The sequence below is a fragment of the Lissotriton helveticus genome, chromosome 1_1 (genome assembly GCF_964261635.1).
Source record: "Lissotriton helveticus chromosome 1_1, aLisHel1.1, whole genome shotgun sequence".
NCBI lineage: Eukaryota > Metazoa > Chordata > Amphibia > Caudata > Salamandridae > Lissotriton > Lissotriton helveticus.
The window spans coordinates 47,482,990-47,555,078 of NC_136057.1; the positions used below are offsets into that span (position 1 = coordinate 47,482,990).

Genomic DNA, 72,089 nt, shown 5'->3' on the forward strand with positions numbered 1-72,089 from the left:
GCGGAGGGAATTTTAGACATTGTAGGCTCGGGAGAAGAGCAGGGTTTTACGACCTTTCCGGAACTCAGTGTAAGAAGATGTCATGCGGAGTTCCATCGGAAGGGAGTTCCAGAACACAGGAGCGAGAACTGCAAATTTTGTTCCGCCCGCCTTTTTCTTTCTGAAACGGGGGGTGGTTAGTAGTGCCTGATGGGTGGATCGAAGCTCTCTGCCCGGTGTATAGGGCTTGATGGCGGAGCAGATAAACTCGGGGGCGGTGCCCATTTTGGCCTGAAAGGTGGTACAGCCAAGTTTGAACAGGGCTCGCTCTTTCACCGGCAGCCAGTGCAGTGCCTGCAGTAAGGGAGTAGCACAGTGGAATTTGGGCAGGCCATGGATCAGGCGGGTGGCCTGGTTCTGCACTAGCTGCAGACGGTGAATGGCGTAGGCTGGGGCGCCGTTGTAAATGATGTTACCATAGTCAAGGCGCGAGAGCACCATAGCCATCACTATGATCTTTAGGGCAGGTAGAGAGAAAAAGCGAGAGATCTTCCTAATGGTTCTGAGGGAAAAAAAGCAGGAGGAAACAACCGAGTTGACCTGTGAGTGAAGGATTGAGGAAAATACCAAGGGTTTTGACCTTGGGGACAGGAAGCGGCGGAGCACCAAGTGAAGGTGGCCAGTGGGAAGGGGACCAGGGACTGCAACCACCTCCGGTCAAGACTAACTCCGTCTTGTCCGGGTTGAGTTTGAGGTGGTTGCAGTTCATCCAATCCTGGATGAACAACATGACAGATTGGACGTTCTGGGAAGATGAAGGAGAGTGGGAAAGGTTGAAAATTAGCTGGAGGTCATCGGCGTAATTAAACACCGTGACCTCAAGCTGCTGTAACATAAAAACAAGGGGGTAGATGTATAAATTAAACAAAAGACGGGAAAGTGAGGAACCTTGGGGGACCCCACATACAACCTTACGGGGGGCAGCAGTGAAACCAGCTAGGTGGACCGCCTGAGCCCTATCACTCAGGAAGGACTCAAGCCAGGCGAAGGCCAGGCCCTCTATGCCCGCCGCCCTGACACGGGTGAGGAGGATGGAGTGGTCCACCGTGTCAAAAGCGGCGGACAGGTCACCACCTTCTCCGTGGAGTGGAGGGGGCGAAAGCCCGCCTGCCGGGGGGAGAGGCAGTGATTGGTTTCCACATAGGTGCTCAGGGTGCTGGTTACATGGGTTTATAGAACCTTACCCAGGTAAGGCAGAAGGGAGATGGGACGGTAGTTGGAAGGGGATCAAGGGTCGGCACCGGGCTTTTTTAAGATGGGGATAACGGCCACAAAATTGTGGGCAATGGGGAGTCGTTCAGAAGTGTGAGGGGAGGAGTAGGGCAGGTTAGGAAGATTTCTCTCAGGATGTGAGCAGGGGCAAAGTCTAGAGGAGAGCCTGACTTTACCTTTTGGAGCAGGGGGGGAACGTGGCCTTAGTCAGGGGGGGGATGGAAGTGAGTTTGGAAGTGACAGCAGGTGGGGAAGGGTTGGTGAATGCGGGGGAAGGGAGGGAGATGTTGGCCTTGATCTTTGCGGAGAAGTGTGGCTCAGGGGTTAGAGGCGGCAGACCTGGAGCCTGAGTTCAGCCCGGGACCAGGGTTCAATTCCCCGCCTCGGCGGCTCTTGGGCTCAAAAATTCCACGGACTCGTTAATTCTCGCTCCGGTGCCTCCTCGACTCATGGGTTCACACTCTGCGACTCTGGGCAATAGCTTGCTTAATCTCCACAACGGCCCCTCGCGGCGGGATGCCTGGCTTTCACCTTGTGGATACCCTGCCAGGGTTATCTCACAGGGGAATACCAGGACGGGTTCCCTAAGCAAGCGCTGAGATGCCCCAGGGTAAGTCGTGCGCTATATAAGTTTCATTCATTTCATTTCATTTCATTTCATCTTTGCGACCTTGTCAACGAAAAAATCGTTGAGCGAGTCGCAAAGCTGTTGGGAAGAGGGGATCGAGGTCGTGGCTCTATTAGATGAGGCAAGCTCATGTACTGTAGCAAAGATTTCCTTGGTTTGGGATTCTGCTGCCAGTATCCTATTAGAATAGAACAAGGTCTTGGCATCGAGGATGCCTTGCTTGTATGCCTTGAGCACGGAGAGGTAAGTGTTTTTTTTGGCGGGGCAGTATTCTCTTCTCCATGTGCGCTATGCTCTGCATGCGGCCAGTTTCTTCTCCTTGAGGTCAGGAGTGAACCAGCGGTTAGCAGCATGGGCTCGCTTGACCGCGATCTGCCTCAAGGGGGCAAAAACGTCGCCTGCCTGGGTCAGCCAGCCATCGATAGTGGCCAGTTGGGCCGGGGCGGCGAGGCCGGAAAGGTCAGGGCTGGAATTGGCTAGGGATGAGCAGAGGGATGGCATGTCTGCCTTACCCCATTTTCTGACCCAGGTGTTCTTGGGAAGGGGGGGTTTGGCAGCTGGGGCTAAAGCAAGGGAGAAAGAGATTAAAAAGTGGTCCGACCGGGAGCAGGGGGAGATGGTAGGAGGAGTAGTGGGAATATTCAAGGTCCAAACCTGGTCGAGCGAGTGGCCATGTACGTGGGTAGGGCTGTGGACATGGGGGGTGAAGTTGAGACTGGTCATAAGGTCGGTGAATTCTTTGGAAAGGGGGCTTTCGGCAGGATCATTAGGCCAAAAGTTAAGGTCGCCCAGGACCAACACTGATGAGTTGTTGACAACCAGTGTTGCGAGAATGTCCTGGAGGCTGGAAACAAAAGTGGGAGTGGGATGGGGGGGGGGACGATAAATAAGAACAGCAGTTAGGGGGGTCGAGTGAGAACTAGCGCGAATTATCAGGTAGTCGACTTCAGAAATGGGGGGAGAGGGAAGAGTCTGAAAGTGGAAATCAGTATGAGCTATCAAGGCCACTCCACCGCCTCTTCTGCCCTCCGGTCGATCCGCTCGGATGATGGAGTATGAGGGAGGTAGTGCTGCTAAGATATTGGGTAGGGAGTCGGCCTTAAGCCAGGTCTCTGTTAAAAATAAGAGATCCGGTTTATGGGTGTCGAGGTAATCGAATAGTTCATACTGATGACTGACTGCTGATCTGGTGTTAAGAAGCGCAGCTGTGGTGTTGAAGGTCGGCGTGTGGGGGGCAGGAGGAAGGGAAAGAGTGGGGGGAGCAGTGCAGGACAAGGGGGACGAACTTGGTATAACGACAGGAGGAATGGATTTGTATTTCTCCTCTATCCCTTGCCTTTCGCAAAATAGTGTCTCGCAACCTGTAGTTTAACACGCGCGCCGCGATGCGCCGTGCCGGCGCTCTTGGTCTTGGTCGTGGTCCCAGTGTGCGATGTGCACGTTCTATAAGAAACATAGGAGATAGATCTTGTCCAAATAAGTCCTTCATCATCAACTCTATATATTGCTCCATAATTTGAATGTCCGTAGATCCTGCAATCCCTGTAACTCGTACGTTGTTGTGCCTAGACCTGGCTTCCAAATCCTCATTCTTCTGTTGTATCGCATACAAGACTCCGTCCATACTTCGAATCTTCTTGTCCATTTCCGTTTGGCCCTCTTCCATTTCAGTGACCCTTGTATCTAACACGCTCACACAGCTCTTCTGCTTGTCCATCCTTTGTGTGATCTTGTCCATCCTGTCCGCCAATGAGTCCATCTTAGTGTCAAGGCCCTGTAGGTTGGATTTGAGATCCCGAAACATTTCACGGATGTCTTCGTCCGGAGGTTGCTGCGACGCGGTAACCCCCGCTTGGTCTTGATGGCTAATATCCGTATCCATTCCCTTAGCTTTTCTTTTAGCAAATGAAATCTTTGGTTGTCTAGTGTCCGGCTTTCCCATCTTGCTGTTTCAGCTCCGTGATGTATCTTCGTCACCAAAAAACTAGCTTATACATAATGATCCAGTCGAAGCACTCTTCTATGTGCACTGACCCGGATCTGCAGCAGGACACAGCTCACTCCATGTCACGACTCCCAAGGGCCGTATCTTGTCGTATGCCTCTAATGGATGTTTCCGCTGCCTCCGTAGGCTGCCCACTTGTCACTTCTGCGAAGTCCAATGTGGCCGCTCTGCATCTGTATATAGATTTCCAGTGTACTTCTGTACGCCGCGAGGTGTTGTAGCCTGGGCAGTTGTCGCGTCCTAGAGTGCTTCTCCAGGTGAGCAGCCCGCAATCCGGCTCTTTACCACTATGCTGCTTTCTCTACACGGTGTTCTGCACTGCCGCCTCCGCCTCCCTGTCACAACCGCAGGGCGAGTGCGTAACTGTCCTCTCTGGCCCCTTCTCAATGCCTCAAAGTTACAGGAATGGCTCACGCACTCCCTCACCTTCCGCTGGAGTCACCCACTTCTCTCTGTGCGGAGGCTTCCTAGTCCTGCCTTCAAAACTCCGTGCCTCCCAGGTTGCAAATCGCCCTCCAGTGCTCCCTGCTGTACTCCTCCTCGACCACCGAGTTTGGTCCAAAGGTGCTGCCACCAATAGCCAATATTCTACCCCCGGTGGCCATCTATCGTTCAAAACACTTATGGGGGTATCACCAACATCAAATGTTCTATCTCCGGTGACCTTCTGTTGTACCAAATGCTCAGGAGGGTGTTTCCCACAGCCAATATTTTACCCCCGGTCTCCTTCTGCCGTCCCAAACACTCAGGTGGGGGTGTTCAGTGTCCTGACTGCCGGTAGGGGGCGCCGCACACCACCAGTGCCCAAAATAACTCAAAATGGCGGCCCCCACTCCTTAATTGCCTTGTCTCTCTCCCACAGACCGCCGCACCACGGGGGGGGGGTTCCGCACAACTCCACTGTCTCCCGGAGCACTTCCCCCCCTCATGCGTATCCCGGCAGCTCACCTCTACTCAGCCGGGACCGCCTGGGCACCTTCGATCACAATCTTGCGGCTTCAGCGGCGGTCTTTCCAGTCAGCACTGCCTCCGATATGCCTTCAATTAGCGGCTCTCACTAGGAGCCGATCCAGTCTCCTGGTCTCCGGCGTGTCTCTCCAGCAGCGCCACCAGCCCCCACCTTCCAATGCTCTGATGCGCCCTCTCACAGATGCGCCGTCTCGTCTCCACACGGGTGGCGTAGGAATCCAGTCCCAGGCCTCAAGCAAGCACGTCGCATCCAGGCCCCACAACGACGCGCAAGTCAGGCAGTCTTCGTTCGCCCGTTTCTCCCGGCAGTCGGGTCACCAATTACTACTGGGCAGGTGCCGAGACGGTTCACAGCTGGTGGACCTCATTTGCATTTGCATGTGTTCTTACGGATGGTGTAGCACATTAAGTGACTCGACCAGCGGAGCCGCTCTACAATGCGGCCATTCCGCTGCTCGGCCAAGCCACGCCCCCCCAAGCTTCCTTTTTAGCAACAGCTCCACTATCGTCTCGTGGAACATAACCAGTTTAAAATTTGATAAAATATCTTGGTTGCTAGGTATCCAACCTTCAATAGTATGCCTACAGGAAACTTGGTAAGTCAATAATTTTGACCAAAAAAAAACTACTTCGTCTTCAGACGAGGACATGCAAAGGGAGGCCTTGCTATCCTGTTATCAGAAGAATTAAGCTGGGACCAAGAAATAATTCCCCTAACTAGCCCTAATGTACAATGACTTAACCTAAAGCACTTAGATACAAATGCTCGTACTAAGTCAATATTTCTGTTTAACATTTTTGTTCCTCCTGGGTTTGAACACGATACAATACTCTTAAACATCTTCTCCAAATAAATATTACCCTAGGTTCAAAGGAGAATGCACTGATACTCCTAACAGGTGATTTTAATGCAAAAATATCTAATTCTTTACTGCATGCATTTTGGAATTCCATCCTGCTCTATCCCAGCGGCAGTTTTACCAGACCATATCAAAACTAATAAAGGAAGGAAAATCATATTGGAACGAATCAATGAAATCAACAGAATAATTTTAAACGGAAGAACTAGAGGAGATGTGCCAGGTTCATATATGCGGAAGGGTCCATCAGGGCTATCTAGACTATATTATCAGCAGTTATGACTTTTTCAATACATTTTTCAGTTTATCAACACAATCTGTCCAAAGCAGTGACCACACAATACTTCGTCTGGAAATAGACTTCCGTCTTCAGCCAGTTTCTACATGGTCTCTATCACATGGTAGGGGAGAGGTATTAATCAAACAAAAGCCAGCCCGAATATTTTGGAATAGCGAGAATCGGAAGCAAATTAACAAAACAATTAATAGGATAATTGAGTTTCGGTCGCTTGAGCAAACCAAGAAGAGAGCCAATCCAATCTCCTAGTTTGAAAGTACTAAAATCTTGCTATCGAGTACTATGCAGAGGAAGTCTCTTCCCATTAAAAATAGTCCCTTAAAAAAGAAAGACTGTATGTTTGGGAACCAGGCAAGAATCTTACGCCTATGCTAAGAGAAGTGGTACGATTTGGGGGTCTTTCAGGCCTAAAGGTTAACTGGGATAAGTCCATCATTTTTCCACTTACCCCATCCACGTCGCCACCAGTATTGGAATCCCCCTTACGATAGACGACAGAAACAGAACGATATTTGGGAATACAGATTCATACAGATCCAGCAATAGTCATACTTGAGAACTACGGTAAGGCAATACAAATGTAAGAAGATGTGAACCACTGGGTCAAACTACCACTCTCTCTCATTGGGCCCATAGGTCTTATGAAAATGGTAGTCCTCCCTAGATTTCTGTTTCTGAACATACCTATTCTCCTGCCTAAAGCTATTTTTGCGACATTATGCAGTTTTCTGACAAAATGAGCATGGGCGGGAAAGCAGCCAAAGGTTCGGTGGGAGGTCCTCACTCTACCTCATGACATGGGGGGTCTTAATGCGCCAGAACTAGAATTGTACTATAAAGTGGTGCAAAGCTCCTTTGCCTACTACTGGATTCATGGCCCACACGATCTGCCTAATCAGTGTTTGGAGAGAGACGCTGCACACCCCCACACACTCCCACAGAAACTTTCGAGGCTCCAACCCGCCAAATTGGAGTCTTTGATCTACTGAACACTACATCACATGCACGGTGGAGCTTGTGAGATAAACAAGGGGCACACTCTTGTATTCCCACATGTTAAACTGGAGCGGTGCACCTGGCTCTCGTTAGTACCGGTAACAAATATGAGAACTGCCCTGCAAACGCAAGGGGTAACAGAGATGGGAGATCTTTTTCACAAAGGAAAGTTTGGGAATTGGAGGAATATCCCTGAGCAAGGCACCCACCATCAGCCCTGACTCGATATCACTGCCATGAATTGAGAGAACTATTAGGACAAGACTTGCAAGAGCCACCAGACATGCCGGCACGTTCTTCCCTGAAACTGAAGAAGCCCCAGACAAGTTAGTAAGAGTGCTCTATGCTTACGCACAGGCAGGCGCAGACCCAGTGTGACTAAAGCATTCATTCAAGCAAGCTTTATTCGACAAATGTCATAAAAGCATAAGATACATACAATGTATCTCAAATGTTAAAAAGCTTAAAATACATAATATCTAAAGTGCAATTCATCTTAAAATTCGGCATAAAGTTCATAATAGCTAAAATATACAATATACCACAAAATACCACAGAAGCACAATATGGCCAAATTACCCCTTCAACATTTTACTCCTAATAGACCAAGACCACCCTAGGAACTTTGCCACTGCTATATATACAGGAGGGTTAGTACTTGTGCAAATAATTCTAGTAGCTGCCATACCACTCCTGGTACCCAATAGTTTACACATTGGGCGCAGCCATGCCCTACGAGGAAACCTAGCGTTGAGTGGATCCTCCCACAGCTCTTGCATTCCTAACTCTGCCAGGATCCCACCAACGCCCGATAACCAATTGATTTTGTGAAAGGCGTCACTCTTAATTATATCCATGAGTCCTGCAGCAAATCTTCTTAGTTCAGGGGTTGACCATAAGCGCCTCCAGTACAATATTGGTCGCAGGTTAGCAATAAGTTCAATTGGTCTCATTCCTAAATCATAAACCAGGACGAACAGGGGTACTCGGGGGTCGATTAATAAGATTGTGTAGGAACCTATTTTCAGATACAGTAATTTTACCTAAATTCTCAAAGCCCCAGATCTCTACGCCGTAAAGGGCTGAGCTAACCACCTTTGCGTCGTAAACACGTAGAGCAGGGGCAACTGGTTTTGTTAATGACTTAGCATTCTCTAAGCTCAAGGCTCCAGCCAGTTGGCGATGCTTGAGTGTTGCCAACTCAACCTGTTGGTTCCATCGCAAATCATGTTGAATACTAACACCCAAATAGTTAAAAGCCTTGACTTGCTCAAGGGGTAATTCATTCATGAATATATTGCCCTTATAGGATTTATGTTGATTAAAAGACATAAATTTGGATTTTAAAACATTTACTTCTAGACCTCGGTTGGTGCAAACATTTTCAAAAATACCTAGAGCTTTTTGCAATCCACTCGGAGTCTTAGCAATAATTAGAAAATCGTCAGCAAACATTAAAATGGGTACTTTCGCACCTGCTAGAGTTGAGGCATCAACATTAGCTTCAATCAGTAGTTTGGCCACATCATTGATGTATAGAGAAAACAGGGTTGGTGCTAGCACACAGCCTTGTCGCACCCCTCTTTCTACTGGAAACTGGCTGGTAACGCTTCCAGGAGAACCCCATCTTATCTGCGCATAATTATCCTCATGGAGTCTCATAATTAGCGAAAGAAGGGCACGAGGCATACCCATATCATGTAGAACAGACAACAGGATCGAGCGTGGAACAAGATCAAAAGCTGCCCTTAGATCAATGAAGGCAGCATATAAACTACCCCCACCTAATTGCACAGTCTTCCAATGAAGCATTGCAAAATGCAATATTTGGTCGACTGTGCTAATATAGGCTCTAAATCCTGCTTGGAGGTGGGATAAAATATTCTGCTCGCGCTCCATTCTTGCACTTTTTTCAAAATCAGTCTACCAAAGATCTTTTGCATGGTATCAATCAGACTGATTGGGCGGTAATTACCGGGGAGTGGCTTATCCCCCTTCTTAAAAACTGGTATAATTTCCGCACCATTCCACGATTCGGGTATAGGTGCTCCCTTTGCTATTAGATTTGCCAACAATAAGATATACCTCCCCCAAGATTCTCTATCATGCAAAAAGGTATCAGCTGGTACGCCGTCTATACCTGGCGCCCTACCAGGTACCACAGAATCTAAGGCGCAATTTATATCCCCAATATTGAATGGATCTTCCGAAAAGGGTGTGCGTATAACCTCTACACTTGTACTTGGTTCCACACTTTTTGCATATTGCGGCTTAAAATAAGCCACCCACTCTTCTTGGGCTACCCAGTTTTGTGGCTTTTCAGGTCAGCCCTCACAACCCCACTTAAGTATATTCCAAAAACATTTGGAATTCTTGGGGGCGCTAGCTTCCTTGAGCTCTTGCCACCTCTCCTCATCCCAGGCTCGCTTTGATTTGGATATTACACTTTTATAGGCTGCCCTTGCAAGGCGTACAGCAATACTAGATCCAAACTCTATAGCCTGACCCAAATGATGACGTGCTTGCCTACATTCTTTGGAATACCAGCGTGGAGAGCGGTTAGTTTGTGCCTTATTCACCCTGCATGGTCTAACAAACAAACCCTTTAATTTGTCAAACAATGTTTCGTGTGTCCTAGTACCAGATTCTAAATATAAGTCCGTACCACCACTACTGGCATGTACCTCCAACTCCCTTGTTGCTTGCTCCTGCTTGCTTGAAATAAAATCTATATGCTCCTGGCATTCTAGCAATTTTACCTATTTTATGTGGCGCATATCATTCGCAAGAACTATATTTGGGGGAGACACTTCATTCGATCCCCTGGCAGCCGTAGGTGCCTTCCAATAAGACAAGAACATACATAGAGGATTGTGATCGCTCTCCAACCGATCAACAACCATCATATCCTCTATGTATTCCCACATTCCAAGACTCACTAAAATGAAGTCAATTCTACTTTCCCGTAGGCCGCTCTTGAAAGTAGTAGCACCCAGCTTATCCTGCGATGTCCTGCCATTGGTTGCCCTCAACCCCTTATTCATGCAAATTGAATTAATCGGAATTGTCGGCTCAGTCCACCTCTTTACAGGCTCCAATTCTAATTTAGGAACTCCCCACTGCTTATCTTCTTCATCTGTGAGGTTCCAGTCGCCACTTAACAACAGCTCAAAAGTCGTATTAAAATCCCCTGCTACAATTATATATGATTGCGTGGAGTATCTTTTGCCCTCTGTACTCCTCGCATATACATTGTAGATATCTACAGGTTTAGCCGGTCTATACTTAAGGTTAACAATCTGTATATCCCTGTGGTTTGAGGGGAGCACCTTTACACTAACTTCTAAGTCCTGCCTAATCCAGATAACTAAACCCCCTAAAGGTCGCCCTCTTTCGCCCTTTTCCGCGGGTACGATAACATTTTAAAAACCCGGGAAATACTGTACTTCAAGTAGCCAGGTTTCTTGGAATTAACAGATATTATACAGATTAATAAACGAGGCCCATTCCGGGGTTTGAATCTTCGTGTTCAATCCTGCGACGTAGACTGAACCAAATTTCTCAAGGCCATCAAGGAGGTTAGGGTTCATATTTAAATTTGGGCCTTCTAGGACGCGACCTGACATGGGGTTATCGTGATCTTCCAACAACCATGAGGTTACTGGTGTGCAAAGAATGCCTGGATTAAGATCTACATGCAGGCTCGGACTTTCTGCTACGATAGAGACTGAGGGGCCTGATTGGTCACCTTTATCTGGTAGTCAATCATTAGACTCTAAACCCGAACAGCCTTGTTCACTTTCGAGTGCTTGCTTTATTGTTTCAGCCAGGCCATGTTGGGGGTAGAAGATCTCATTTGTATGGCAGAATAATCTGGGGAGCAACTTCTAAATTTCAACAGTATTAAATGCTCTGCCATATTTTCCTTTTTAAAAACTAGTTCAATACAGTCGGTTTTGCCCCCTTGGGTAGAAAGCCTTTGTGCCCTAACAATATCATCTCTTATCACTAATCGATAACCCCTGGTGTGCCAAAATCCAATGAATAGACTTATTAGTTAGAGATTCACTTGATTCTCGATCCCTGCCAGGGCCCAATTTTGGAACATTCACCAAATAAACTTTCGGTGTTTCATTCATATCGGCATGGTGTTGTTGTTTACCGCTGTCCATTGTAGGAATTTTATTGTTAATTTGTTTGGACATGCTAGCTTGGTCACGATGTCTACCGCTCAGTTTGGAATCACCACTTCTTTCCCTTAGCTGTGTTTCCCCTAACGTTGCAATTGGTTGTTTGCCAACATTAGTGCAAGGGACTTGCGACAACCCTTTCCTTGCCCTAGCCGCTTCGCTATACAAAGCACCAGCCTGGGTCAAAACACTATCTCTGCTTGGGCGAGACACGATGCGTTGAGTTGCCACATTGCCCTGATCTATTGGCATACCATTTGTTTTCTTATTTGCCATGCACGTAGAAGAGGGACCTCGGCCTAATATGGTTTTATTTACTGAAGCGGTAAGGCTTTCGATCTTAACCTGCATGCCCTCAACCAGTTTACATAATTGTTTGACCACAATGGTCAGGGCAGTGCTGTCTTCCTTAGTGGGAACGAGAAAGTCAAGAAGTCCCCCCAGTGTTGATTCACTAGCTCCTTGGGGAACAACAATCTCACATGTACTGGGTTGGGCTCCTTCACCATCAATCGTAGAACTACAGCTATCAGTATTTGCTAGGGCTGAAACCTATTTTTACAAATAATAATTGGATCAACCACAAGGGGGCATATTGCTCTATGTTCTATACCAGAATTACTGATCTCATTTCCCCCTTCAGCAGTCCCTTGATCTAGAACTCTGTCACCTTGTTTTCTCCCTAGGAACATGTCAGGGACCACTATTGGGCCTTGTTTAATCCCCCCCCTTAGTACTTCCACGGGGCTCTTACATCCACTTTCTGGCTTCTGATTAGGGAGGTGGTTGGTTGAAAGTTGTGCTCCACATTCCTCGATTAGCTCGTCAATACGGTCCATAACACAGTTCCCCCTGCATGCGTTGCTACTTTCTTAGACTTTTTTGACTTCTTCCCCTTTGTCAGTACACTTGGGCCCTCACCCCCTCCCTCCATACATTTTCTCTTCCCCATTACTTAGGTTTTCGTGCTATTAAGGCACACTTACAATGTCAACAGTACCTTCTTGAGGCGATAACAATTCGGGTGGCCCAGGCCAGCCTCCTCTGGCCCCCGACGGCCACAGACACTCGCCCTTTGCCCGGGCTTAGCCCGGCGCCAGCCCGCACGCGTCCTGCGCAGCGGGAGGGACCAGACGCTTATGGCCTTCTGATGGCTAAGGGGAGGGGCAAGCTGTCCTCCGGTGTGCCCACTGCCTTCTGGGCCTCGCAGTTCCCAGCAGGAGCCTTCTGCAGTTGCGAGCGTCTCCCACAGAGCGGGAGACGCGAGAGGTCTATGTAGCCCCCGGTGGTTAGGGGGAGGGGCAAGCTGTCCTCCGGTGTGCCCACTGCCTTCTGGGCCTAAAGTTCCCAGCTGGAGCCTTCTGCAGTCGTGAGCGTCTCCCACGGTGCGGGAGACGCGAGAGGTCTACGTAGCCCTCCCGGTGGCTCTATGGTCTATGTAGCCCCCCGGTGGCATGGGGGAGGGGCAAGCTGTCCTCCGGTGTGCCCACTGCCTTCTGGGCCTCGCAGTTCCCAGCTGGAGCCTTCTGCAGTTGCGAGCGTCTCCCACAGAGCGGGAGACGCGAGAGGTCTATGTAGCCCCCGGTGGTTAGGGGGAGGGGCAAGCTGTCCTCCGGTGTGCCCACTGCCTTCTGGGCCTCGCAGTTCCCAGCTGGAGCCTTCTGCTGTCGCGAGCGTCTCCCACGGAGCGGGAGACGCGAGAGGTCTATGTAGCCCCCGGTGGCTAGGGGAAGGGGCAAGCTGTCCTCCGGTGTGCCCACTGCCTTCTGGGCCTCGCAGTTCCCAGTTGGAGCCTTCTGCAGTTCTGAGCGTCTCCCGCAGAGCGGGAGACGCGAGAGGTCTATGTGGCCCCCGGTGGTTAGGGGGAGGGGCAAGCTGTCCTCCGGTGTGCCCACTGCCTTCTGGGCCTAAAGTTCCCAGCTGGAGCCTTCTGCAGTCGTGAGCGTCTCCCACGGTGCGGGAGACGCGAGAGGTCTATGTAGCCCTCCCGGTGGCTCTATGGTCTATGTAGCCCCCCGGTGGCATGGGGGAGGGGCAAGCTGTCCTCTGGTGTGCCCACTGCCTTCTGGGCCTCGCAGTTCCCAGCTGGAGCCTTCTGCAGTTGCGAGCGTCTCCCACAGAGCGGGAGACGCGAGAGGTCTATGTAGCCCCCGCTGGTTAGGGGGAGGGGCAAGCTGTCCTCCGGTGTGCCCACTGCCTTCTGGGCCTCGCAGTTCCCAGCTGGAGCCTTCTGCTGTCGCGAGCGTCTCCCACGGAGCGGGAGACGCGAGAGGTCTATGTAGCCCCCGGTGGCTAGGGGAAGGGGCAAGCTGTCCTCCGGTGTGCCCACTACCTTTTGGGCCTCGCAGTTCCCAGCTGGAGCCTTCTGCAGTCGCGAGTGTGTGACTAAAGCAAGATCGGACTAGCCGAGAGACTTGGGTAGTCCCATAGAAGATAAGGTATGGCAATCCTGCTGCGCTAGAACTAAGGAGGGATCTGTAAATGGGGACACCAGTTGATACACTTTAAGTACATAAACCGTGTGTATTATACGCTGGAAAGATTGTACCGATATGGCCGACGGGAATCTGCAAACTGCCTGCAATGCAGTGAGCAGGAAGAAGGGTTTATACATGCTGCTTGGTACTGTCCAGCGATACTTCAATTCTGGGAGGGAGTTTTCACACACAGCCGAAGCACCCCACGAACGCACTAACGCCCCCCACCACCACCCTCCGCGCCTGGACACCGGTCAACACCGAAGACATCATCCGCACGATGAACTCCATCCACTCCGGATCACCTACTGACCCCTGCCCTCACCACGTCTTCAACAAGGCTGACTCCATCATCGCACCCCATCTCCGGGACATCACCAACGCCTCCTTCAACACCGCCACCTTCCCAGAGAGCTGGAAGCACGCCGAACTCAGCGCCCTACTGAGGAAACCATCAGCGGACCCCACCGACCTCAAGAACTACCGCCCCATCTCGCTCCTGCCGTTTCCTGCCAAAGTCATCGAGAAGACAGTCAACAGACAGCTGGCCGCCTTCCTTGAAACAAATGGATCCCTCGACCACTCACAGTCCGGCTTCCGGGCCAACCATAGCACTGAGACCGCCCTCATCGCAGCCAACGACGACATCCGAGCCCAGCTCGACAACAGGGAAACGGCGGCTCTCATCCTCCTGGACCTCTCGGTGGCGTTTGACACGGTCTGCCACCGCACCCTAGTACAGCGCCTGCACAACATCGGAATCCAGGAGAAGGCATTGTAGTGGATCATCTCACCGGAAGAACTCAGAGAGTCCGCCTCCCCCCGTTCAGATCAGAGGCCACCGAAGTCATCTGCGGCGTACCTCAAGGATCCTCACTCAGCCCCACGCTGTTCAACATCTACATGAGCCCCCTCGCGGCCATCGCACGCCAACACAACCTCAACATCATCTCCTACGCCGACGACACCAAGCTGATCCTCTCCCTCACCAACGACCCAGCAACCGCCAGAGCCAACCTACACGAAGGGATGAAAGACGTAGCCGAGTGGATGACGAACAGCCGCCTGAAACTGAACTCAGATAAGACGGAAGTCCTCATCCTGGGATCATCACCCTCCACCTGGGACGACTCCTGGTGGCCCCCTGCCCTCGGCAACGCACCCAAACCAACGGACCACGCACAAAACCTGGGCTTCATCCTGGACTCCTCCCTCTTGATGACCAGACAAGTCAACGCCGTCTCCTCGTCATGCTTCAACATCCTACGCATGCTACGGAAGATCTTCCGGTGGATCCCCACCGAAACCAGGAAGACGGTCACCAGGCCCTCGTCACCAGCCGACTGGACTACAGGAACACCCTTCACGCCAGAACCAAAGCCAAACTCCAGAAAAGACTCCAGCACATCCAGAACGCCTCAGCGCGACTCATCATGGACATCCCCCGACACAGCCACATCTCCGGACACCTGAGAGACCTGCACTGGCTCCCCGTCAGCAAAAGAACCACGTTCCGACTCCTCACCCACGCACACCAAGCCCTCCACAACCAAGGCCCCAGATACCTCAACGACCGCTTGACCTTCTACACTCCCACCCGCCAGCTACGATCGACCACCCACGCCCTAGCCGCCATTCCGCGCATCTGAAGAGCCACAAGGGGAGGAAGATCCTTCTCCTACCTGGCTGCCAAGACGTGGAACTCCCTCCCCATCCACCTCCGCCTGACACAAGACCACCTCTCCTTCAGGAAGCAACTCAAGACCTGGCTTTTCGAGCAGTAGAGGACCACCCAAGCGCCTTGAGACCCTCCGGGTGAGTAGCGCACTACATAAATGCTTTGATTGATTGATTGATTGAGTTTTCCAGGCATTGACGGCTAGAACAGCATCACTATACAGATGGAACCAATGCTAGCTTTATTGTGATACGATAAGGACCTAGGAAAATCGGTCAGGAAGCTAGTAGTTATTGGACTACTAGTAGCTAAGCGCAGAGTAGCGATGCGCTGGGCAAGAGTCCCAGCTCCAAAATTGAGGGTTCGGCACTCGGACATGGCATACTGTAATGAGTAGTTGGACACTTCTAATGAGCTTCAGTCTGTGCAGAACCGCCCTAGGGACTACTGGGCCCTTTATAAGGCATACTTAGTGGACAAAGGCGAAAATGCCGAGGAGGAAGGGCACACAGAGGGGCGATGCTGGACACAGAATACTAAAAGAGGATTGCAGGCTGCAGCGTGGTGGGCTATGGAATGGGGCTGCGGTAACACCAGACCCCTGCAAAGGACGAACGAATGTATGCAGTTGAAGAATGTACAGACGACAGGTCCTCTGGGGCAGATGTATGGGGAGAGGTCTATCGAATGAATGTCAGCAGAAGAAAGGTATAATGAAGAGCGCCACTTACCACTGAATGCTTTGTACTACTTTCTGTATCATACAAGAACTATGTTGTGCAGTGGGACTATGAGGTGGTTAAATGCGCATGTGTGATCTTTAAAATGTTAATAAAAAAAGAATTAAAATAAAAAAACAGCAGAGAGGAGTTGGGCAAAAAAAGAAAGGAATCCCCTGAGAGTGTGAAAGATTTTTCTGGACTATACAGCTATTTCTGATATTTCAGGAATTGCCTTAAATAAATGGAAGATCCAAACTACCTGCTTGTGGAACGGTGGAGGATGAGGGGAGCCTTCAACCTGCAACCAATTCTCAACTGCATTTTGTATTCGTTGGACTGGTAATGGTGAGCCTCAGCACAGTGAACATGAAATGCAAAGTGCAAAGTGCTACAGAAAGAAAGTGCTTGTAGCTACTAAACAAAAAGGTTTAGGTGATCCTCTAAACCAAAACGTTTGTTGATCCTCAGTTACAACTGACACACACACACCGTTGTTCTTGTGTCTTAGTAAGCATGTAAGGTAGCGCAGATGGTTATGGCATCCACTGCGGACATCTGCAGCATGCAGAGCACAGGCTTGAAGCCTTTTAAGATGCAACACGTCCTCGACCCTTCTTTTGTGAAGGCGTCCCCTCCCTATGACGGGGAATGCTATACAACATGTGGAGTGGAGTATTATGGACATAAGGTGTGGATATTATTAAAAGGGTTGATGCGTGTGTGTGTGTCTGTTTTGCATTTCCAAAACGCTTGCAGGTATAATCCTATGTGCTGTTCATCCCACTAAAATCTAACTTTGCAGTTGCATTTAGGAAGCAAACTGTGTTGTTAAATGAAACATAAGGGAACCTTATTTTAGGCAGAATGAAGTCCCGCATGAACCAAGAAGAGGTAGACGATGGGTTCCTGCTGCTCAGGCATCGGCACCGCAGTCACTCGTAATAATGATCATTTTATCTGAGCATGGTCCTGAGAGATCGACTCTCCTTCTAAAACGTACAGCCTTCCATCAGTGCTAGCAGTGACGCCCAGCTCTGGGTTATGCATATTTGTGGAAAGACCAGGATGCCATGAGCTCAGGTGCAAGCAAAGGAAATCACCTATTTGATTGTTGTTGGGCTGCTAATATAAAGTAATTTACGGGGTCAACTGGCCCATCACAGCCCCGTGCCCCGTTGCCCGTGCCACTGCACCTGCTGCACCAATGGTAAAGCGCACAGAAGCATGAAGAGTCACCAAGCACCAGCAGGAGTGTGTGGTGAATGGAACAAGAACAGCAGGAGCATCTGCCGTCCGCTGGGAAAACACGAACATGGACTTCAAACAAAATATTATCTCCAAGCCTAAGACTGAAAGAGACATCTGCAATCATGAGGAGCACAAATAAATGAATGCTTGCTGTGATTAATTTGTTTTAAAAAGCAAAACCTGTGCCAGTGCTCATGCCACCGTTTTTGCTGCACACGTGCAAAGCTGGCGCTGCACCATTAGTCTAGTGCCCTATTGGCTAGTTCTGCTGCTGGGGGAGTAAATCATTAGGGGCCACTTGTACAAAGCATTTTTGCAGTCGGAAACACCCAACCACAAAAATGCTTTTACAAATGTACCAAATACAAATTGTGATTCAGTAAAACGCTACCCACTTGCAATTAGTGTTTGCGATTTGGTATTTAAAAGGGGCGTGTTTACGGCATTTCTTCCAACTACTGAATCTGAATGGGCTGTAGGAAAGTTTTGCGACCGAATTAAGGTCAAGTTTTACTGACTCCTTGAAGGAGGTGGTAACCCATTTGCAAATATATAGGGGTCCTTTGAAGAATGGAAAACAAATATTTTTGAGAGCAGGCAGCTGTCCCACGGACCCCACTGTCTACTCTTAAAAAATTAAAATAAAAAGCTTTTTTTTTTTTCTTTTTAAATGCATTCCATTATCCTTTAAGGAAAACAGGCTGCATTAAAAAATAATAAACAGACTGCATTATTAAAAACCAATCATAGACATTGTGGTCTGCTGACTTCAGCAGGTTGCCATCTCTGTGATGGTTGTGATTCCTAATGGGTCTCAAATTGCAACTTACCACACTAAAATGCATGAGGTAAGTCTATTTCAATCTCGCTAGCAATCGCTAATGAAACTCAAAAGAGTTGCTTTCATACATTAGGAATTCCGATTTCCAAATTGCGACTCAGAGAATTGCAAATAGGAAATCGGTATTCCTAATGCTAGTACATCCTGCCCTAAGTCTTGTTGTATTTTGCATTCTTCGAATGAGATGAGCAAAAAAGAACTGGGATGAAAAAAGAAATTTAAAAAGTCAGTCTGGACACAGTACTTACTCCTTACAAGAGGTAAATCAAGTTATACCTGGCGGCACTCATAGATACGGGGCTGCTCAGTGGGTTAGCTGCTTTGCAGTTGGTTGCGGCAGCACTCTTCACTACCGAAGCCTGAGCGCTGCAGAGCTTACAGAGTGACAAAAAAATTAATGCGAGCCCTAAAGGAGGGTATCTTAAATGCACAGAATGCTGACTCGAACCCATTGTAATGCAAGATACAGCAGCATTTATTGAGGAAAAGAGGTCTACATACATCTGCAATAACCACAGTTCAACTACTAACTCTTAAACATATGTGATAAAAGGTATGATGGGAAGAGAAAAGAGCCCATGTTTCTTTCTGCAGCTCCAACGGTGATCACGCACCACAAAGAGCAGCCAGCACCTGGGCTTAAGATGGAAGCAAGTCCGTTCCGAGAGGCGAGTAGGGACTTTGGCATCTGTGAATAGGGGTCTGTGCTGAGAGCCCTAGCTGTGAGCTAAAAGTTGTGGTGACGTGTAAGTAGTAGTTCAGTGTGTGTTTTGTAAGACTGTGTGATAGCGTTGCGGCTGTGCCCTCATGTAATGGCATGAGCGAGGTGGTAAATGAATCCTATATTCGGTTGGTACAATAGAATCAACTCGCAGTGAGAAAGACTCAGAACATTTATAAAGAAATAACACAAGGATGTGATTGGTTACCGATCATATCTCCTTACATTCTTGTATGGCTGCTCACAATCACGCTTCACAGGTGACCAGAGCTGCAATTACAGAGCCCAGGTGTAGGCCGGGAAAATGACTCATCTTAATGATGCTGCCTCACTGGGGGCACATATGACTTGGCATGCTTGCGGCAGGGTCAGAAATTACTTCTCTAAATAAGTTTAACACAGGCATACCATTATGCACTGAGTGCCTGCCTTTTGAACACTTTTAGCTGGGACTTAAACATCAGTATGCCGTACATCATGCCCTTAAATCCCGAACAATGCTAATTAGTGCATGGACTTTTAAAATAAATTAATCTGCAAGGCACGGATCATACCCGGACAGCCACTTCAGCCTGTAAAGCCCTGCAACCTCTCTCAGAAACTAGCGCAGCAAACAGCATGCGAAGAAGAAACATGCTGCACAACTTGTGACCCTCGGCAATCCGATACACTGCAGTTTAAGAGGCACACTGCAAAGTTCTCCCCTCTTCCACGGTGGTATGTTGCTACGGCCAAGATCTGCTCTCTGTGCTCCTTCACGCAAGAGATCTTTTTTTCCACGCTGCTCGCTTTTTAAAAGCAAGAGCTGCAAATGGTGCCTCAGTGATGTGTGAAGTGTATGCGCTTCGCAACGGAGTTTGCGCACTCAGGGTTATTACACTAAATGCACGCTCCCTACAGGGAACACTGGCCATTAGGAATTTATGACTATAAGCCCTCGCTAAGTTACAACATTCCAGTAAAACTTACTTTGGGGTAAGCAGGACATAAGATTGTTACAATGAAAATGGATCTAGTTTGTATTTATTGGTGTTGAGGAAACGTTCATTTTGAGTGAAGTTCCTGGCATAAACTGTGCAGTGATAGGGTTCAGTTTAGAGTGTATTATTTGGTGCCGTTGCATATGTGCCTTACCATTAAAGCTCTTCCACACACTGTGCAGTGATAAGGCCTCTTTCCTGTGTGTGCACTTTGATGCCATACATGGCCCTTCTTTCTGAGAAAAGAGCTTGGAAGACACTTTGCAGTGATAAGGTTTCTCTCGAGTGTGTTTGGTGTTACGAGACTTGACTTTTGATTTAAGCTCTTCTCGCACACAGTGCAGTGAAAAGGCTTCTCTCATGTGTGTACGCTTTGATGCCGTACAAGGGATCCCTTATCAGCAAAGCACTTGGAACACACTGTGCAGTAATAAGGCCGCTCTCCGGTGTGTACGCTTTGATGCCGTACAAGGCCTCCCTTATAAGCAAAGCCCTTGGCACACACAGTACAGTGATGAGGCCTCTCTCCTGTGTGTACAATTTGATGCCGTACAAGGGTCGACTTATCAGCAAAGCGCTTGGAACACACAGTGCAGTGATAAAGCTTCTCTCCTGTGTGTGTTCTTTGATGCAGTACAAGGTTTGTCTTCTGAGAAAAGGTTTTGGAACACACAGTGCAATGATGAGGTCTCTCTCCTGTGTGAGTTCTTTGATGCCGTACAAGGGTCGACTTATGAGAAAAGCGCTTTGAACACACAGTGCAGTGATAAAGTCTCTCTCCGGTGTGTATTAGTTGGTGCTTTAGTAGATTTGCCTTTTGACTGAAGCTCTTCTCACACATGGTGCAGTGATAAGGCTTTTCTCCTGTGTGTACACTTTGATGCCGTACAAGGCTGATCTTATGAGCAAAGTGCTTGGAACACACTGTGCAGTGATAAGGCCTCTCTCCAGTGTGTGTTCTTTGATGCTGTAAAAAATTTCCCTTTTGAGTGAAACACTTTTTACACTTTTCGCAGGGATATGGCCTGAGGCTGGTGTGTCCTTTTTTGTGCCTCACAAGAAGTGTCTCATTGATAAATCCTTTGTCACACACATTACAAGCAAAGCGTCTCTCCCTCATGTGCATTCTGCGCCGTTTCTTTAAGTAGATATTTTGATTAAAATTTATCTTGCCTCCGGAAACTTTATGGCTTTCTTTTCCATTCATACTTTCTAGATGTGATTGTTGTTCTGCAAAATATAAAAAACATTGAAAATTACATGAAGAAAATATTTCTTGAAAAAACTGCATTGGTATAATATGGAGAAGTGAACAGTTACAATTAAGGGGAAAAAATGTATGTTCTAGGAAAAAGAGTCACACTTCCCTTTGAGACACAAATGGTGGCTAGTCCTCCTACATAAAGTGCGTTGACCGAGTCCTGCAGCAGGAGCATGCTGGGAAATCAAGTGATTCACAAGGACCACTGTTCGATACAGGCTTTCTGGTTGGCAAGGGTAGGCACCTAAGCCAGGCAGAATCCACCACTGTAGTCAGGGTAAGCCAGATACACACTGGTAGTTTGGCGCAGAGCAGTCAGGCTAGTTTAAAGATGCAATGTGCAGAGCATTTGTGCAACACACTAGAGCAGCAACACAGTGAGTAAACCACAAAAGGGAATCCACGCAGGATTATGTAAAAATAAATTCTCCCAGACAGGGAGTAGACGAGGGCCAGACGATGGCACTGATCCTTCTTGACCTAAGCGCAGCATTCGACACTGTAGCACACTCCACCCTGCTACAGTGTCTGAATGGAGGAGGGGTGACAGGAGCTGCGCTTGGTTGGATCAAGTCCTTCCTCTCTGAGAGGTGCTTCCAAGTCAGATTGGGTGAGTGCTATTCCAGGGAGATTGAGCTGGGCCAGGGCGTACCTCAGGGTTCGTCCCTGAGCCCAACTCTATTCAACATCTACGTCTCCCCCCTGGCGGCTATCGTGGAGGGATATGGTCTCCGCCTGGTGTCCTACGCCGATGACACGCAGCTGGTCATCTCCCTATCGCGCGCGCCCGGTCTTGCGGCGGACATCTTCAGGAACTGCATGAAAGACCTTGCTGCCTGGATGTCTGCCAACTGTTTAAAGCTGAACGGGAGCAAGACCGAGGTGCTCGTGGTGGGGGGTGCACCGTCGGCGTGGTCGTCGGCGTGGTGGCCACCCTGTCTGGGGGAAGTCCCCATTCCCTGCCGTGAGGCCAGGAACCTGGGCGTGTGGCTGGATAAGGACCTCACCTTTGGCCCACATGTCGGTCGGGTGGCGGGGGTCTGCTTCAGTGTTCTGAGAGCTTTGAGGAAAGTATTAGATCTGCTTCCCATTTCTGCTCGTCAGACACTGGTGCATGCCCTGGTCACCTCCCGACTTGATTATGGGAACCTGCTCTATCTGGGGGCCACAGGCAGGGTCATCGGCCGCCTGCAGGTTCTTCAAAACGCAGCAGCGCGGCTGGTCCTTAGACTCCCTAGGAGGTCATCCGCCAAACCAGCCTTGTGGGCGCTCCATTGGCTCCCCATTGAGAGGAGAGTGGAGTTTAAGGCCCTTGCCACCTGCCATCGTATCCTGAATGGCAAAGCACCTCTTCCGCTCCAGAACCTAGTAGCCCATTACGAGCCTGCACGCAGTCTTCGGTCCTCGCAGACCGGGCTGTTAAAAGTTCCAAGAATATTTAAAGCTCGTATGGGAGGCAGATCCTTCAGATACCTTGCTCCCAAGTGCTGGAATAATCTTCCGCTGGAACTTCGGCTTGAATACTCCGAAATCCAGTTTAGAAAAAAACTTAAAACGCACCTTTTCAGTAGATAGCTTGGTTGGGAGGAGGGGGGACAGTCACTCCACTTGTCATAGCGCGGGGACACGCCAGTGGCGTAACCAGGCGCTTAATAAATGTCCAATAATAATAATAATAATTGTAAATCAAACAAGACCAAAATGACTTAAATCACACCGTTCGTGCAAATAATGCAGGTTTGACAGAGAAAAACACAAATTACTATGAAAACATAGGTCACATCGCACCTGCGCTCCTATTACACTTCATATGGTAACTGTAGTGAACGTGGTTGACCCGATTGCATTTAGAAACCAAACGTACGGCGCAGGAGCACCTACTAAATGCTAAACAGTAATTGACCTTGAGTCTTCCAGCAGTTCTCCTCTATGAACAGCCCTGCACCATTCTTGCGGTCATCTCCAGAGCAGAGACAATGCTGAACAAGAAATGCCCCTCACGCTCTTGCGAATTTGGAGCCCGCCGGGGCCGCTTGAATCGCGTCTCTTTGCCCAAGGGAAACCAAGCCACCCGTGAAGGAGAGTAGGGCGGCTTTACCGCTCTTCTGGACCCAACCCGCCTCACAGTACCTTTGTGGGTGCAGGGTCACTGTCCTCAGGGCATCTGTAACTTACTAACAATGTTGTCATGTCTCGGGAGTGAGACCCGACGTTGAGAGCTTTGTGCAGTATACGCGTTAAAACCAGAGGGTGAGGCTGGCTGGAATGAGCCTCAAAATGCTGGCCCGCCGCATGTTACAGAACAACGTGTTGTCGAAACGCCTGCCTTGAAGGCTTTGTGCAGCTCCTGTAGCTCTGCAGCCTTAGACGCGGCTCTGTACCACCTCAGAGCCGCATAAGTCTTCAGGGGGCTGTTCCTCGGGTCTCAAGGCCAGAGGGGCCACACTAGTTTGTTCTTAGTGGCATTTGACGGTGGAGATATCTTTCCAGGACTCAAGGACGTGTTTGTTTCTCTGGTAACACCTCCAGGCGAAACAACGCTGTTCTCGCTGGAGAAAAACGCTCAACACATGCTGGTTTGTAAAACATGGCGCACTTCCCTAGAATGCACAAAGGCACTCCCCTGGTCAGAGCGCTGCACTGTAGGCCCATGCTGCACTGTCCTGTAATGCACAAAGTTTTACCTTGGTGCAGAAGGGAGCAGGAGCACTGGGGACATGCTAGACCTTCTAAAATGGGCTCACCCAGCAGAGGTTTCAGAGAAAAGAGGCCACAAGGTCTTTGATGGCCCTGAGATCTCGGGAAAACGGGAGCAAACAAACAACCCTTGGAGAGCACTTCGGGGAACAAAAGGAGGTGGCAGGCTGCAGACAGCACATACAGTTAGGTTGCAAATTTGCAGTCCCTCCTGCAGCAGCAGGTCAACACAAGGCAGTTAGTCGTAATGGTGGTTGCTCCTGGCAGCACAGCAGCCAACTGTGTCTGGCTACAAGTCAAGTCAAGTCAAGTCAAGTCAAGGAATTTATATAGCGCGCTACATACCCATAGGGTCTCAAGGCGCTTGAGGAAGGGTGGGGAATTACTTGTCGAATATCCAAGTTTTAAGTTGCTTTCTGAATGCCAAGTGGTTCTGAGTGAGACGAAGGTGAGTGGGAAGTGAGTTCCAGGTTTTAGCTGCGAGGTAGGAGAAGGATCTACCAAGCAGCGTCTAAAAACATGGGATCAGAGCTCCAGTACATATACTCAAAAATGTATTTGATGAACAGGTGACTTCAAATGAACCCTCAGAAGTGTGCAACAGTCCCTTGCAGCCCATTCCTGGCTCCAGACGATCATTAGGGCGTAAATCAGACCTTTGAGTGAGGGCAGGACACAACCTATTCAAATGTAAGTGTGAATCACGCCTCTCTCAGCCCAAGAAGACGCAGATGAATGCAGATGTATCCCCTGTCACACCCTTCCCCTCCCATTGGGAAAGCTTGGTTGTCATGACTCTTCCAAACATGATAGTTGCAGGGGTTTCCTCTGTGGTCGAGTAAGGGGGTCAAACACTAACCTCAAAGAATAGTGTTCAAAACACCTTCGAGGTCGAGCTTCCCCAATGTAGAATGCTGAACAGCTTTCTTTAGAGTACTCATGAGGCGTTATACCAGACCATTGGCCTGGGGTCAAAGGGGAGTGCTTTTTTTGATTCTTTATATTGAGGTGATTTAGAACTTTTTTGAATTCTCGACTATTAAAAGGTGGGTCGTTGCCAGATTTTAAGATTGCAGGTACAAGTCATGTCACAAAGATGCCATCTAGTTTTTGAATAACCCTGCTTGTTAGAAATAGGATCTCTGGTTGGCTAAGGCTTGCGCCAAAGCCAGGCAGAGACCACTATTCTAGTCAGGGCAAGGGAGTTACACACCAAGATAACCCCTGCTCACCCCCTTGGTAGCTAGGCACAAGCAGTCAGGCTTATCCCAGAGGCAGTGTGTAAAGCGTTTGCGCAACACACACAGCAGCAACACACTAGGCACACCACAAAAAGGAACTCCACACAAGGTTATATATAAAAATAGCCTTTGTATTACCATAAACACATTAGATCATAATCACACATATACACTGTGCCAACTGGCACTGGGCAGTATTTACAGGGGATTATTTACACATGACAGGGCCACGGGCCACTGTCAGAATCAGCACTTAGTAGAAATAGTAGATGTAGCACATAGAATAACTGTAGCATAAAATAACAATTGTAGAACACCACCAGTATTCACTGGTGACAGGTAGGAACACACTATGCAATACTAATCATCCTAGGCATAGATCACGCAGGGAAACATAAACTGACTAGCATAAACTATACTATGCATAACAACCTCCTAGTCATGAAAACACAGTTAGAGGTATAACGTAGGATGCATAAATACATTACACATACATCACATTAGGCAATTATCATCATGAACACAGTAGGCAACCACCTTGCGCAAGATTCCCAGAGGATACTGACCCCAGGCCAACTGGCCTTCCATGGGGCTCAAACGCTCTTTGACCCAAAAGTCAGGGCTGGCTGCGCACGCAGCAAAAGCAACAACGCAAGAGAACAAGCCTAAACGTAGCAGCTGCCCACTACTTCCTGGGCAACTGTAGAATCACCAAGAGGGGCACGGGCATTCACTGCGTCCCCTGTAGAAGAACTCAAGCTGGATCAGGTTTCATACCTCCATCACAAAATACATGGCTGAAGAATGTCAAGCTTTTCTTGTGGAATTCACATTTGTCAGCATTCAGAGTTAAGGCTGCATCATTCAGCAAACGACATACTTGCATGAGAGTTTTGTAATGCTCTTTCTGTGCAGCCCCCAAAAAACAATATATCACTATAGTTAAATGCATTTACTACAGGCTATATGATAAGTCAAATGACGACTTGGAAAAGTTCTGCAGTAGAGGATATACCAAAACTCAATCGCTTTTAGCAAAACAAACCAATATGCGTAGAGAAGGTTGCAACGTATCTGGATTTTTCTTCAAGTTCCAATTGGTAAGATCCTTTATTGAGGTTGAGTCGAGAGAAGAACTCTGCGCCATTCAATTGAGTTATTATATCAGCAATGGGCGGACCAGGAGGTTTCTCTCGCTCAGTTGCCTTGTTGGCCTGACGCATGTCAACACTTATGTGTACAGGTCCTTCAATGTCTCTTTTAGCGCACAGTTAGAATGGGAGAAAGCCAATGTGTCGGACCAATGGAGCGTTCAATGATGTCATGTATAAGTAAAGAATGAAGTTCTTTTTCAACAGCTTTTTGCAAGAGAAATACAACTCATCTGTGTCTTTGATTACAATTCTCATTTATGTGTAACTGTTATATTCTCTGTATTTGTGCTTAGTTCTACTATCCTTTCCATGCTTCCTTCCATAGAATGTTAGAGTGTTGCCTGGTTGCACTTGTTGCCGGGCGATAGTTTGAAGGTTAATTTGGAGAGAGGCGTTGGAGTTGGATGTACCTGCCTGCGCTCTCTGGTCTGCTGTGTAGCTTCTCCACAATAAACTTGAAGTTAACTCTACTGAGTCTGCGAGTCAAATACTACACTAACTTTCCTTGTTTGACTTGTCCCGACCCATGAAATAATGAAGGAAAGTGACTTACAATTCCACGAGTATATTCATATTGTGGTTCCCCCATATGCACTTGGCTCTTCAAAGGGTATCCTTCAGGATCACAACAGTGTTCTTCTTGTTCTATCTGGTGATGGTGACTTAACAGCTGCATTTCTTATCCCTATGTCATTGTAACAATTGTGTAAGATACTTTCTATAAGATACTTTCTATATCCTCTTGCAGCCTTGAAAAAGTCTCTATGACGAAACACGTGACGGCTGCCTGTCTGTAATGGATTTTACGTCTCAGACACAAGAAAGGTGAATAATTGTGACAACAATAAATCACAACAAACATCTCTGATCTTGCAGTACTTCTTTACGGACTACAAGGCATGGCCACTGGACCTCGCTGAGTGCTTCGGTATTCCTCTGCTCATTTGGAAGCGAGGTGTTGGCAGGATAGGCCTCTTTGACTTAACGAGGGGGAGCAGCTGTCACTTATCACAGTTGCACATCACAAAGGCTCTGCATGAGCACTCTCACAAAGGAGTTATCACTGGTCTTTTGTGAATCCAGACAAGCTGGACCCAGGGCAAGGAGGAAGCGGATGCTTGACACGTCAAGGCGGTGGAAGCCTCTAGAAACTCCTACTAGTGGGCGCCGGGTATGAATATTGGACTCCAGACTGCAAAAGACTAAATGAGGTCCCAGTGCTCTGGAGTACGGATGTTTCTACCCTCTCAGGGCTTCCCAAAATCTCTACCGCCCCTCTAAACGCCTGCCTTAACGCCAGTGAGTGTTTGATTGATTCAGATGCTCCGTCCATCACCACCCCCTTTTGTACCGCTTTTGGCCGCCATAAGTGTGGCAGGGTATACTCAGACGTGAGTCCCTTGCTCACTTTGCCACTGGATTCAAGCAAGCCGGGCTGAAGATGGCTGGAATGCCAGAAACCGGTCCTCGCAAGCTTGTTTCCGGTCCAGGGAAGGCATGGCTTGGCGGTTCGTGCTGGACTGTTCCCATGAGGCACAGGGTCAGACTGATTTGCATATAGCCATGTCTGAACTGGGGTGGCAGAGTGGGCTAAAGAACGGTGATGGATTAAACCCAGATCTTTTGACTGGGTGTGAGTGTTTGATTGATTCAGATGCTCCGTCCATCACCACCCCCTTTTGTACCGCTTTTGGCTGCCATAAGTGTGGCAGGGTATACTCAGACGTGAGTCCCTTGCTCACTTTTTCACTTGATTCAAGCGTGCCGGGCTGAAGAAGGCTGGAATGCCAGAAACCGGTCCTCGGAAGCTTGTTTCCGCTCAAGGGAAGACATGGCTTGGCGGTTCGGGCTGGACTGTTCCCATGAGGCACAGGGTCAGGCTGATTTGCATATAGCCATGTCTGAACTGGGGTGGCAGAGTGGGCTAAAGAACGGTGATGGATTAAACCCAGATCTTTTGACTGGGTGTGAGTGTTTGATTGATTCAGATGCTCCGTCCATCACCACCCCCTTTTGTACCGCTTTTGGCCGCCATAAGTGTGGCAGGGTATACTCAGACGAGAGTCCCTTGCTCACTTTGCCACTGGATCCAAGCAAGCCGGGCTGAAGACGGCTGGAATGCCAGAAACCGGTCCTCAGAAGCTTGTTTCCGGTCCAGGGAAGACATGGCTTGGCGGTTCGGGCTGGACTGTTCCCATGAGGCACAGGGTCAGACTGATTTGCATGTAGCCATGTCTGAACTGGGGTGGCAGAGTGGGCTAAAGAACGGTGATGGATTAAACCCAGATCATTTGACTGGGTTTGAGTGTTTGATTGATTCAGATGCTCCGTCCATCACCACCCCCTTTTGTACCGCTTTTGGCCGCCATAAGTGTGGCAGGGTATACTCAGACGTGAGTCCCTTGCTCACTTTGCCACTGGATTCAAGCAAGCCGGGCTGAAGACGGCTGGAATGCCAGAAACCGGTACTCGCAAGCTTGTTTCCGGTCCAGGGAAGGCATGGCTTGGCGGTTCGTGCTGGACTGTTCCCATGAGGCACAGGGTCAGACTGATTTGCATATAGCCATGTCTGAACTGGGGTGGCAGAGTGGGCTAAAGAACGGTGATGGATTAAACCCAGATCTTTTGACTGGGTGTGAGTGTTTGATTGATTCAGATGCTCCGTCCATCACCACCCCCTTTTGTACCGCTTTTGGCCGCCATAAGTGTGGCAGGGTATACTCAGACGTGAGTCCCTTGCTCGCTTTTTCACTTGATTCAAGCGTGCCGGGCTGAAGAAGGCTGGAATGCCAGAAACCGGTCCTCGGAAGCTTGTTTCCGGTCAAGGGAAGACATGGCTTGGCGGTTCGGGCTGGACTGTTCCCATGAGGCACAGGGTCAGGCTGATTTGCATATAGCCATGGCTGAACTGGGGTGGCAGAGTGGGCTAAAGAACGGTGATGGATTAAACCCAGATCTTTTGACTGGGTGTGAGTGTTTGATTGATTCAGATGCTCCGTCCATCACCACCCCCTTTTGTACCGCTTTTGGCCGCCATAAGTGTGGCAGGGTATACTAAGACGTGAGTCCCTTGCTCACTTTGCCACTGGATTCAAGCAAGCCGGGCTGAAGACGGCTGGAATGCCAGAAACCGGTCCTCAGAAGCTTGTTTCCGGTCCATGGAAGACATGGCTTGGCGGTTCGGGCTGGACTGTTCCCATGAGGCACAGGGTCAGACTGATTTGCATATAGCCATGTCTGAACTGGGGTGGCAGAGTGGGCTAAAGAACAGTGATGGATTAAACCCAGATCTTTTGACTGGGTGTGAGTGTTTGATTGATTCAGATGCTCCGTCCATCACCACCCCCTTTTGTACCGCTTTTGGCCGCCATAAGTGTGGCAGGGTATACTCAGACGTAAGTCCCTTGCTCACTTTGCCACTGGATTCAAGCAAGCCGGGCTGAAGACGGCTGGAATGCCAGAAACCGGTCCTCAGAAGCTTGTTTCCGGTCCAGGAAAGACATGGCTTGGCGGTTCGGGCTGGACTGTTCCCATGAGGCACAGGGTCAGACTGATTTGCATATAGCCATGTCTGAACTGGGGTGGCAGTGTGGGCTAAAGAACGGTGATGGATTAAACCCAGATCTTTTGACTGGGTGTGAGTGTTTGATTGATTCAGATGCACCGTCCATCACCACCCCCTTTTGTACCGCTTCTGGCCGCCATAAGTGTGGCAGGGTATACTCAGACGTGAGTCCCTTGCTCACTTTGCCACTGGATTCAAGCAAGCCGGGCTGAAGACGGCTGGAATGCCAGAAACCGGTCCTCAGAAGCTTGTTTTCGGTCCAGGGAAGACATGGCTTGGCGGTCCGGGCTGGACTGTTCCCATGAGGCACAGGGTCAGACTGATTTGCATATAGCCATGTCTGAACTGGGGTGGCAGAGTGGGCTAAAGAACGGTGATGGATTAAACCCAGATCTTTTGACTGGGTGTGAGTGTTTGATTGATTTAGATGCTCCGTCCATCACCACCCCCTTTTGTACCGCTTTTGGCCGCCATAAGTGTGGCAGGGTATACTCAGACGTAAGTCCCTTGCTCACTTTGCCACTGGATTCAAGCAAGCCGGGCTGAAGACGGCTGGAATGCCAGAAACCGGTCCTCAGAAGCTTGTTTCCGGTCCAGGGAAGACATGGCTTGGCGGTTCGGGCTGGACTGTTCCCATGAGGCACAGGGTCAGACTGATTTGCATGTAGCCATGTCTGAACTGGGGTGGCAGAGTGGGCTAAAGAACGGTGATGGATTAAACCCAGATCTTTTGACTGGGTTTGAGTGTTTGATTGATTCAGATGCTCCGTCCATCACCACCCCCTTTTGTACCGCTTTTGGCCGCCATAAGTGTGGCAGGGTATACTCAGACGTGAGTCCCTTGCTCACTTTGCCACTGGATTCAAGCAAGCCGGGCTGAAGACGGCTGGAATGCCAGAAACCGGTACTCGCAAGCTTGTTTCCGGTCCAGGGAAGGCATGGCTTGGCGGTTCGTGCTGGACTGTTCCCATGAGGCACAGGGTCAGACTGATTTGCATATAGCCATGTCTGAACTGGGGTGGCAGAGTGGGCTAAAGAACGGTGATGGATTAAACCCAGATCTTTTGACTGGGTGTGAGTGTTTGATTGATTCAGATGCTCCGTCCATCACCACCCCCTTTTGTACCGCTTTTGGCCGCCATAAGTGTGGCAGGGTATACTCAGACGTGAGTCCCTTGCTCGCTTTTTCACTTGATTCAAGCGTGCCGGGCTGAAGAAGGCTGGAATGCCAGAAACCGGTCCTCGGAAGCTTGTTTCCGGTCAAGGGAAGACATGGCTTGGCGGTTCGGGCTGGACTGTTCCCATGAGGCACAGGGTCAGGCTGATTTGCATATAGCCATGGCTGAACTGGGGTGGCAGAGTGGGCTAAAGAACGGTGATGGATTAAACCCAGATCTTTTGACTGGGTGTGAGTGTTTGATTGATTCAGATGCTCCGTCCATCACCACCCCCTTTTGTACCGCTTTTGGCCGCCATAAGTGTGGCAGGGTATACTAAGACGTGAGTCCCTTGCTCACTTTGCCACTGGATTCAAGCAAGCCGGGCTGAAGACGGCTGGAATGCCAGAAACCGGTCCTCAGAAGCTTGTTTCCGGTCCATGGAAGACATGGCTTGGCGGTTCGGGCTGGACTGTTCCCATGAGGCACAGGGTCAGACTGATTTGCATATAGCCATGTCTGAACTGGGGTGGCAGAGTGGGCTAAAGAACAGTGATGGATTAAACCCAGATCTTTTGACTGGGTGTGAGTGTTTGATTGATTCAGATGCTCCGTCCATCACCACCCCCTTTTGTACCGCTTTTGGCCGCCATAAGTGTGGCAGGGTATACTCAGACGTAAGTCCCTTGCTCACTTTGCCACTGGATTCAAGCAAGCCGGGCTGAAGACGGCTGGAATGCCAGAAACCGGTCCTCAGAAGCTTGTTTCCGGTCCAGGAAAGACATGGCTTGGCGGTTCGGGCTGGACTGTTCCCATGAGGCACAGGGTCAGACTGATTTGCATATAGCCATGTCTGAACTGGGGTGGCAGTGTGGGCTAAAGAACGGTGATGGATTAAACCCAGATCTTTTGACTGGGTGTGAGTGTTTGATTGATTCAGATGCACCGTCCATCACCACCCCCTTTTGTACCGCTTCTGGCCGCCATAAGTGTGGCAGGGTATACTCAGACGTGAGTCCCTTGCTCACTTTGCCACTGGATTCAAGCAAGCCGGGCTGAAGACGGCTGGAATGCCAGAAACCGGTCCTCAGAAGCTTGTTTTCGGTCCAGGGAAGACATGGCTTGGCGGTCCGGGCTGGACTGTTCCCATGAGGCACAGGGTCAGACTGATTTGCATATAGCCATGTCTGAACTGGGGTGGCAGAGTGGGCTAAAGAACGGTGATGGATTAAACCCAGATCTTTTGACTGGGTGTGAGTGTTTGATTGATTTAGATGCTCCGTCCATCACCACCCCCTTTTGTACCGCTTTTGGCCGCCATAAGTGTGGCAGGGTATACTCAGACGTAAGTCCCTTGCTCACTTTGCCACTGGATTCAAGCAAGCCGGGCTGAAGACGGCTGGAATGCCAGAAACCGGTCCTCAGAAGCTCATTTCCGGTCCAGGGAAGACATGGCTTGGCGGTTTGGGCTGGACTGTTCCCATGAGGCACAGGGTCAGACTGATTTGCATATAGCCATGTCTGAACTGGGGTGGCAGAGTGGGCTAAAGAACGGTGATGGATTAAACCCAGATCTTTTGACTGGGTGTGAGTGTTTGATTGATTCAGATGCTCCGTCCATCACCACCCCCTTTTGTACTGCCTTAACACCACAGCAAGACTCATAACTGGATCTAGGAAATTTGACCACTTATCGCCACACCTGAAGGCACTCAACTGGCTACCTTATGAAGCTCGTATTTACTTAAAGATGGCTTGCATCACTCACAAGGCGTTACACCACAACACCCCCAGTACCTAGCACAAAAACATACTTTATCTGGAGGAAACAGACATTCTAGGAGCGCAGATATTCTACTCCTGAAACCCTCGCGGTTCAACAAGACTAAAACCTCCAACAGAGCTGTTTCTGGAGTGGGGCCAAGAATTTGCAACTCGCAAAATTATTCTTGATAAGCAAATTCCTCCATTAAAATCCGCACAAACACCACGCCAGCTTACAACCTCAATCTTGACTATACTCTCCGTCCACTGATATTTCGAAGCTAAGACGTGAACAATCTCGAATTCATTCTTATTGCTCAGAACAATTCTCTACTCTGCTTTTATCCCCCAAACTCTGTTATGCTACGTTGTTACTTTGTATGCGTTGTTTTTGTATACCATGTTTTTACTAAATGTACTATTCATACCTTGCTCACTATGTAAAGCACTCTGATACCCTACCTTGGGTCTAGTTCGCGCTATAGAAAACTCTTAAAATAAATAAAACGCACTTGGAACGATAGCTTGAGCTACTGATTTGCTGAAAAGACTCTGCAGAGGATTGCTGAGGTCAGAGATTTTATGACTCCTGAAGGGCAAGTGTCAGATGGTGAGCGGATTTGACCTTGATCATAAATTATGGAGCTTGTTTATGACTTCAAAAAAGGATAGGGTTCTTTTCAGACTCACCTTCAGAATGACTGCGGCTGTAATGGTTTACACTATTGTAGGAGAGTAGGGTCTGCTATCCTATGGTCACCCCAAATTTTTGCTTTTTGCTTCACTGATTTATGACTTAATGTGGCTGTGGGCCTGCTAATCAGACCCACAGCCTGCTGTTCTCTCTCTAAATTACTGCCAATGCACTTTAGGTGCATTACGAATTGGAACTGGTTCACCTTATTGGCCACTGTAACAGTGTACCCTAGGTACCCAGGGCATAGGTGTTTCCAAGGCCTACCAGGGGCTGCAGCATGTATTGTGCCACCCCTGGCCTGGCCTCCATATTTGACACAACTGGCTGATCACTCAGCTGGGGTAAGTTGGTGTAATCACCTCTTACTTAGATATAGTATCCCTATATCTAACCTTAAACTGGACACATATGTTCCTATCAGCCACTCCTATGGAAGGCCTCTTCAATCCTGGAGGCAGAGTGCTTGGAAATATGTGAGATGGTGCTCTAGCATGAGCTGAGCCTGTCTGCAGCTGTCGGGAACCACTCCCTAAGCTGTTCCGGGATATTGCCATACCATATACTCTTAAGTGCATTATAATCCTTGCGGTTATTTGCTATCTTTGGTTTGGCTTTATCAAAACATGTCGAGTAAGGTGTCATACGAATTGGAATACTATCCCATCGATAGTTCTGTCGACGGGGATAGCATTCCACCCTTCTAGAGGGACACGACATGTGTGTAGCCTTAACCCCGGTTAAAGTTAACCAGAGCCTCAGCATCACAAAATGGATGCTGCCACCACAGACACGAGTCTGACCTCCTGCTGCTGGGAGTCCTTCCAGCGAGGGAGGCTTGGACAAAGGGTTTCCTGCCTTGGGAGGTGCGAGCACCACCCCAGACAGGGTTTTGTGTATTGGGTAGGACAGGGCTGAATAGATTGAGACATGCCCGGGGCACACAAGGTGTCCCCGTGCATAAGCCAGTCCAAACCGGTCCTGGGACTTTCCAGACCCAGGCCTGGCGAGGAGCTGGACAAAGGAAAGGGGGTGTAACCGCCCCCTTCCTGGTTCCTCCCAGAGGAGGGACCTAGTAGGTGATCCACCCCTCAGATTGGGAATAAGAGTGGGAGCAGTGCCATTGCACAGCAGATCATCCTGAAATCAACTTTAAACAAGAAGAAGACTGGACTTCGACATTCTGCTGCACAGAAGACTGAAGAGAATCTCCCTTGTGGCCTAGGAGTGGCCACCCTGTGAACACAGGCACCAACCAGCACCTCGTCGTCTGCTTTGCCGCCGCCTCCCGCCGGAGCCCGAGCCCAGAGCCTGACAAGACCCAGACTCTCAGACCTCTCACAGCCCGATCCACAGTCCCTGCAAAGAAGGGACCCGTGGAGGCACCGAGTGACGTGGGACCGGACCTCTTGGAAGACACTCGAAAAGCTGACTGCGCAGCAACCAAGGCATCCTCGACGTTGCGCTTTGGGGACTGAGAACCCCCACCACCGAGCAGCCCTTGCACCGAAGGATAGCCCTCCAGCATCTCCACGATCTGCGTGGGGCCCTTTTGCATTGTGCCACTTGACGCGCCATCCCGGCCACTAGCCACGTGGTCAGCGGCCATCTTGGCGACGAAACCGACGAACTACACTGCGGGTCTGGTTGCTCCAGACTTGCCCTAGCTCCTGTGAAAAGGAGCACCCGCTCTGACCTTGCTGGTCCGAGTGTTAAGCATTTTTTGATTCCTGCGTGGCTTGCATTAGCCAAGGCCTGTTTGCTCCGATCAAGTTGCCGACACCGCCAACAGCGAGAAGCCTGCTTGGGACAGCTCGTGATCGACTCCTGGACGTCCTCAACCCCCGGTGTCCACGTGGCTGAAGGGAGAAGCTACACCTCAACGCCTGTTTGCACCCGACATCGCCTGGTTCCAATCTGGTTCCACGGTAGTCACTGGCTAGTGACTTTGAACATTGTCCCCTCTGCTTTCAGGTCTTCACATCTTCAGATCCACCCTTGGATCCACCGGAACTCTTCACATCGAGCCGCCTGCAGCATCTTCAACTCCAAGCACCATCGACCAGCGTGACGAAACCCGACACTACTTCGACCCTGTGCACCCGCTTCCTGTGGGTGAGGTAACTCAGCTCCGCCGGTGTTCCTACACTGGTACACATCTCAAGGGCCTGTGTCTTAAGTTTCAGCGTTCTAGGTCACTCGGAAGGTTCCGAACTAACTAACTTTGTACTTTTTACGCACCATAGACTTTACATTGGTGAGTGCGTGCACTTTAAACACTGCACCCGAGTCCCGCGGGCCTTCCCCGACTTAGTCACTGCTAGTCTCGAATAGCTCCACCGATTCCCAAGGCCCTAGGCCTGTTTCCGTTCTGATTGGTATCTCTTATACCACTTTCTTAGTATATGGTTTAGGTGGCCCCTAGGGCTCATCCATATTGTGCAACTTTTGTGTATTTTAAACTGTCTTGTGATTTAACGCTTGTGCTTCTGTGCTCATAAAGAGTCCAGGGGATTTTGTAGTTAATAAATCAATATATATTTTCAATATATATCTGTGTGGTGTCCTTTCATTTGGTATTCAAGGGGGTTGTGTATGGTAATACAGCTGGCTTCACATGCCTTTCAGAGTTTAGCCTAAGACTGCTTTGTCCACGTTACCACTAGGATAACTGGTCTATAAGGTTGACTTACAACCAATCATCATAAGGGTTGCTTGGCATGGTACAAAGTGATCACTAGAATTAGTGAGCATTATATACCAGGCCAACTTCTCACAACTATCTTTAAAGCAACCACGAGGAGATGTTGGACGGAGAGCTGAAACTTTGCAGACACTCACCCCCAGTCTCACATCTGGGTTGAATTCATCATCTTTCTTTAGCTCACTCTGCCTCCCCAGTTCAGACATGGCCATATGCAAATCAGTGGAGACCCTGTTCCTCATGGGACCAGTCCAGCCTAAACTGCCGAGCCAGGTCTTCCCTGGACTGGAAACAAGCAGCCTGGGACCGGTTTCAGGGTAACACCCCTCATCGGCCAGGCTAGCTTGAATCCAGTGGCAAAGTGAGCAAGGGACCCACGTCTGGGCATACTTTGCCAACTTAGGGCGAATACGACAACCACAAGGAGATGATGGACGGAGCACCATGTGACTCTGGGCAATAGCTTGCCTAATCTTCCAGAGGGCCCCCAGCGCCGGGACACCTCCGTCGGGGGTAGATGTGCGCTTTACAAATGCTGGCATTTTACATTTATATTTTTAATTTAATTGACTAGTGGCTTGATTTGAAGCCCACAAAAAACACACTTTTCAAATGCTCAACTTCACAAACATAACTGATGGATTTATAGCAAATGAATCAAAGGCCCTTCCATGAGTACTGTGTGTTGTAATTTCGTTCAGCCTTTTTTCTGTAGATCTATTAATAACTTTTTCGATGGGAATTAAATGGAAAATGGCACTTGGCCACCCACTTGACAGACGTACATAAAACTAGCCAAGACAAACCCAAATAGTTTTGTGCAGAGTCAATGAACTGTGCCAAAGTTATTATATGTTCCTATATTTATATTACATGGGATTCTGTAATCTTTGTATAAGAGGCAGTCTCATGGGGCCAGATGTACGACTGCTATTTGCGGTCGCAAAGGGGATTTTGGCCCCTTTGCGACCGCAAAATCGGTCTGCCCATTGTACTAACCTATTTCGCAAGCCGCTAATGAATTAGCAACTCGCAAAATGGGGTTAGCGACTCCCTATTAGGAAGGGCCGTGCCAAGAGCATTCCTTCCTAATAGCGAGTCTAAAACCTATGTCTGAATGTTGTGCGGTCGCAAAACATTCGCAGTTTATCACCCTTCTCAGAAGGGTGGTAAAGCACTCGCAAACGGGTAGGGGTCCCCAAGGGACTCCTTCCCCTTTGTGAATGGATGCCCAAATATTTTTTAAGGGCAGGCAGTGGTCCTAGGGACTACTGCCTGCCCTAAAAAATTAAACTGAAAAGCTTAATCTTTCTTTTTTAAATGCATCCCGTTTTCCTTTAAGGAAAGCGGGCTGCATTTTTTTAAAAACTGCTTGATTGACAAAGCAGTCCCAGACATGGTGGTCTGCTGATCCCTGCAGGCTACCATCCCTGGGAGAGCCAGCCATTCCCAATGGGGTCGCAAATTGCGACAGCCTCATTAATATTCATGAGGCATGCAATTTGCGACCCCACTGGGAAGCGCAAACATTGTCTGAGACAATGTTGTACATTGGGATTTGCGACTCGCAATTAATCGCAATTTGTGAGTCGCAAATCCCAATGATCGTACATCTGGCCCTAATTTCTTTATAAACAGCAACTTGTGACGCAGCGAGTCGCTGATTAAAAAGAAAAGACATCAGAACCCGACTATTATAAGTTATTACCGTTGAGTTCTGAGGTCAATGCCTGCTGGAAGAGCCAGCAGCCAGGGTGAATGGCAGGTCAGGTCATGAAACATGTTAGAAATGGGGGTCTCTAGTTGGCAATGGCTGGCGCCAATGTCCAAATAGGGACCCTTCTTCCTAAGTCAGGGCAAGTGGCCTACCCCCTTTGACAACCGCTGCTCAACCCTGTGGTAACGTAGCACGAGCAGTTAGGCCTATCGCAGAGGCAGTGTGAGAAGCATTTATGACCATGCACAATAAGGCAGTAACGAAACCACAAAAGGACACAACTCAAGTAGGTATAGAAAAATAATATCTGTATCTAAGGTTTAACTCAAGGCTCTCAAAGCGTTTTAACAAGCTACAATGCATGTAAACCAGTAGGGACTCAAAAAGGCAATAACATATTCACCAGACGTGACACTGACTGAGTTCAAGGCCGGGGCCTACGCGACCCGTTGCGCACCAGATACCTGCCGTTAAAAGAGGAAACAGCACGCAGCTTCTCAAAGAAGCGGACACGGTGACAGGCGAACTTCCAGCGACCACAAGTCTTGGCTGCAGGGGTCCGCAGTGTGCACCCACAATGATTCGGGCACTCAGGGACAGGCGGGCTCTCAGCGGCAGCAGCACGCGGCTGCGGTGGCCCCGGCTGGTGGTGGCGATAACTCTCGTCTTGCAGCTCTGTGGTGGGCTCACAGGGGCAGCAGCTCTCTCCTAGCTGCTGCGGCCAACGAGACGATAGCGACAATCCTCGACAATGGTGAACAAGATGCGGGCACACAGCGGCGTCAGCTCTCCCTTCGCTGCGACGGCCCACAGGACAAATCACGATGAGGCAACGTTAGCAAAGGTGCGGGTGCTCAGCGGCAGCAGCTCTCTGTTAGCTGCGGCGGCCCACAGGACAGATCCCAATGATGCAAAGTTGGCAAAAGTGAGGGCACTCAGCGGCAGCAGCTTTCTCTTAGCTGCGGTGGCCCACAGGACAGATCCCAATGATGCAAAGTTGGCAAAAATGCAGGCACTCAGCGGCAGCAGCTCGCTCTTCGCAGCGGCAGACCACAGGACGAAACACAATGATGCAAAGTTGGCAAAGGTGCGGGCACTCAGCGGCAGCAGCTCCCTCTTAGCTGCGTCAGCCTACAGGACAAATCACGATGATGCAAAGTTGGCAAAGGTGCGGGCCCGCAGCGGCTCTCTCTTAGCTGCGGCGGCCCACAGGACAGATCACAATGATGCAAAGTTGGCAAAGGTGCGGGCACTCAGCGGCAGCAGCTCCCTCTTAGCTGCGGCGGCCCACAGGATGAAGGATGGTCTCGACCAGGCTGGCACAATGGTGGGCACTCAGCGACTACAGTTCTCTCTTAGCTGCAGCGGCCCACACAGATTCATCGAAGGTTCCGGAGGTTCAAATTCAGGCAAACTCTCAGCTGCGACAGCTCTCTCTTAGCTGCAGCGGTCACACAGATTCAGCAAAGGTTCCCAGTCCGCGTTCCTCACAGTAGAACTAGAGGATCCGGATTGCTTGACAGAGGCCTCACCTGCAAGCAGAATTCCTCACACTGGAATTCCGACGGCTGATGGGGTGAAGTCTAATGTTCCTGAGACTTCGGTAGGAGGCTCTCTTGATTCAGGCCCTCGAGTAGTTTCTTCAGCAAGCTTGGTAAAAGTTTCAAAAGTCCTTTCCTCTGTTCACTCGGACAGAGTTTCATATTGACATCCTGAAGGAACACACCTGGACAAGGTTCCAGCGCAGCGTTTTATACCAAAAAAGTATTTGTTCTCTAAAGCCACAAATCACTAAATCCAGTCAGAACTAGTTTGGTGGGGTCAGGGCGCACTTGGTTTACGAGACAACATCCTGCTCTTTCAGAATGCGGGGGTCTCCTATCAGACGCCCAGTGGGGGGGTGGAGCCATCATTCACCCTGCCAGGCATGGCCTTGCTCAGATGGAAGAGTCACCCCTCCCCATGCTCTGAATTCCGATCTCTTTCTACATTTTCTGAGGTACTGCAGCTTTTTTTTAATGACTTGTATTAAACGGTTTCTAATATTTGTGGGCAAAAAATATCCCCAAAAATATCCCACAGGTTTTTGATGCCTTTAATTTTGCACTAGAGGCTTTATTTTTATTTTTCTTGTTTGCAAACATGTTTGCTCTTTCATATGAAAGAGCTGCGCTACAAGGTTTTAAGTGGTTTGTGGGAAAGGTGATGGTGTGAACATGTATTATCCATATCCATACGCCCATGCGCGTATAACGAGACGAAGCGCGCCTGCTGGGACACTAACTGTTGAACTGACTGCACTTTGCCACACGTGCAGCGTCTCCATCGCGCGCTGTCACCCACTCAACTCTCTGCATCAACGACTTTACACCACAAGCACAACATCAAACAAAACTGGAGCCGGGCCTCAAGCGGGGGATGACGCGATTCAGCGGGCCTGCGGGGACACGAAATTTACAACTGAATGCACTTTCACACACGCTTACCTACGGAAGTGGAGTGCATACACACTAGAGACATCTGCTAATACTTCTTACTCAGAGGTACACACAGTATCTGCACACACATGCCTAACTATTGTAAAACTTCATGCTAAAAATGTTGTCTACCGCGAGATTTTAAAATAAATTTCCCTTGCCTATTACACACATTGCACACATTCTATTTCATACCCGGACAACGTCGGGAAGGCTGCTAGTATGAGATAAAGTACCACCTGGCGCACTTTATAAGATTACTGCAAGTCACCTCGGAGTCCAATAACCTTATAAAGTAACTCTGCCTTCGTCCTTGTTCCTCTATATAGTTCTGGAACTCCTCGCTGACATGCAATATCCTTATCATGTGTGGCCGGAGGTACTTTATCCCTAAAATATTTTCACTGAATAATGTTAAAGTGAAATTATAGTTGGTTTTGTTATAACACAAGGGTAAAGTGCATTTATAGTTAAAAATTAAAACTGAACAAACCACTGCAATATGCAATTTATAGTTAGAACCACAATAGTTCAAGTTCAAGTTCTGGCATTTGTATAGTGCACTACTCACCCAGAGGGTCTCAAGGCGCTAGGGGAGGGGTTCATTATTTGTCGAAAAGCCAGGTTTTAAGTTCTTTTCTGAAGGAGATGTGGTTCTGAGTGAGGCGGAGGTGGGTGGGGAGGGAGTTCCAGGTCTTGGCAGCCAGGAAGGAGAAGGATCTGCCACCCATGGTGGATTTCCGGATGCGCGGGACTGCGGCGAGGGCAAGATTGGATGATCTTAGTTGGCGGGTGGGTTTGTAGAAGGACAGTCGAGTGTTGAGGCATTCGGGTCCTAGATTGTAGAGGGCTTTGTGTGCGTGGGTGAGAAGGCGGAAAGTAATTATTTTGTTGACGGGAAGCCAGTGGAGATCTTTTAGATGTCCGGTGATGTGATCTAGTCGCGGGATGTCTAAAATGAGTCTCGCTGACGCGTTTTTGATGCGCTGGAGTTTTTTCTGTAATTTTGCTGTGATTCCGGCGTAAAGTGTGTTACCATAATCCAGTCGACTCGTGACCAGTGGGTGGGTGACAGTCTTTCTAGTCTCGAGGGGGATCCAGCGGAAGATCTTTTTGAGAATGCGAAGTACGTTGAAGCAGGAGGACGAGACAGCGTTGACTTGTCTGGACATCGAGAGAGAGGAGTCTAGGATGAAGCCCAGGTTACATGCATGGTCTGTGGGTGTGGGTGCTGCGCCCAGTGCGGAAGGCCACCAGGAGTCGTCCCAAGCTGAGGGGGAAGATCCTAGAATGAGTACTTCCGTTTTGTCGGAGTTGAGTTTTAGGCGGCTATGTTTCATCCATTCGGCTACTTCTTTCATGCCTTCGTGAAGATTGGTTTTGGCGGTCTTTGGTGAGGGAGAGGATTAACTGGGTGTCGTCGGCGTAAGAGATGATGTTGAGGTTGTGTTGACGCGCAATGGAGGCGAGAGGACTCATGTAGACGTTGTAGAGGGTGGGACTGAGTGAGGATCCTTGAGGAACGCCGCAGATGACTTCGGTGGCCTGTGAGTAGAATGGGGGAAGTCGGACTCTTTGAGTTCTCCCGGCGAGGAATGAGATGATCCAGTCTAAGGCTTTTCCTTGTATGCCAATGTTGCTGAGGCGATGGATGAGGGTGCTGTGGCAGACTGTGTCGAAAGCGGCGGATAGGTCGAGTAGGATGAGGGCCACTGTTTCTCCGTTGTCCAGTAGTGTTCGGATGTCGTCGGTCGCTGCAATGAGGGCGGTTTCGGTGCTGTGTTTGGCTCGAAATCCAGATTGAGATGGGTCAAGGGAGTTGTTGGATTCAAGGAAGGCGGCGAGCTGGCTGTTGACGGCTTTCTCAATGACTTTGGCCAGGAAAGGGAGGAGGGATATGGGTCGGTAGTTTTTAAGTTCAGAAGGGTCTGCTGTGGGTTTCTTCAGTAGGGCGCTGAGTTCTGCGTCTTTCCAGCTTTCTGGAAAGGTGGCAGAGTTGAACGAGCAGTTGATGACATCACGGAGATGGGGTGCGATGATGGAGTCAGCTTTGTTGAAGATGTGGTGGGGGCAGGGGTCAGTGGGCGAGCCAGAGTGGATTGAGTTCATGAGGTGAATGGTGTCTACAGTGGTAATTGGATTCCAGGCGCTGAGGAAGTTAGTTGGCGGAGAAGGATCTGAGGGGGGTGTGGAGGGGTGAACGCTGGAAGAGTTCTCAAAGCTGTTGTGGATGTCGGGAATTTTGTTGTAGAAGAAGGAGGATAACGCGTCGCAAAGGTCTTGGGAGGGAGTGATGTCGTTAGATGCTGCGGTGGGGTTGGTGAATTCTTTGACGATGTTGAAGAGTTCCTTGCTGTTATGAGTGTTGTTGTCGAGACGATTCTTGAATGCTGATTTCTTAGCGGATCGAATCAGTTGGTGGTGTTTGCGGGTGGCTGTCTTGAGGGAGGCCATGTTGTCTGAGGTTGAGTTTTTTCTCCATATCTTCTCCAGGGTGCGGCATAGCTTCTTAGATTTTTTAAGGTCATCGTTGAACCAGGGAGCCTTTTTGCTGTGTGACTTGAACTGGTGCTTTTTCAGGGGTGCTATTTCGTCAGCACTGTGGGTGATCCATTGCTTGAGTTTGGGTCCAATGAGATGTGGGGGGGTTTTGGTTGAGTGATGTGAGGAGTTGGTCGGAGGTGATTTTGTTCCAGTTTCTCCGAGGAATAAGTTGAGGGCGATTGTGGGTTAGGGAGGTTTTGTAGCTGAAGTGAACACAGCTGCGGTCCGTCCAGTCGAGAGTTGTGGTGCGATCGAAGGAGATGTGCTTGCTGGAGGTGAAGATAGGGTCGAGCGTGTGTCCGGCTACATGGGTGGGGGTGTCTACAAGTTGTTTGAGTCCGAGATTAGCCAGGTTGTCCAGAAGGGTGTTGGTGTTGCTGTCGTGTTTGTTTTCAAGGTGGAAGTTGAGGTCTCCTAGAAGAATGTAGTTCTCGGAGGCTAGGGCCTGTAGGCTGACAAAGTCCGTGATATCATCGCTGAATTGGGTGCGGGTACCTGGAGGCCTGTAGATGAGGGTGCCTCTCAGTGTGGTCCTGGGGTCGGTGTGGATCTGAAAGTGGAGATGTTCGGCGGTTGCAAGATTGTCGTCGGAACTGGTTGTGATTTTGATGGTGTTCCTATGGACGATGGCAATGCCTCCTCCTGTTTGATTGGTGTGGTCTTTGCGGATAATCTTGTAAGTATCCGGTATGGCTATGGCGATGTCGGGAGCTGATGATGTGTTCATCCATGTTTTGGTGAGGAAGGCGATGTCAGGTGACGCAGAGTCGATTAGGTCCCAGAGTTCTGTTGCGTGTCTGTGGACCGAGCGGGTGTTGAGCAGGATGCACTTTAGGCGGTTTGAGTCGGAGATGTGTTTGGAGGACGTGGAATTGGTGAAGGTCCTAAAGCCGTTGAACTTGCAGGAAAGGCAGGCGAAAGGGCCGCAAGTACGTCCAGGAGTAGCTTCGCAGCAAAATGGTGTACGTCCAGGATTGAGGGCGAGGAGAGTAGCGGCGTCATATGTGATTTTAGTGGGTTGGGAGCGGGGGGGGACCAGGAGGTCTGGCGCTGGGCGCGGTCCAGGCGCGGACGGGCGTAGACGGGCTTACCTTTGGCACTCCTTCGGCGCGCATGGGGCGCGCTCGCTGCGCGTGAACTCTGCGCGCAGATACATCTGTCATATGTGGATGGTGGGAGGGGCGAGGGAGGGACAGCTGTGAGGCCGAGGGCGGGTTGTAGGTCCGGGCAGGGAGGCACAACAACACACGTGAAGATGGCTGCTGGCAATAAACCAAAGTAAACCAAACTGGATTGGGGCAATACTACGCTATGCGATCAAACATTCAACAGAAATGAAATAAATTTAGGCACAATGCGGCGGTAAGCACACACAAATCAGCGTGTTCGGGTCAATTAATTAGATAGTTCGATTTGGCAGCGCGGGTAAATAGGAGCGTCAAAGTTCTATATTACGAGCAATGCGAGGAGGCTGCAATCACATCAAAATACAAGCGCTACGATGAAAAGTATCAAAGTTAAAAATTAGCAGCAATGCGGGGAGGCAGCAATCAGAGTCAATTTCAAGCGCTACGATACCACTGCAGTTGGGGTGAGGAGCTGCGTGGGGGAGCGACCGCCTCTGGAAGGATCAGGACGGTCACAGAGGAAATGGCAGAGGGTCGGGCCAGGAGATTCAGTGGGAGGGAGGGACAGCTGTGAGGCCGAGGGCGGGGTGTAGGTCCGGGCAGGGAGGCACAACAACACACATGAAGACGGTGTGCAAACCCTAACTCAGCATGTTACGTGTGATGATGCAATGACATTTTTCATAGTTAAAGAGTTTGCTAAAGGCAGGATGTCATGGCTACTTTTATGTTCCCTTAAAACCATTCATAGCACACTTGGGACTGAGCTAGAATTCGGGAGGGTGAACTCACAAGTCAGATACAGCGAATCACGTAGTGTATCTGTCTTTCACAACAAGGCCGTGTGCACTCTTGGAGAACCCTGCAGTGGCAAGAACATCCCTAGTCAGACCTGCTGTTGAGGCCGAATACAGACTAGGATTTTTATATCAGGAACTTGAGACGACTGCATCTTACCCAATGTAACTGTGCAACCGGAAACCCAGTTCCCTCTCTATACTGCGCATGTCTGCTATTCTCAATGAACACCACATCACTTGTATCCGACTATTGTGATTCTGCCCAGTAATTCCTCCCATGAATTGCGCTATTTCCAGTTCCTCAGCCTGGAATAGGGACGGACAAGGAAGGACGAGAGCTACTGGCGTATTTGTCTCATGCAGAGTCCCATTACCAGGCCTACTACTGCACAGGAAGGATGCAGTCCTGTGTGGAAACAGAGAAGAATGCAGGGACACATCTGCACCCAGTGTACTCTGGGGGTCAGTATCGCTCAGTGGGTTCCACCCAAACCCAAATGATCGCCTCAGAGACTTTCTAAAATCTGCTAATATGCATTCTCAAGAGGTAACATGCGTTAGTATGCCCTCCGCGTGTCCATGTATAGCGAAACACATACCTGGGGTGGCTTTGGACGGCAATAAATGTGACTGTGTTGGTCCTGTCTCCATTGAGTCTGAGGGGGCGTCTTCATCTGCAGTAATTGTGTCCAGTTCTAGGCATGATGGGGGCACAGGCAGACCCAGCTCTTCAGGACAGAGCAGTTCTGCCTTGCAGTTCTGATATTGATGCTGTGATTCAGGTTGCAGTAGCTTGTTGTTCTGATCTGAACCCCATGCATCAGTACAGGCTGGTTCTAGCTTGTAGTTCTGATTTGAATCCTGCTCCTCTGGGTGTAGTGGTTCCACCGTGTTCTGATCTGTTTTTTGTGCTTCAGGAAGCACCGATTCTCTCTCTCGATCCAGTGCCGCAGAGTGCAGTGGTTCCACTGTGTTGTTCTGATCTGAACCCGGTGCATCTGCCCAGGTCTGTTCTAGCTTGTCGTTCTGATCTGGTTCCTGTGCTTCAGGGCGCATTGATTCTAGCTCGTAGTTCACGTTTGGATCCTGCGCATAAGGACGTTCCTGCTTCAAGCATAGGTGTTGCTGTAGGCACTGGGTTTGTTGTGACCCCAACTCATGAAAGGACAACAGCCCAGACTCTAAGTGTTCGTCTGATGACATCCCATCAGGTGACACGGGTTGTAGGCTGCGGTTCTCCTGGGGATCTTGGAAATCATAACACATCAATCCTTCCTCTAAGGGATTATCATGTTCCTTCCCATCTGGCAGCGCGGGTTGTATACAGTGGTTTTGCTGTGGTTCGTGTCCTTCAGGAAATAGTGGGTGTGGGCAGAGGTTCTGTTGCTGGTCCCAGCTTTTACTAGACAATGAGGATGGTTCTTGATTCAGGGGCTCATCTGGCTCCCTCTCTTCTGCGAACGCTGACTGTACGCTCTGGTCTTCCTCTGGTGCCTGGCCAACAACAAATTCTGAGTGAAGATACAGGTTTGCCTCCAGTGACCTGCCTGGAGAATCTGTCTGAGGGCATCTGGATAGAGTACAATCCTGCTGAGGTCCATTTCCATCTGGAAACCCAGGTTGCATGAAAAGGTCTCGCTGCGACTCGTGTACATTTGGAAATCCAGGCTGCATGCACTCTTCCTGCTGCAACTCGTGTACATCTGGAAACCCAGGCTGCATATGCTGATGTCGCTTCGACTCGTGTACATCTGGAAAACCAGATTGCAAGCACTGGTCTCGCTTCGACCCGTGTACATCTGGAAACCCAGGTTGCAAGCACTGGTCTCGCTTCTACCCGTGTACATCTGGAAACCCAGGTTGCAAGCACTGGTCCTCCCGTGGGTGACGTCGATCTGGAAACACTGGCTGTAGACAAAGGTTTGGCTCCTCTGGACGCCCTTGACCATCGGTCGGTGAAGAGAGCGTACACTCCTGCTTTGGTGCATGCCCATCATAACACACTGTCTGAAGATACAAGCTCGGATCCCCTGGCCTGTCCAGTTGAGGTGTCACAGGAGACCGGCTAACAGTACAATCTCTAATGCTCGCCGGACAGACCATCTCCAAAGACACCGTACCATTATCTAGGTAACCTTGATCCTTTTCTATCCAGATTTTCTTAATCAGCCCAGCGACTCTAGAAGGTACGTCTACCACAGTATTCAACAAATTATCCAGTTTGGCTTCCAACTCCTCCAGCATGGATAGAAGGATAATGTGCGGCAGGTTCTCCGAAAGCGGTTCCAGGTCCTGGTCCCTCTGAGCATCATTTCGGGATCTTGAAGCTGAGACGTCATGAAGAGGATAAGATGGGTCTGTGGCTCTTACGGATTCACGTGAACACTCCGCTGTCACTTTCTTTCCTGGAGCCCGTCTTCTCCCCATTCCGGTAAATTGATGTTCAAGTCTCAATGTCTGCAGAGAGAAGGAAAAGAGAAAACACAACACGTTATCACAGGACAGTTAGGTCAAAATCCTCCTTCCTGTCTCACCAACCCCAGTGTGATCAGAGAACATCGCTCATTTCTAAAACCAGAAAAAAATGAATCATTAAAATGTCACAATAACCGCAACATAGTTTATATATTATGAAAGGCACGGATTTGAAATGTTTCCAACACTATGTCTGTTCCTTGGTCTGCTCAAATTGTACACTGTGCCACCACAAAAACTGGACACTGTAACAGCCTTACAGCAATCGAAGGTTTATAATACCCTGGCAGACAAGACTGCGCTAACATCCTCACTTGCACTGTACACCTCTCTTTTGCAATATTCAGGTCAGTGACTGAAGCACGCGCCAACACACCAAACCTCTACAGAATCTACAAAACGCGTGTTGTGTCATTACATATTTAGAGAGCATGTTCAACCTGGGGTTTCTTGGAACTGAATCAGAAACACATAAAAGAGGAGACAACTAATCAGACCAGGGAAGAATAGGTTTGTGCGTTGTCAGATTTCTGGGAAAACACTTGAAGTTAGATTCAAATGGATTTAGCCGGGAGAGAGATCCGAATGGAAGGAGCTTTACCAAAGCTGCGTCCACCTGATCTGATCCTCTGTAATTTTGGAATAGAAAGTAAATTCAAGTGAGGCGATCTCTGGTTTTGTACGGGTGTATGCATTTCCGCCTGGTTTGCAATGAGGGGCTAGACCTCTCAACCATTTAGGGCTGAGGCAGAGGGTCTTAGAGTGGATTTGTTATTTCAATATAGGTGTGGCGTGTGCCCACCTCTGAAGATGATGTAGTAAACAAGCTGCGTCGCTGTGAATAACTTGTTGTCTATGAATGGTGATACTGGGTATTCTTACATATACTCGGTTGGCATGATGAGATCTAGATAGGACTGCGGCCACCACTATTGCTTTTCTTTCCTTAAGTGGGAGGAGTGGGGTTATTCTCTTAAGTAGTTTCAGTATAAATCTGCATTTAGATCCTACTGCTCCAGCCTGCTGGCTCTTGCTAAGATTGCTATTGATTATCACTCAGAGGCTTTTAGCTCTGGGGGGTTAATCTCCGGTAACAATCTCATTTTTGTTGGAGAGTAAAGTTGGTTCCAAAGATTGGTCTTATTCTTTAGAATTACAATCTCAGTTATATCAATATTCAGTTTTCGTTGATTCAACCTCATGAAGTAATCATCAAATTGCATCATATTTTGAACCTGGAGTTGTGAGGCTGACATTCCATTGATAAGAATTATCTGAGAGCTGGTGTAGTTATAAAGCCTGGAACCTCTTGAAGACAGGTCTCTGACCAATAGTTTTTGCAGGTTAAGGGAGCAGAGATATTGGCCTATAATTCCTGGTTATATCTGGGACTTCTCCCTGGTTTTTCAGTAACGTGAGCTCTACAGCATTTTGAAACGCGCTTGGAACGATCGCTTGAGCTGCTGAATTGATGAAAACGCTCTGCAGGGGATTGCTCAAGACCTCGCTTTTCAACGGAGACGCAACACCCTCAGCGCCCAGATACCCTTGGGGTGTACCTTATAAATGCTGATTGATTGATTGTTGAGGTCAGAGATTCTATGACTGCCGGAGGGCAAGGGTCAGTTGGAGACCCGGATTTGACCTTGATCACACATTCATGAAGCCTGTTTATTTCTTCAAACAAGGATAAGGAGAGTAGAGTTCTTTTCAGACTCAACTTCAGAATTATTACTGCTGTATTTGTTTATACTATCTTTAAAGAATGTTTTTGTCAAGTATTTAGATTGTCACAGAATGCCTCGACAGGAGTCAGGGAAGTTCTCATTTCATCTGGGGGCGACAAATCATTCAGGATATCAAAAAACCATTTTTATTATTTGTCTATTAAGAGGACTTTGCAAGGAATGGGTTTGCCTTTATATTCCTCAAGCTCAATTTAAAATGTGATTTTGCTCTCTTCATCTTCCCTTTCCCGCCACTGTCGACGCAATGCAGGTTTCGCCTCCTTTAACTCTGGCTTGTACCAGGGCTCTGGTCTGGTGCGGTTTATAACACGCTGTTGAATTTGAGGGGTGTTGGTCACTAGCATGTCCGAACCACAGAGTGGGATATTTTTCTTTGGAGAGAATGTCTTCAATTGATGGGAAGAGGGGGGAGGGGTTTGAAAGTGTTGATAACACTGGCTCTGTATTAATGTATCGCCATGTGTGTATGGTTTCATTTCCTGCTTGTGGATCAAGTTAGAAAGATCTACCGGAATACAAACGCTGATCAAATACTGATTGGACGGTAAGCAAGGAGGGATGATTATATTCAGTCAATTCGAATTATACGCCCAGATCAGATCTAAGGGATTTCATTTTTTGTGATCCGAGCATGTAATGTGTTGGTGTAAATTCAACATCATTAAATCAGCAAATTCATTATCTTTAGGGACCGAGTTGTCGTCATCAACTCGAAACTTGAGAAAGGAAAGCAGATCTACCCCTTCAGTTTGAGTAATTTGTAAAAGGGATGTGTGGATCCACTGGTGAATAATTGCTGCTATCTCACTCCTTTCTCTGAGCTCGTTCTCTTTTGGTCATCTTCGGGTATGGCTTCTGGAGATCTGGAGTAGATTCCTCTGACAACCAGGTTTCAGTTACGAACAGGATATCCGGCTTAGGAGATTCTAATAATTTGATATTTCCACCTTATCTTTGCCTAGGGAGGGTGGGTTTAGTAAAGCGCTTTTAACGATTTCTCAATCTGAGGATGTTGAAGAGTCTTATTGTTTGTTGGTCCAAACTGAGGTCTGTTGAGTACCAGATTACTCTATATGTGTGGCTAGCATACACGCCATTTGCCTCTAAAAAAGAGACAAACATGGGGGAGATACTAAAATCTGTGTACCTGAAAGACTTTAGATCTTATGCTAAATATGCGAAATATTGAGTATACTACCTGACTTCTGGTCCCAGCAGTGGCGGCCAGGGGTGCCTGGGAGCAGACAGGCTTGTCTTTGGCAAAATGCTTGCAACACACACGCCAAATGTTTGCAACAAACACGCACACAAATAAATTGCTCTTTAAAAAGTCCATTCAATTGTGTACTCACAGATGTGACACAAACTCCAACTCTCACTCGTACAGCCTCACACGTCATTTATAAATCGAATTCATGTAACAAACCAGATATTTCTTAACCACATCTTCAATGCTGCACAATTACACAGGCATTGTGCTCTCCAGTGCACACACTCACGTGAAACAGCGCCAGAATGCCCTTTGGGTGACAGATCAGCGCTATATAAATATGCCAAATAAATAAATAAATAAATAAATAAATAAACACACACGTGAAACACAATTCATCCCCAGGCACAAAGACCTACACACTGGAAATAAGTCATCAAACGGATCAGTTGCTTACACGCTCATATATAATGTATCCACCCAAGACGACCAATCACAAACCAGCACATACACACAGTCTCGCACACACAAATCACTTCCATACATTTTGTAGTGAAAGGTTAGACTTCGTCCAAGCCATTCACGGGCATCACCTACTCCCAGAGAACTACACACAGGGTGGGCACAGATCTGCACAATCACATGTAACACCTCAAATAATCACGGCTCACTATTCACACAAAGTTCTTGCAGTCTCTTCAACAGAGCTGAGACATCCCAGAGTCTCTGAGACAACACCCAATGTGGAATGCTGCCGGAGGAGTTGGAAGGTGTCAGTGTCTCAGGAGGAAGCAGATCTGTGGGTGGAGTATTCTGTAAGAAATAAACTCCTCCTTTCTATCACCGCCATGGACACGCGATACTTCATATATTAGGGACGCACGGAAATATGGAAAAATGTGCAAGGCTTCACTATCGCATTGTGAGAGTACTGAGGATCTGTGAATTTTATGTAAAAAAACCTTTGAATCAGGTGATAACACGGAGAAACGTTGTCACTTCTTCAAACACTCCACACATTGCATGTGCACTGCACTTTACAGCACAAACACAACCTGCCCTGCACTTCACAGCACAAACACAACCTGCCCTGCACTTTACAGCACAAACAATCAATCAATCAATCAATACATTTATAGAGCGCGCTATTCACCCGTGAGGGTCTCAAGGCGCTGAAGGGAGGGAGGGTGTCGCAACTGCTTGAAGAGCCAGGTCTTGAGGTGTTTTCTGAAGGTGAGATGGACCTGGGTCAGTCGTAGGTGCACTGGGAGGGAGTTCCATGTTTTGGCTACCAGGTAGGAGAAGGATCTTCCTCCGGTGGTGGTTCTGCGAATTTGTGGGCCGGTGGCGAGGGCGAGGCTGGCGGAGCGGAGCTGGCGGGTGGGGTTGTAGAACGAGAGGCAGTTGTTGAGGTATTCGGGGCCCTTGTCATGTAGCGCTTTGTGTGCGTGGGTGAGGAGCCTGAACGTGATCCTCTTGCAGACAGGGAGCCAGTGCATGTCTTTCAGGTGGGCGGATATGTGGCTGTGGCGAGGGATGTCGAGCATTGGTCGTGCGGAGGCATTCTGTATGCGTTGAAGTCGTGTCTGAAGTTTGGCTGTGGTTCCTGCGTATAGGGCGTTTCAGTAGGTGTTGAAGCAAGATGACGAGACGGCGTTGACTTGTTTGGTCATCGTGAGGGAGGAGTCCAGGATGAATCCCAGGTTGCGTGCATGGTTCGTGGGTGTTGGCGCTGAGCCCAGTGCTGTGGGCCACCAGGAGTCATCCCAGGCGGATGTGGATTGTCCGAGGATGAGGACCTCCGTTTTGTCTGAGTTCAGCTTCAGGCGACTGAGCTTCATCCATACTGCGACGTCTTTCATTCCTTCATGGAGGTTGGTTTTGGCGGTGTCTGGGTCTTTGGTGAGGGGAGTATCAGTTGGGTGTCATCGGCGTAGGAGATGATGTTGATGTCGTGTTTGCGTGCTATGGCGGCGAGGGGGCTCATGTAGATATTGAAGAGGGTAGGGCTGAGCGAGGAGCCTTGGGGTACTCCGCAGATGATCTTGGTGGCCGCTGATCGGAAGGGAGGGAGCCGGACTCTCTGGGTTCTGTCGGAGAGGAACGAGGTGATCCAGTCCAGGGCCTTTCCTTGGATCCAAGTGTTGTGGAGGCGGGTTGTTAGGGTGCGGTGGCAGACAGTGTCAAAGGCTGCCGAGAGGTCTAGGAGGATGAGGGGGGTTGTTTCTCCGTTGTCCATCAGGGTCCTGTTGTCGTCCGTGGCTGCGATGAGGGTGGTCTCGGTGCTGTGGTTGGCTCGAAATCCGGACTGGGACGGGTCGACCGAGTTGTTTGCCTCGAGGAAAGCTGTCAGCTGTTTATTGATGGTCTTCTCGAGGACTTTAGCCGGGAAGGGAAGGAGAGAGATGGGGCGGAAGTTCTTGAGGTCTTTGGGGTCCGTTGTGGGTTTCTTCAGAAGGGCGTTGATTTCTGCGTGCTTCCAGCACTCAGGGAAGGTGGCTGACTTGAAGGAGTTGTTTATGATGTACCAGTGGTGGGGTGCGATGATGCTGTCGGCTTTGTTGAAGATATGATGGGGGCAAGGGTCGGAGGGGGAGCCAGAGTGGATGGTGTTCATGACGTGGGTAGTGTCTTCCGTGCTGATGGGGGTCCAGGTGCGGAGGGTGGTGGTGGGGGTCGATGCTTCGGTGGCTGGAGGCAGAGTCTGGGGTCCGAAGCTGTCGCGTATATCTGCGATCCTGCGGTGGAAGAACGTGGCTAGGGAGTTGCAGAGGTATTGCGATGGGGTGATGTCGTTGTTGCAGGCGCTCGGGTTGGAGAGCTCGTTGACGCTGCTGAAGAGTTCTTTGCTGTTGTTGGTGTTGTTGTCTAGCCCCTCTTTGAATGATGCTCTTTTGGTGGTGCGGATCAGCTGGTGGTGTTCGCGAGTTGCGTTCTTGAGGGCTGTCAGGTTTTCTGTTGTCCGTTCGTGGCGCCAGGTTTTTTCAAGTGTTCGGCAGGATTTCTTTGAGTCTTTGAGGGTGTCTGTGAACCATGAGGTTTTCATGTAGCCGGTCTTGCCTGGGGGGTTCTTCAGTGGAGCGAGGTCGTTGGCGAAGTTGGTGATCCACTGTGCGAGGTTGTGGGCTGCGTCGTTGGTGTCAGCGGTGTCAGCTGGCGGGTTCTGGCTTAGTGATGAGAGGAGCTGGTCTGTGGTGATTTTGCTCCAGCATCTACGGGGGATTTGTTGCGTGCGGTGGTGTGAAGTATTCTTTTTGAAGGTGAAGTGGAGCCATCTGTGGTCGGTCCAGTGTAGTCCGGTGGAGCGGCTGAAGGAGACAAGGTTGCTGGGGGAGAAGATGGGGTCGAGCGTGTGGCCAGCGAGGTGGGTGGGGGTGTTCACCAGTTGTTTGAGTCAGAGGGTGGCGAGGTTGTCGAGCAGGGTGGTGGTGTTGTTGTCGTTGTTGTTCTTCAGGTGGAAGTTCAGGTCCCCTAGGAGGATGTATTCAGGTGAGGCCAGGGCGTGTGGGCTGATGAAGTCGGCGATGGTTTCGCTGAATTGTGTGCGCGGGCCCGGGAGTCTGTGTAGGAGAGTAGCGTCTGCAATCCTATGATCACCCCAGATTTTTGCTTTTTGCTTCACTGGTTTACGACTTCCCTGGCTGTGGGCCTGCTAATCAGACCCACAGCCTAGCTGTTCTCTCACTAAATTGACATGTGTACCTTAGGTGCATTTACCAATTGGTACTGGGCCACCTTATCAGACCCTGTAACTCAGGGCATAGGTGTACCCAGGGCCTACCAGGGGCTGCAGCATGTATTATGCCACCCCTGGCTGGCCATCTAAATCTGACACAACTGGCTGCACGACAGCTGGGGCAAGGTGGTGTAATCACCCTTTGCTTTAGATATAGTATACCTATATCTAACCCTAAAATGGACACATAGATTCCTATCAGTCACTCCTATGGCAGGCCTTGACAATCCTGAAGGCAGAGTGCTTGGAATCATGTGAGATGGTGCTCTGGCATGAGCTGAGCCCGTTTGCAGCTTGTGGAACCAAGTCCTAATAGCTGTTCCATGATAACGTATACCATATACTCTTAAGTGCATTATAATCCTTGCGGTTATATGCCAACTCTGGTATCGCTTTATCAAAACATGTCGAGTAAGGTGTCATACAAATTGGAATACTAACCCCTCGCCAATTCTGGCGACGGGGTTAGCATTCCACCCTTCTAGAGGGACACGACATGTATGTAACTGTGAACCCCGGTTAAAGTTAACTCAAGCCTCAGCATCACAAAATGGATGCTGCCACCACAGACACAAGTCTGACCTCCTGCTGCTGGGAGTCCTTCCAGCGAGGGAGGCTTCGACAAAGGGTTTCCTGTCAGGGGCGGTGCTAGCACCATCCCAGACAGGGTTTTGTGTATCCTGGGTAGGCAGGGCTTTAGAGGAAGGTGACTGCAAGTGGCACCCCGGTGCTCACTATGCATAGGCCGGCTAGAACCAGTTCCAGGGGCACACCAGCCCCTGACCTGGGGAAAGTCCGGCATGGGAGAGGGGTGTAACCACCCCCCTTCCTGGTCCCACCCATGGGCAGGACCTAGTCGCGTGCCAGCCCCTTTTCCTAGTATAAAGATAGGAGCGGGCCCCCTTCCAAATTAGATCATCTTTGAATCCTGAAACTACTTTCCACGAAAGGAACTCAAGACTTCTTCTCAAGATTTCTCCCTTGTGACTAAGGAGTAGTCACCCTGCACCCGCAGGCACCATCTAAGAACACTGCGGTTTGCTGCACGTCCTTCCTCCGGAATCCGACTGACCAGCACGACGAGACCCGGCTTCCCTGGCACCTCTGACCTCTACCTACATCATCAGCCCAGCTGAGATCCGTGGGTGTGACGAGACCTCGAGGGACCGGCCATCTTCAGAACTGCACAACGCTTATCCAGCATGACCGCCGAGGGATCCTCGAGTGAGTTCTTTGCGGTTCGAGAAGCCCTAACCCTGAGCAGTTCCAGCACCGAAGACCAGCCCCCCAGGATTCACCAGATCTGCGTGGGGCCCTTCTGCTCTTTGCTGCTCACTGCGTTGTCCGGCTACTTGCCTGCTGGCTTGTGGCCCTCTTGACGACGCACCACGACGACAACACTGCTGGTCTGGTTGCTCCAGACTGGCCCTTGCTCCCCTCCAACAGAGGAGCACCCCGGACCCTCCTAGTCCACTCCAGACGCCATTTTGAGTCCACCGGGTGGGCTTGCATTTGCCAAGACTTGTTGCCCCAATCCTGGGTCCAGCGACGTCGACAGCAGATACCTTCGTGGGACAGCTCGCACCTCCATCCTGGTCGCCGACAACGCCTCCTGGTCCGCGAGACTGCAGAGCCCAGCGTCGCCCACTCACCTGGTCGAGGTGACTCCATCCGGTGCCATCCTGGTGTCCATCTAATCACTGGCTAGTGATTCAGAACTTGGTCCCCTCTGCTTACAGGTATCCTCCATCACCGATCCAGGCTTGGATCCCTCCGAATCTCTTCACTGGTCGCCTGCCAGCAACTTCTTCTTTCAGGCTCCATAGACTGCAACGAGGATTCCCGATGTCTTTTCAGACCTATGCAGCCGCAGCCCCTGGGCTAGGTAACCTCAGCATTTCGGTGCTCCAGCATAGCCTCACTATCCAAGGGTCCAGATCCTTTTTCGTTTCAGCTCTACCTAGTCGGATTCGTCCGATAACACTAACTTTGTAATTTCTAGCAACCATAGACTTTGTCCCGCATCCCGCGTGAGAGTGCACACTCTGCACCTGATCCCCCTAGGCCTCCTGCTAGTAATCTGAAGGTTCAGTAGTCCAGTCCTAGCGATCCTAAAGTCTATTAGAGTAATACTTACCTGCTAGTAATTTCGCATTCCACTTTTAGAGTATATGGTTTATCATGCCCCTCGGGCATTTGTGTAAATTGTGCAAACTTAAAGTATTTTCGTAAGAGCTTTGTATTGTGCTTAGCACCCTGTCCTCATAAAGAGTCCAGGGTTGTTGTGTTCTAAATAAATAACTGTTTATTTTCATAACAACTTGTGTGGTGTCCTTTCACTTGGTGTTCAAGGGGTATATGTGATGGCATAACAGCTGACTTAACACGCCCTCTAGAGTCTAGCCTAAAGACTGCTCTTGTCCATGCTACTAGGATAGCTGGTCTACGGTTGACTTACAACCAATCATCAATAAGGGTTGTTTGGACTGATACAAAGTGCTCGCTAAAATAGTGAACATTATATATCAGGCCAACTTCTCACATTGGTGAGCAGCGGTTGGGATTTGAGCTTGCTGTTGTTTTACCACATGTATCCTAAGAATATCATTTGAAAGATCACATAAGTACCCAGGTACATATAACTTAGCTTAGAATACTCTGAGTTCTACTGAACCAGCTGTTGTAGTTCAACAGGGCCTAGCACACCCTTACTACAACTCCTAGCAAGGGATCAGTAGGCAATCAAATAGTGTAGGTAGGTGCATCACTTACACCACACTAGAAGCATGTCAGACAAAGGAGGGAACTCAGAGGCCCCCCTTGTGTCAGTTGACCTTCCACAGGTCACTTCCAGATATGCTGCTCTTAGCTTCCAGGAGATGAGACGGCTGTGTACCTCCAGGAAGCTAAAACAGGGTTCTAACCCTACAATCCCCTTTCTGATTGGTCTCTTAGAGACTTATGATGCTAGGAGGACTGCTAACACAGATCCTTCTCATCCATTCCAGATGGGAACATGCCCCCCTTAGAGGGAACCCTTGGGGACCCTGACCTCAACGCCATCAGAACAGAGAGTGATGAGGAGGAAGAGGATCAGGAGTTGTTAGGGGATGAGGCAGACAAAGGTCAGGTAGAAGTCAGTAGACTCACCAGGACCAACTTAAGCAGGCATGAGAATGGATTTGGGGGACCCCCAGGGCCACTCTCAGGCAGGCTTAACATTGGTAATGGAAGAGTTAGGTCTCTATCCAGAGGCTCTAACAGATCCATTAGAACCAATGGCTCTCAGACCTCTTCTCACAGAGGGATGATATCCCCTCAGAGGAGAGAGCATGAGGCCAAGATGAGGGAAGTCAATCTGAGGATTGAAAGGGAAGAACTTGCCCTGGCCAAAGAGAGACTTGCCTTTGCTAGAGAGCAGAAATTGAGTGGGGTAGATCCCACTGGTGGCAGCATTTTACCTAGAGAAAAGGACAGGAGTTTAGACACTAGACACCTGAGTAAGATAGTGCCCCCCTTTAAACAAGGGGATGATATCCACAAATGGATACCTGCTTTGGAGAGGGCCTGCACTGTCCAGTGAGTCCCCCAGAGTCAGTGGGCAGCTGTCTTGTGGCTCTCCTTTGAAGGCAAAGGTAGAGATACGCTCCTCACTACTAGAGCTGAGGATGCTAACAATTACCAAGTCCTGAAAAATACACTGATAGATGGGTTTGGCCTAACCACTGAGCAGTACAGGTTGCTGTTCAGAGATACCCAGAAAACTCAGTCTCAGGATTGGTCTGATTTTGTGGATTGTGCCACTAAGGCTTTGGAGGGCTGGTTGCTGGGCAGTAAGGTTACTGATTATACAGGATTGTACAATCTGATCATGAGGGAACAGATTTTAAACAATTGTCAGAACCAGTTGTTGCATCAGCACCTTGTTGACTCAGATCTGACCTCTCCCCAAGAATTGGGAAAGAAGGCAGACAGATGGGTCAGAACAAGGGTTAAGCAGAACCAGGGCCAGAACCAGGGTGGTCAGAAGAAAGCAGACCAGAAGGGTAGTAATACCAAGGGTGAACAAAATGACCAGAAGTCTTCGACAGGCCCCCAACAAACCAAAGAGGGTGGGGATCAGGCCTCTCAGAAGAAGAAGACTCAAGAAGGCCAGTCTAAAAGGTGGTGCCAATTCTGTAAAGGTAAAACTCACTGGTTTAGTGAGTGCACCAAGAAAGGAGGGCAAACTCCTACCACTACAGCCCCTAAGGCAACTGCACCCCCTAGTACAGCCAGTAGTGGTAGTGCACCTCCCAATGGATTAGTTGGGTTAACCTTGGGTTCTGAGGGGTATGACAACTTAGTTGGCACACTCACTCAGGCTGTCCTTGTCTGTACAGGGGATGTGGATATATCCCCTGATGCCAGTCCCAATACTTTGGGCAAATACAGACAGACACCTTTTATCAATGGAAAGATGGCTCAGGCCTACAGGGACACTTGTGCCAGTGTCACAATGGTGACACCTAACTTTGTGGACCCTGGACAGATCATGCTAGGACCAGAGTACCTAGTGAACAATGCCAGCAATGTCACTACCCACCATAGTATGGCAATTGTTGATTTCTCCTGGGGAGGGGTAAGTGGCCAAAAGAAGGTTGTTGTTAGTTCAGATCTCCCAGTTGAATGTTTGTTGGGCAATGATTTGGAGTCATCCCTATGGTCAGAAGTGGAGCAGAGGACTCACATGGAAATGTTAGGCTTACCAGCACATGTGCTTGCTGTGACTAGGTCACAGGCCAGAAGATGCCCCACTGAACAGGTGCTGGATCCTGGAACAATGGACCAGACACCTTCCAAGAAGAAGAGCAGTAGGGTTAAGGCATTGCCTTCCCCCTTGCTGTCGTAATTTGACAATGGCCGCGTTAGCGCTTAGCTGTACTACACGTTTTCCCGCTTAACTTGGCTATACACGGAAACGCCATTTTGAATGTTACGGCGGCCATCTTAGATCATAAGCAGCCTCGTGGCTAGCGTGCCCTTTAGTCCGTTGTCCGTACTACTGACCGCTTGAGTTTGCCCAGCAACAGGCTATTTTTAGTACTGGTCAAGCCTGTACATGCGCAGTCCCCACTGACCAGTCACCCCTTAGGAATGTGCCGCCAAACTGACCAGCGGAGTTGTAACCCCTCCAATGAGCTGGCTGCGTTCCAAAAATGACCATATATGTACATAACGCTTTGTAACTTTGTGCCGCCTATCTTTTTATTACCTGCAAATGTATAAGAGACCGAGTCACACCGATGTTCGGTGTGATACTTCTTGCATTACCGAAGGGTGCTGTAGGAATGTACCACCACCCCATGGGGTCTTAATAAACTTGTTCTTTGAATTTTACAGTTTCCGTGCCAACAGTTCTTGAATGTAAGTGGGTTATCTTTGGAGCATCTAGGCCTTGGGAACCCCGATACTACAAATTGGCGACCACGAAGGGACTCATCGGCGACTCGGATGCCCGAAGGAGAGGTCGTGACGAAGGTTTGGAAACTCGCCATGGACGCGTACGCTGCCACCGAGTGACCCTAGTCTTGGCACCCGCGGTGTTTCTTCCTTTCCTTCTGATCTGACCTTCCAGGTGGCGCCGGTCTCCGACTGAGTTCTCGATCGTCTGCGTTGCTGGGAAAGTGCCGTTTGGCTGATTCGATTACAAGACCTTGGCAGTTGGAATCTGGACATTTTGAGATTTTGGGTAAGATTTGTGATCGGTAAGGTAGTCTGCGGACGCTTACTGAAGTCCTATGATTTGTGATCGGTAAGGTAGTCCTCGGACGCTTGCCGGAGTTCTATGACCTATGATTTTGATTTGAGTTAGCTAACATTTGTGAATTTGTGACCTTTGAATCTATATGTGTAGTGCACTTCACATAGGCAGGCATGTAGAGATGTTTCTCTAATTTTGTTCCTTTCCCTTGAGCGGCACATTTGTGTGAAGTACTGTAAGTGCCATTTTATACGGTGTCACGCTTTCGTGATACTTTTTTTGAACATGCCTGTTTTCAGCACACTCCGAGGGATGTGCTGTCTTGGAAATGGTACCACAATTAGGTTAGCAGAAGCACAGCCGGCTCCCCCAGAAGGAACACCAAATCGGGAAATGTACATTAAATTTGGCCTTCCCCCTATAATGTACAGCAAATTGTGGCATAAGTATACAAAATCAGATCCTGAATTGCAATGGCCTCTACATGGGTCGTTCGATTTACGTAAAGTACAGTTTGTGGAGCAATGTTTGTTTCAACGCAGGTCTAGACAAAACATGTTTGATTGTGTGCGAATGTGGGAGAAAGCGGTGCGTGAGCGAATGAAACGTGAAGTTGCCTTGGCGGACAAAGAGCAGCGCAAGGCTGCTCGTGATAAGGCTTTACAGCTCGAGGAAAAGGAGGCTCAGGAGAAGAAAGAGAGGGAGGAACGGGAACGTAAATTGCAAACGACTGGTCAATTCCCTATTCGCCGACCGCTTTATCCTGTCCTTAATAATGAAATTGATGATTTTTCATTGCTAGATCGATCACCGCCTCCGTATGTTTCGCCTACGGCTCCAACTGCAGAATCGGACGATGAAGGACAGGATAAGCCTGACAAGAAGGGTGTATCTGCTACCAGGTTTTCTGCGGAGAGATCCGCACATTTACGTAGTTGGGCTCGTAAAGTGAATACGAATTTTGTTTCTCAGTCTGACGTTGTTAAGGAAAGGGGTGCATGGACAGACCAAGAATTACTGTATTTTTTGGCTACTTTGGCAGATGAAGTTGTTACCGCATATCGTCAATTTTCAGATACGTTAGAACCTAAGGCTGTGTCAGTTCACCGTGAGAATTTGGATAAAGGTTTATTTGATCTTGCAGATGTCGATGACCTTTTCAAGCAACTGATCCAGCTGCGAGATGAGACTACCAGATTGCGGGACGAGCGGAAAAATAATAAGAAGTCCGGGCCGGAGTCTAATGGGCAGTCTAAGGAGTGTTCTCTCCGGGGTTCAGATAAGAGTTCTGCACTGCATGTTATGCCTATGCGTGAAGCCGCACCTTTGTATGTTCCACCAAAAGGGGAAGGTACAGATGATGATAAATTGTCAAAGGATGCGAAGGGATATTTTGTATATAACTGGGTGTATACGCCTTAGAATAGAGCAGATGTTATGGCGTTGAAAAATTCTTTGCCTGACCTTCGGAAAAATCCGGCGGCATTCTATGAAGGGGTGGAAGGGGCTATTTCGTCTTGTGTGATGACTCTTGTCGATATAGATTTGTTTTTTGGGTTAATTCTTCCGCCTGATATGTGGAGACAAATTCGTAAAAACAATGATGAAACAATTCTTGGGGGGACTTGGAAAGAAATAAATGCCGCTGATTTAGATAGGGAACCGGCATGTAAGCCTTGCCAGCTGATTTTAGACCTCCCGGCGGCTATTTTGAATAAATTGAAAACGCTTGTACCTTCTAAAAAGATCGATTGGACCATGTTAGCTTCGTGCAAACAAAAGCCAGATGAAACGGTTTCAGATTTCTTTACACGCTTCGAAGAGGCGTTTCATGATTACAGTGGTCAATCTTTAACAGATGATACGGGTCGGCATTTGTTTGTAGATAAGTATGTGACTAATCTCCTACCGGAGATTGCAAAACGATTGAAATCGAGTGAAAGTTCCTGGGCCACGGCGACCCCTGCGTCTTTGTTAACTATGGCTCAGTATTATGAGCGGCAGGAGTTGGAGGCTAAAGAAAGTGTTGATAAAAAAGCAAAGGAATTGAAAACGAAGGTGATGTTGGCGCAGGTTCGGGGAACACAGGGTAGAGGGAATGATAGAGGTAGACGAGGTGGAGGAAATACGTCGAATGGTCGTACGGATATAGCGGAGGATCAATGTGCCTATTGTAAAGAGTTTGGGCATTGGGCTGAAGATTGTCCGGTACTTCGTGAGCAGCGTAGCCAGCGTGGTCGAGGAGGCGGTAGGTCGAGAGGCAGTTACACGGGGGCGAGAGGTGGTGGAGGCGATCGTGGAAGGACTGAGGAAAGGGGCCGTGGCCAGGACGAACGAAATACTTTTGATAGACGAAGCCAATATCAGATATCGGAGGGCGAGAATCTGGAGCATCAGGATTATGTACATGCATAGGACTGCGTAGGATGGGGTACGGAATCAATTGAAGTGCCGGTAGATCAGAAGGGTCCATATGTAACAGCGGGTATTTTGGGCTCTACTGATCAATTCCTAGTCGACACAGGGGCTACTCGTAGCGCTTTGTCAAAAAACTTGGTTCCGAGGGCTCCCCTGTCTGGCGAAATGATAACATGTGTAGGGTTCGATGGCACACCCTCCCCTAGCCCATTGTCAAAACCCCTTGCACTTTGTCTTGACAAATTTTTTAGTTTTGGTCAATTTTTGCTATCGCCCCATACACCAGATAATATCCTGGGCATTGACTTGCTTAAATATTTTCGAGCAACGATACGGTGCGCTCCTGAGGGAGTGCCGGTTATTTTAAACGACAATTACCCTGACTCAGATAGGTTTTGTACTATACTAGACATTCCAGCTTTGGCCTCTCTACCGCACACGTTATGGGCGACCTCAGACACGGATGTGGGAGAGATGCGTATTCCACCTATTCACATTACTGTTAAGGAGGGGGCCTCTCTGCCACGGGTGCCACAGTATAAGATTTCGAGGGAAGGTGAAATTGCCCTGACACATATTGTTCAAGATTTGATAACTGCAGGAGTGGTGGAGGAGGTTCCTTATAATGTTTGTAACAGCCCTATTCTCCCGATTCTTAAGAGAGATACTGACGACAAAGTCTATCGGTTTATTATTGACTTGAGAGAGATTAACAAAATTGTCATTCCCCAATATCCGGTGGTGTCCGACATTACGACCTTGCTTACATTGGTGCCACCAACGGCCACGACCTTTAGTGTAATTGACTTGAAAAACGCATTCTTTTCCATCCCTGTCCATCCTGATAGCAGATATTTGTTTGGCTTCACGTTAAATAATAAATCGTATAGATTTTGTCGTGTTCCCCAAGGTTACACTGAGAGCCCGAGTATCTACAGCCAGGCTCTGAAAAGACAGCTTGATTCCTTTGAGTTACAGTCGGGGGGTTGTCCTTATCCAATACGTGGATGACCTTCTGCTTGCCGCAGATTCTTATGCACAATGTGAGGAGAGTACGATTGCTTTGCTTTCTTTTCTGGCACAGAACAACCACAAGGTTTCTAAGAAAAAGCTTCAATATTGTAGACCCAAGGTGACCTACCTCGGTCATCTTTTGTCTAAGGAGGGGCGTGCATTAACATAAGATCGAATTCAGGCGATTTTAGATACACCAGTCCCCCGCACGCAGAGAGATGTACGCGCCTTCATAGGGTTAACGTCCTTTTGTAGGCAGTGGATCATGGGGTTTTCGCACATTATAAAACCTTTGCTAGCGTTACTGTCCAAAGCTACACCAATGCCCCTTGAATGGACAGATGAATGTCAGAATGCTTTTGAACAATTGAGACAGGCCCTTTGCTCTGCACCAGTGTTAGGTACACCAGATTACACGAAGATTTTCACATTGTACGTGCACGAGAAAGATGGGTGCGCGTTATCAGTGTTAGTGCAAGCACACGGGGATAAGCAGAGGCCATGTGTGTATTTCTCTGCTATTCTCGATCCTGTAGCACGAGGGTTACCTGGGTGTTTCCGAGCAGTGGCAGCAACAGCGGTAGTTATAAGGCAGAGTGAGGGAATAGTGTTAACGCACAAATTGTTGGTGCTAGTTCCCCACGCGGTAGATGCCCTGTTAAATCAAACAAAGACCCAATATCTCACGAGTGCACGATTAACAGGATATGAGCTTACACTTTTGGCGCCACATATCACACTGAAAAGATGCGCTACCCTGAACCCTGCCACTTTATTGCCCTATCCGGTCGAGGAGGGTCAGGAAGACAAACAACACGACTGTGTTTTTCTGACCGAGGAACAGACAAAGGGTCGTGTCGACTTACAGGATATGCCACTTCCAGATGTGGATGGGGAACTGTGGGTTGATGGATCGTGTTTGAGGCTGCCAGATGGCACGACTTCCGCAGCCTATGCGATCACGACACTTAAGACAGTGGTAGAAACAGCTAGAATACCACAGAAATCGGCTCAAGCAGCGGAGCTGATAGCCTTGACAAGAGCCTGCGAATTGAGTGCTGGCCTATGTGTGAACATATACACAGACAGTCGGTACGCCTTCGGAGTAGCACATGACTTCGGGCTACTCTGGAGAGAACGTGGGTTTCTGACTTCTCATGGAGTACACATTATGCACGGAGAACTAGTGCGTGATCTCCTAAACGCGTTGCTTTGTCCAAAGAAAGTAGCGATAATAAAATGTAGTGCCCATAAAAAGATCACTGATAAAGTGGGTCAGGGAAATGCCTTTGCGGACAGCATAGCGAGACAAACGGCTATGTCTCGAACTGACTCCCCCATGTATGTGACACAATCACAGGCTGAGCGATGGAACGATGCTAGAGCAGAAATATTAGATATTCAGAAATCAGCTACTGAATCAGAACTTGCGGCATGGGCAGCAGATGGGGTGCTAGATGATGAAGGTTGTTGGAGAAGCAAGGACATGGAGAAATGGAAATTGCCTGCAGCTTACTTGCAAGCGATGGTCCAGATGACACATGGGTTGGCGCATGTGGGAGCTCTTGCAATCACTCGACTGCTAACACGAGTTTGGGAACATCCCGAGATTGCTAATACTGCCAAGAGAGTAGTGCAGACCTGCCTGGTATGTTTGCAACACAATCCTGGAAAGGGGACCCATACTCCGAAAGGAGGATTCGTTCCGCCTTCTGCACCATTCGAGGTACTCCAAATGGATTACATCCAGCTTGAGCGTTGCAACAATCTGAAGTATGTCTTAGTGGTGGTATGTGCTTTTAGCAAATGGGTAGAGGCTTTCCCCACAAAAGACAATACAGCTCTGACAACAGCGAAGGTGTTGCTCAAGGAGTTTTTTCCTCGCTTTGGAGTTTGCAAATTTTTGTGGAGCGATAATGGGCCTCATTTTGTTGGGAAAATTGTGGAGTATGTGCTGAAGGGGTTAGGGATTCAGCAGAAGTTTCATGCTGTGTTCCACCCTCAGGCGGCAGGTCTGGTTGAGCGGTACAATGCTACGTTGAAACTCAAACTGGCTAAGATTGTGGCATCCACGTCGTTGAAGTGGCCGGATGCTTTGCCGCTAGCATTACTCTCTCTTAGATCAGTGCCCCACTCGCGAACTGGCCTCACACCGTATGAGGTGGTATTTGGACGGCCTATGAATATCTGGGGGGTGCCCAAGCCGCGATTAATACATGATGTGCCTTGTATAATGATGAATGATTATTTGGCACGATTAACAAATGATTTGCTTTCTATTCATCAACAGGTTCGAGAAGCGCTCCCTGACAACTCTACTGGAGAGGGCCATGATCTTCGCCCTGGCGACCATGTTATGATCCGGTCGTTTGAGAGGGCGAGCAGCTTGGAGCCGAGGTGGCGGGGCCCTGAGCAGGTCCTTCTGGCGACCCGGACAGCTGTACGAGTGACCAACAGGAAGCGGTGGGTGCATTCGACACACTGCCGTCGTGTCTCTCCTGATCTGGTGAATCCTGCTGTGTTGACGGACTACAAAGAGATTTTGGAGAAAGAAAAGAGCCCAGCTGTGACGTCTGCCGAAGTTGAGGGAGCCTTCCCGGACCACACTGTTGCTGGACGAGAGCGTTATAATCTGCGGCCACGATAAGAAGATTTTTTTTGGTTTTCGAGACTGATTGGTTACCGCTCTGGGGTTTGAGAAACGGAAACCGGGAATCTCAAGGGGGGGGGATCAGTTCTGCCAAGAGTAGCGACACCTGTCTTGACCCCGGAGAAGAAAACAACGGCTACCTCGGAGCTCAGCACCGGATTTTTCTTTTTTAGGTATACACATATGTATATTTGAGACTTTGTGAACAATTTGAACTACTTGAGACATTCAGAACTTTTTGAACTGGCTAGTGATTCAGAACTTGGTCCCCTCTGCTTACAGGTATCCTCCATCACCGATCCAGGCTTGGATTAAGCGTGGGCGGAAAATCCGTTCCGCTCGCGGATTTTGCGGATTTTCGGGAAATCCGCAATCCGCGAGATTTGCGGATTTCCCGCAAAATCCGCAAATTCGCACAGAGCGGATTTTTTTGGCGGCGCGCGGCGTTGGTGATACAATTTTTGCGGCGCGCGGCGTTTATCATCGTTTGCCGAGTTGTTTTTTTCGATAGTTTGCGAGTGCTGCGCCATTTTGGATCTTGCTGTGTGATCCCGCGGGAATTGGCGAGCGCGATTACGTCATCGCGGCTTGCCAGCGATAGTTTGTCAACGCGAGTACAGCGAGATCACGTCTCGCGGTACTTCGCAATTGCGAGATTTGAGATGCGGCGAGCGAAAATATAAATTTGCAATTCTGCACAAGAAATCCACTAGCAAGCAGCATAAACCTTCTAGAAATGATGATTTTTATGTGAATAACTCCTTAGTTTGACATTTGCCTGCACTTTTTTAGCGAGGAGTCCATTTTGGGGAGGGGGCAGGGGGGTGGGAGGAAGGAAGTGCCCCATAGTCTTCAACTTCCTGTTCCTGTTCAGCAGGCTCCTCCCAGTGCTTTGTCCATCTCCTGGTCACTTTTCATTTGGATGTGGACCTGGAAGGATTACTTTTTGTGGATGCTGCTGGATCTTTGGATTTGAGGCCTTTTTGACTTTGTTTGGATCACTGTTGGATTAGAAATTTTACAAGTAAGTTTGTTTGGGGCATTACAGTTGCTGCAACTAAAATTTTGGGATTTTCGATTTTTGGGCTGTTTTGGGGCCTTTTGCCCAGGGGTACTCAGTGGTGGGTGGACTGATTCTTTCTGTGGGTTGTCTTGAACTTAAACATCATGGAGGCCATAGATGAATTGGGATTGTGCTGATTTTTCTGTGTTTTTCGATTTTTTTTTTTTGTAAAATTTTGTGTTTTTCGATTTTTGACCTGTTGTTGGGGCCTTGACCAGGGGTAGTGAGTGGTGCATGGGCCTAGTCTTTCTGTGGGCTGTCTTGAATTTAAACATCATGGAGGCCATGGATGGAATGGGATTGTGCTGATTTTGCAGTGTTTTTCGATTTTTGGGCCTGTACTTGTGGCCTTTTCACCAGGGGTATTTGAGTCTAGCATGGGTCTAGTCTTTCTGTGGGCTGTCTTGAATTTAAACATCATGGAGGCCATGGATGGAATGGGATTGTGCTGATTTTGCAGTGTTTTTCGATTTTTGGGGGTGTTCATGGGGAGGGACATGCCATGTGGCTGGTGGCCATTTTGAGTGCAGCTACAGGCACTGGCCATGTGCTGGCAAGCAAGTGGCCATTTTGAATGCAGGCTTTGTTGTTAGGCCTCCAACCATTTTGCCTACTTTTCAACCTTTATTTATGCCCAGGGGTAGTGAGTCTTGCATGGGCCTAGTATTTCTGTGGGTTGTCTTGAATTTAAACATCATGGAGGCCATGGATTGAATGGGATTGTGCTGATTTTGCAGTGTTTTTCGATTTTTGGGCCTGTACTTGTGGCCTTTTCACCAGGGGTATTTGAGTCTAGCATGGGCCTAGTCTTTCTGTGGGCTGTCTTGAATTTAAACATCATGGAGGCCATGGATGGAATAGGATTGTGCTGATTTTGCAGTGTTTTTCGATTTTTGGGCCTGTACTTGTGGCCTTTTCACCAGGGGTATTTGAGTCTAGCATGGGCCTAGTCTTTCTGTGGGTTGTCTTGAATTTAAACATCATGGAGGCCATGGATTGAATGGGATTGTGCTGATTTTGCAGTGTTTTTCGATTTTTGGGGGTGTTCATGGGGAGGGACATGCCATGTGGCTGGTGGCCATTTTGAGTGCAGCTACAGGCACTGGCCATGTGCTGGCAGGCAAGTGGCCATTTTGAATGCAGGCTTTGTTGTTAGGCCTCCAACCATTTTGCCTACTTTTCAACCTTTATTTATGCCCAGGGGTAGTGAGTCTTGCATGGGCCTAGTATTTCTGTGGGTTATCTTGAATTTAAACATCATGGAGGCCATGGATTGAATGGGATTGTGCTGATTTTGCAGTGTTTTTCGATTTTTGGGCCTGTACTTGTGGCCTTTTCACCAGGGGTATTTGAGTCTAGCATGGGCCTAGTCTTTCTGTGGGCTGTCTTGAATTTAAACATCATGGAGGCCATGGATGGAATAGGATTGTGCTGATTTTGCAGTGTTTTTCGATTTTTGGGCCTGTACTTGTGGCCTTTTCACCAGGGGTATTTGAGTCTAGCATGGGCCTAGTCTTTCTGTGGGCTGTCTTGAATTTAAACATCATGGAGGCCATGGATGGAATAGGATTGTGCTGATTTTGCAGTGTTTTTCGATTTTTGGGCCTGTACTTGTGGCCTTTTCACCAGGGGTATTTGAGTCTAGCATGGGCCTAGTCTTTCTGTGGGCTGTCTTGAATTTAAACATCATGGAGGCCATGGATGGAATAGGATTGTGCTGATTTTGCAGTGTTTTTCGATTTTTGGGCCTGTACTTGTGGCCTTTTCACCAGGGGTATTTGAGTCTAGCATGGGCCTAGTCTTTCTGTGGGTTGTCTTGAATTTAAACATCATGGAGGCCATGGATTGAATGGGATTGTGCTGATTTTGCAGTGTTTTTCGATTTTTGGGGGTGTTCATGGGGAGGGACATGCCATGTGGCTGGTGGCCATTTTGAGTGCAGCTACAGGCACTGGCCATGTGCTGGCAGGCAAGTGGCCATTTTGAATGCAGGCTTTGTTGTTAGGCCTCCAACCATTTTGCCTACTTTTCAACCTTTATTTATGCCCAGGGGTAGTGAGTCTTGCATGGGCCTAGTATTTCTGTGGGTTGTCTTGAATTTAAACATCATGGAGGCCATGGATTGAATGGGATTGTGCTGATTTTGCAGTGTTTTTCGATTTTTGGGTGTGTTCATGGGGAGGGACATGCCATGTGGCTGGTGGCCATTTTGAGTGCAGCTACAGGCACTGGCCATGTGCTGGCAGGCAAGTGGCCATTTTGAATGCAGGCTTTGTTGTTAGGCCTCCAACCATTTTGCCTACTTTTCAACCTTTATTTATGCCCAGGGGTAGTGAGTCTTGCATGGGCCTAGTCTTTCTGTGGGTTGTCTTGAATTTAAACATTATGGAGGGCATGGATGGATTGGGATTGCGCTGATTTTGCAGTGTTTTTCGATTTTTTTGTGCTCTATAACTGAACTGATGTTCCTCTGTCTTCCATTTTTTTTAGGTGCACAAGACTCAAGAGAACCACCAGTGCCAGGAAGAAGTCCTGCAGCGGTGTGTGTGTGCAGCATAACGTCACGCGACGTCACGTCTGGCCTCAGACAACTCTACAATTCGTGCAACTGCGGCCTGCTGTCTGACCTGCTCTGAAGAAGATGGCCCCGCCCCCAAAGAAAGTTCTCCGTAGCTCCTCTAGCAAGAAAGTTGCTAGTAAGGAGCAGAAGAAGCAAGTTACCAAGGAGGCTGGTGTGCCACCCGCCACTTTTTTTGGGAGCAAAAAAAAAAGTACGCCTGCAGCAGCAGGATCTGCTGGGGACCAACCTGAGAGCAGCACCCCTGCTCCATTGGGTTCAGTGACTCCACCACCACGCCAACTTAAGTCAAAGCCCTTGAGTGCTTCAGAGGCAGTCAGTGTACTTCTCCAATCACCATCGACCAGTGATGTTGGCTCATCGCAAGAAAGTAGCAGCAATGTCCCTGAATCAACACAGGTTGTTGTAACTCATCTGACAAGTGTTGAACAACCACAGCCGCAACAACAACACCATGTGCAAGTACACGCCCAAGTACATGTGGAAGGAGAGGCAGCAAAAGGAGATGCGCAAGCAAAGGTGCATGGAGGTTCACAAGTGCCCACAATAGTTGTTCCTCCCGAAGTAGGGGCACATTTGGAAATCGACATTGAAGCTGAGGTATCATTGGAAGCCACTCCTCCTGATGATCATTCATTGTCTTCCACATCCCTAGCAAGGAAAAGATCAAGGGGGGTGTCTACATCTTCTTCAAGCCCACCTCGTTCTGGTGCAAGTGATCTGTCTTGGGAACCACAACTGCGGTCTGACAGTGAGGCAGAGGCACACCATGATCTGACACCGGTACCTAAGCGTAAAAGGAAGGTCGTCCAAAAACTCAAACCTATGGAGTGTGATGAAGCTCAACAAGAAGTGACAGATACTGCTGGTGATGAAGCCTCTCACGATGACGACGAGCCAGTCATCACAAAGGTCACTGCAGCCCCACCGGGCATGCAGCAAAGAGACATTTTGACCCTATCCCGAGAAGCTGCTGAGCGTGATGATGATGTCGGCGAGGAGGCAATGGAAATGGAATCATTAGATTTGGAGTTAAGTAGTACACCAAAACCTACCGCTTCCATATTTCTTCGCAAGAAGGTACCCACCTCGTCCTCGACCTCAATTCGTGGTGGTGAAAGTGCAAAACGTACTGAAGTTCGGCAATCCACATCCTCCACTTCATCTGTCATTAGCAGCAGGACCACCACCACCAGTATCGCCGCCTCCTCCGGCCCCCGAAGACATTTCAAGTCTCCAGTTTGGGACTTCTTTAGTGTTTGCCCAAAAAAGGAAAACGTAGCCATTTGTAGCCTTTGTAAGCTTCGATTTAGTCGTGGTAAGCTTGGTTCTAACTATGGTACCGGAGGCCAGAGAGGTCATCTTGAGAGAAGGCACGCTGTCGAATGGTTTCCGCACCTAGAGGCGGTCAAGAAAGCCGGAATTGCACGTAATGAAAACGTTGATTTGTCATCTGCTGATGACGAGGAGGTAGAAGAAGACGATTCAAACACTTCACTTACACCCAGTTCCCATGTCAGCAGCACACCCCATGGGAGCCACACTAAGAGTGTGGGAGAGAGTAAGACATCAATGCGGAAAAGTTCATCAGCGAGCGTAACTGGGTCGAAGAGATCATCATCATCCCGTAAATCATTGGTCCAGGGCAACATTAAAAAGATGTTGTTTACAGAAGCGCAATATGAACGCAACCACCCAATGACCCGTCTGTATAACACTAAGCTGGCTAAAATGCTAGCTCTGGACCTTCTCCCTTTTTCTTTTGTAGAAGGGGTTGGTTTTCTAGAATTAGTGACAGCGCTCTGCCCTAAATGGAAGGTTCCTAGCCGGTTCTATTTTGCCCGAGTTGCGGTTCCAGCACTACATGAAGATGTTCTGAAGGTGATTGGGGCAGCTTTGCAGAAGAGTGCTGTTCACACTATACATCTGACAACAGACATGTGGACCAGTGGCGCAGGCGCTGATTACATGTGCATCACTGCACACTGGGTCTCTTTTTCAGGGGCTAAAGCAAAGCTAAACTCAGGTGTTGACACTAACATTGTTTTTAAAGGTGCTCGGAAACATGCAACACTAGCCATGTTTGGTTTGGAGAAACGTCACACAGCAGAAAACATTTTGGATGTCTTTAACACAAAGGTCCTTAACTGTCTGTCCCCACTAAAACGCAAGGTTGGTTATGTTTCCACGGACAATGGCTCCAATATAGTTAAGGCCATGAGGGACGGTTACTATTTCAGAGTGCCGTGTTTGGCGCACTGTATAAACCTGGTTGTCCAAAAATTCTTGGGTAATAAACGCAGTGCAGCGTACAGTGTATTGGAGAACTGCCGAAAAATTTGCAAGCATTTCAGGCATTCTTTTAAGGCCCGGAAGCAGCTGAGGAGCATGCTATATCAATGTCAAATGCCAGTGAAAGCACTCATCCAGGAGGTGGTAACACGTTGGAACTCAGCCTTCTACATGCTTGAGCGTCTGTATGAGCAGTATACGCAACTCGATCAATATTTCTTGAAAGAGGGTATAGAGGAGCTGAGGATGGGTGGGCCGCAATGGAACATAGTTGAAAGCCTAACACGCATGCTTCGTCCTTTTGAGGTCTTCACGCGTGCAGTCAGCAAGGAGGACTCTAATTTGGGAAAAGCTATCCCATTGTTGTACATGCTGGAGGACCAACTGAAGGAGGTG

At 48.9% G+C, this 72,089-nt stretch overlaps 1 pseudogene; it reads right to left on the reverse strand.

Annotated features, from left to right (window-relative positions):
- Window positions 1–19,896: 19,896 nt before the first annotated feature.
- LOC144757978 (uncharacterized) lies at window positions 19,897–47,193 on the reverse strand (annotated as a pseudogene).
- Window positions 47,194–72,089: the final 24,896 nt, after the last annotated feature.